The sequence below is a fragment of the Salvelinus alpinus genome, chromosome 12, assembly GCF_045679555.1.
Source record: "Salvelinus alpinus chromosome 12, SLU_Salpinus.1, whole genome shotgun sequence".
Taxonomy (NCBI): domain Eukaryota; kingdom Metazoa; phylum Chordata; class Actinopteri; order Salmoniformes; family Salmonidae; genus Salvelinus; species Salvelinus alpinus.
Window position 1 is genome coordinate 31,156,658 of NC_092097.1, and position 71,034 is coordinate 31,227,691.

A 71,034-nucleotide genomic window follows, 5' to 3' on the forward strand; every position below is an offset into this window, starting at 1 on the left:
CGGAAACTATCATTTCGAAAACAAAACGTTTATTCTTTCAGTGAAATACGGAACCGTTCCGTATTTTATCTAACGGGTGGCATCCCTAAGTCTAAATATTGCTGTTACATTGTACAACCTTCAATGTTATGTCATAATTATGTACAATTCTGGCAAATTAATTACGGTCTTTGTTAGGAATAAATGGTCTTCACACAGTTTGCAACGAGCCTGGCAGCCCAAACTGCTGCATATACCCTGACTGCTTGCACGGAACGCAAGAGAAGTGACACAATTTCCCTCGTTAAAAGAAAGTAATGTTAGCTGGCAATATTAACTAAATATGCAGGTTTAAAAATATATACTTGTGTATTGATTTTAAAGATCGGCATTGATTTTTAGGGATTAGGTACACATTGGTGTAACGACAGTTTTCTTTTTGGCGAATGTGCTTGTTAAATCATCACCCGTTTGGAGAAGTAGGCTGTGATTCGATGAGAAATTAACAGGCACCGCATCGATTATATGCAACGCAGGACACGCTAGATAAACTAGTAATATCATCAACCATGTGTAGTTAACTAGTGATTATGTTAAGGTTGATTGTTTTTTACAAGATAAGTTTAATGCTAGCTAGCAACTTACCTTGGCTTCTTGCTGCACTCGCGTAACAGGTAGTCAGCCTGCCATGCAGGCTCCTCGTGGAGTGCAATGTAAGGCAGGTGGTTAGAGCGTTGGACTAGTAACCAGAAGGTTGCAAGATCAAATCCCCAAGCCGACAAGGTAAAAATCTGTCGTTCTGCCCCTGAACAAGGTAGTTAACCCACCGTTCCTAGGCCGTCATTGAAAATAAGAATGTGTTCTTAACTTCTCTAGGATAGGGGGCAGCATTTTCACGTTTGGATGAAAAGCATACCCAAATTCAACTGCCAGCTACTCATCCCCAGAAGATAAGATATGCATATTGTTAGTATATTTGGATAGAAAACACTCTGAAGTTTCTAAAACGGTTTGAATCATGTCTGTGAGTATAACAGAACTTATTTAGCAGGCAAAACCGAGGACAAACCATTCAGATTTTCTTTCTTTGAGGTCACTCTTTTCAATGAGTTTTCATTGGGAAACCAGATTTCTAAGGGACCTGCTTGCAGTTCCTACCGCTTCCACTGGATGTCAACAGTCTTGAGAAATTGGTTGAGGTTATTCCTTTGTGTAATGAAGTACAGCCATCTTGAACGAGAGTCACATGAAGTGTCCTGTTAGATAGAAGCGCGTGACCAGAAAGCTAGCTATAGTTGGTTTTAATTCTGTATTGAACACAGATCATCCCGTCTTCAATTTTATCGATTATTAACATAAAAAAATACCTAAAGTTGTATTACAAAAGTAGTTTGAAATGTTTTGCCAAAGTTTACAGGTAACTTTTGAGATATTTTGTAGTCACGTTTGAGCAAGTTGGAACCGGTGTTCTTCTGGATCAAACGCGCCCCAAAAAATTGACATTTTGGATATATATCAACGGAATTAATCGAACAAAAGGACCATTTGTGATGTTTATGGGACATATTGGAGTGCCAACAACAGAAGCTCGTCAAAGGTAAGGCATGAATTATATTTTTATTTCTGCGTTTTGTGTCGCGCCTGCAGGGTTGAAATATGCTTCTCTGTCTTTGTTTACTATTGTGCTATCCTCAGATAATAGCATCGTTTGCTTTGGCCGAAAAGCCTATTTGAATTCTGACATGTTGGCTGGATTCACAACCAGTGTAGCTTTAATTTGGTATCTTTCATGTGTGATTTAATGAAAGTTAGATTTTTATAGTAATTTGTTTGAATTTGGCGCTCTGAATTTTCTCTGGCTTTTGACCAAGTGAGACAGTAGCGTCCCGCCTAAACTCAGATTTCTGGATATAAATATGAACTTAACCGAACAAAACATACATGTATTGTGTAACATGACGTCCAATGCGTGTCATCTGATGAAGATCATCAAAGGTTAGTGATACATTTGATCTCTATTTCTGCTTTTTGTTACTCCTCTCTTTGGCTGGAAAAATGGCTGTGTTTTTCTGTGACTTGGCTCTGACCTAACATAATCGTTTGGTGTGCTTTTGCCGTAAATCCTAATTGAAATCAGACATGTTGGCTGGATTCACAACAAGTGTAGCTTTAATTTGGTGTCTTTCATGTGTGATTTCATGAAAGTTAGATTTTTATAGTAATTTATTTGAATTTGGCGCTCTGCATCTTTACTGGCTTTTGGCCAAGTGGGACGTTAACTTCTCTGGGATATGTGGGACGCTAAGGGCCAGCCGTGCTGCCCTGTTCTGATCCAGTTATAATTTTTGAAGTCCCTCTTTGTGGCACCTGACCACACGACTGAACAGTAGTCCAGGTGCGACAAAACTAGAGCCTGTAGGACCTGCCTTGTTGATAGTGTTAAGAAGGCACAGCAGCACTTTATTTTTTTAATTTCACCTTTATTTAACCAGGTAGGCTAGTTGAGAACAAGTTCTCATTTGCAACTGTGACCTGGCCAAGATAAAGCATAGCAGTTCGACATGTACAACACAGAGTTACACATGGAATAAACAAAACAGTCAATAATACAGTAGAAAAAAAGAAAACAAAAAGTAAATATACAGTGAGTGCAAATGAGGTAAGATAAGGGAGTTAAGGCAATAAATAGGCCATGGTGGCGAAGTAATTACAATATAGCAATTAAACACTGGAATGGTAGATGTGCAGAAGATGAATGTGGAAGTAGAGATACTGGAGTACAAAGGAGCAAGATAAATAAATACAGTATGGGGATGAGGTAGTTGGATGGGCTGTTTACAGATTGGCTATGTACAGGTGCAGTGTGAGCTGCTCTTGATTGTGATTTTTGCAGTTCGTTCCCGTCATCGGCAGCAGAGAGCTGGAAGGAAAGGCAGCCAAAGGATGAATTGGCTTTGGGGGTGACCAGTGAGATATACCTGCTGGAGCGCGTGCTACGAGTGGGTGATGCTATGGTGACCAGTGAGCTGAGATAAGGCGGGGCTTTACCTAGCGAAGACTTATAGATGACCTGGAGCCAGTTGGTTTGGCGACGAATATGAAGCGAAGGCCAGCCTTCGAGAGCATACAGGTCGCAGTGGTGGGTAGTATATGGGGATTTGGTGACAAAACGGATGGCACTGTGATAGACTGCATCCAATTTGTTGAGTAGAGTGTTGGAGGCTATTTTGTAAATGACATCGCCAAAGTCGAGGATCGGTAGGATGGTCAGTTTTACGAGGGTATGTTTGGCAGCATGAATGAAGGATGCTTTGTTGCGAAATAGGAAGCCGATTCTAGATTTAATTTTGAATTGGAGATACTTAATGTGAGTCTGGAAGGAGAGTTTACAGTCTATCCAGACACCTAGGTATTTGTAGTTATCCACATATTCTAAGTCAGAGCCATCCAGAGTAGTGAAGTCTGTTGTTTACAGTAAAATAGCATTGTATCTGGTTAATCACTATTTTTTCCAAAAGTTTACGAAGGGTTGGTAACAGGCTGGTTGGTCAGCATTTTGAGCCAGTAAAGTGGGCTTTACTATTCTTGGGTAGCGGAAGGACTTTAGCTTCCCTCCAGGCCTGAGGGCACACACTTTCTAGTAGGCTTAGATTGCAGATATGGCGAATAGGAGTGGCAATATCATCGGCTATTATCCTCTGTAATTTTCCATCCAAGTTGTCAGACACCGGTGGCTTGTCATTGTTGATAGACAATTTTTTCACTTCTTCCACACTCACTTTACGGAATGAAAAATTACAATTCTTATCATTCATTATTTGATCAGTTATACTTGAAAGTGTAGCGTCAGCATTTGTTGCTGGCATGTCATGCCTAAGTTTGCTCATCTTGCCAATGAAATAAATCATTAAATATCATGGCAATATCAGTGGGGTTTGTGGTGAATGAGCCATCTGATTCTATGAATGATGGAGCTGAGTTTGCCTTTTTGCTCACAATTTCATTGAAGGTGCTCCAAAGCTTTTTACTGTCATTCTTTGTCATTGTTTCATAATATTCTTTTTATTCAGTTTAGTCACATTATTTCTCAATTTACAGTACATTTGCCAATCAGTTGTGCAGCCAGACTTCTTTGCCATTCGTTTTGCCTCATCCCTCTCAACCATACAATTTTTTAATTCCTCATCATTCCACGGGGATTTAAACGTTTTCACAGCCATTTTCATAATGGGTGCATGCTTATTAGTAACTTGTATAAGCAATTTCATAAATGTGTCAAGTGCAGCTTCTGGCTGCTCCTCATTATACACCACATACCAACAAACAATTATTTACATCAACAACATAGGAATCACTACGAAACTTATTGTATGACCTCTTATATACTATGTTAGGCCTAGCCTTTGGAATTTTGTTTTTCCTAGATATGGCTAATATATTGTGATCACTACATCTGATGAATTTGGATACTACTTTAAAAGCATATTTCTGCCGCATTAGTAAAGATGTGAACAATAAAAATATTGATGATTTCATTCCTGTGCTGTTAACTACCTGGTAGGTTGACTGATACCAGGTTATCAGAATGTTTGCACTTGGTCTATAGCAGCTTCCCACCAGAATGGGCTTTAGGTGAGGTAAATTAACTTGTAGGCATATTACTTCAACACTATTTAACATGAGATCCTCTCTAAGCTTTACATTAATGTGGTTCAGAATATAAACAGCCACACCTCCACCTTTGGCATTTCTGTCTTTTCTGTAAAGTTATAACCATGTATTGCTACCACTATCATCAAAAGGTATTATCTAAGTGAGTTTCAGAAACTGTCAATATGAATGTCATCTGTTACTAGCAAATGATTGATTTTATGAACCTTGTTTTTTAAGCTACATATGTTAACGTGGGCTATTTTTTAGCACTTTTCTGGGATGCTTGATTGTTTTCATTGCTTTACTGGGAAGCTTAGCAGAAGTAGACATTCTCATGTTATTTATGTTAGTGCAGGGTGAGCTGCACAGCGGACTTCCTACTAGGGCACACCGCCTCAGTGCTAACAGTATAACTCTGGTTTCTGTATGCAGTAATTATGTGCATAAATAGCTGTAGGATGAGCAGAGGCATTCAGGGCAGTTAGAGGGACATAAATTAAGTTACATTATGTCTTCCAACACCCCTGGGATAATGTATATTTGCTGAAGCATTATGACAACTCAGCGACACATTAGTACGGATTAACTGAGCTGGACTTGGGTAATTAATAATACAATCAAACTAGCAAAGGAAATGATCACAAGTCAGTCATAACATGGCTAATATACTAGTGTACCTATTTATGTAACAAGCTAAAAACACAGAGCATAACGTTAGCTAGATGGCTTGCTGCTAGGAGGACGTCATGTCATTGGAGGAGTGGGTGAGTGACTGACTTTTCCAGCTCGTATCGTTTTTCAGTGGCTACACAGTTAGATGCACGTGCCGTTTGGTTAGCTAGCAAGAAATGTGAATCGCTTTGCTAGATAGCTATGCTGAACGACTGTTATCCAGTTAGCATCTCTTGCGTTTGCAAACTCACTCTGGCTAGCTATTTACTCTGATTTCAGAGCACTCGTCTTGTGTGCCAGAGCTCAGAATAACTGATTAAATTACAAACGCGCAAGACCCGCTGAATACGGTGTCAGAAAACATACTCAAAAAAAGTAGTACTTAGTCATGAACGCTCTATATAAAAGATGTAAACGGTCTAACCAGCTCTGCCAGGGTGTGTAATGTACTCTCATTTGTGTCTGGAAGTAGCTAGCTAGCAAGTAGGCCAACTTTAGCCAGTTTGCTTGTTTGGGACAACGCATGCATTGGCAAGCTGCAGAAGGATGAGCAGGCTATTCCCCATCGTTTATCAGTGCAATTTTGACAGCCAACTAGCTTAAAAATGTTTGAGAAGGTTTATCTAATGTTCCTTTGTTAGATTTTAGCTCATCTTGCTCTGGCTAGCCTTAGTTGTTGATGTGCATATAGGGAAAGATAGCCTACCTTTTTATGGCTGTTTGATCAATAGGACTGTAAAGTTCCCAAATTTAAGAGGACACCTATGGTATTTAGTTACATATTTGCAGAAATCCAATTAAGTGTATTTTGTGGCTTTTGACTAATGTGTTCTAATGATTTAAAGTAACGCTGTTGCAACTACCTGTAAATACAGTCCAGTTCAAATTGAATGATGGCAGGCCCTTGTGGCAAATGGCTTGTTTCCATACAGGACTAATGTACCTCTGATTGGCTATGGCGCACCGACCTGCGTAGATTCAGGTCCTGGACGAGACAGATGTTTTTAATTAGGTTTTATTTACTGCAGTGTCTATTAATTGTCCAAAGCATGGCCGCTTTCCAACTTTATATTTCTATAGAATTTTTACAAATGCCTCAGTATATGCAATTCCCAAACACTAAGAATTTATGAAATCGTGAAAATTACCATATCTAAGGGCACGCTTCTAATATATATATATTTTTTAATAAAGTGTTCTTCCATTCTTCCTGGGGGTGTATTTGAACAGATTTCAATAGCCTTTTTAGCAACATGAAGTGTTGTCAGTTCCACTTTAATGGACACATTTTGGGGATGACCAAATGCAATAGTTTTGTATAAACAACTCATTTTCATGTATTTGTAAGATTACAAAACTAACTTTTTCCATAGCCGGTTTGTCATGTTGGTCTTTACATTTCTACTAACTTCTGTGATAAGTTAAGTGTATTTGTCTTGACGTTTAAGTTATGATTCAAAAGATAAAAAATTTAAAAACGTTTCAAAGTGAATACATGTTTAGTAATATTTCAGGCACATCATACAGGTGTCAACTACAATATATATCCCAGAAATGGTTAAAGAATGGGACAAATTGAATAAGTCAGTGCTTGTGTCCATAGAAGTTTGTATGAATGAGTGGTTACATACAATACATGTTGACAGAATGGCTGCGAGAGACAGTGAGATTGTTGTGGTTCTCCCAGGTAACGCCCTTGCTTCCGGAACCACTGAAGGACCCAGTATTGTCAGGAAACTTGAAGATGTGCGTCACCATCCAGGCCCATGACACAGCATGCAGTGCCCTGATAGGGAGAGGACAATGCAATATGTACCTTTCGTGACACAAGCCATGTTAGCATTCACGTCACATGTTGCTGAACAATTTAACCCCTCTTGTTAGTGTCTTTAGCTAGGTTTCTATCCAATTTGACAGATTTTCATGTGAATATTCAAAAAATCTGCATAAAAAAAACTTGTTTATTAAATTGGCTTGTTGCAGATAAAAGGCTGTAGTAACGTAGAGCACAAAAAAATACATTTAGCTTTTAAATTCCCATGAACCGAATAAAAAAATACAAGTAAAATGGGTTTCCATCGCATTTAACTATACTACTGGTTGCGTAATATAGCGCGTGTGCCCACTCTGGTATTGGCATGTGCTCTCTAGCCAACAGCACTATCTGCTGTTGGCTAAAGCGCTGTTGGCTAAAGCGCATGTATAGTCTACATGATGAGATTATGGACAATAGAGCTAGATTTTGCAAATAGCATTGATTATCATGTCACCAGAATAAAACCCTCAATAGTTATTGGAAAGGACCCTCAAGTTCATCACCTTGCACTTTCACCACCCTGTGAAGTTCATAATTTATTTAATCTGTAACCTAATAAACTCCATGCTCTTCCGATGAGTCGTAGTGGGAGGACCACAAATCGCTTGACTCCAAGTTTACTTTGATATGATGGTTATTATATCAATAGGTTTCCACCAACATTTCTCGCATAATTAATTTTACTGACACAAAAAGATCCCACCTTGTCTAGCTTATTTTGTTTTGCCGACATTTGGAAAGTTAACCATCAGGCCTGTCATGAGATTATTTTTCATCCGACCTGTACTTTACTCACATAAAAAGGTTGGATGGAAACCTGGTTACAGATATACAGTGCCTTTAGAAAGTATTTACACCACTCGACTCTTCCCACATTTTGTTGTGTTACAGACTGAAATTAAAATAGTTTAAATGTTTTTGTCACTGGCCTACACACAATACCCTATAATGTCAAAGTGGAATTGTTTTTCAAAATGTTTACCAATTGATAAAAATGAAAAGCTGAAATGTCTTCAGTAAACAAGTATTCAACCCCTTTGTTATGGTAAGCTAAAATATGTTCAGGAGTAAAAATGTGCTTAACAAGTCACAAAAGTTGCATGGACTCACTGTTTGAAACAATTGAATATCCCTTTGAGCATGGTGAAGTTATTACACTTTGGATGGTGTATCAATACACCCAGTCACTAAACATACAGGCGTCCTTCCTAACTCAGTTGCCCAAGAGGAAGGAAACCTTTTAGGGATTTAACAGTTACAGAGTTTATTGGCTGTGATAGAACAATGTTGTTGATCCATCCTCAGTTTTGTTACTCCACAATACTAACCTAATTGACAGAATGAAAAGGAAGCCTGTACAGAATAAAAAATATTCCAAAACATGCATCCTGTGTGCAACAAGGCAGTAAATTAATACTGCAAAAAATGTGGCAAAGCAATTCACTTTTTGTCCTGAATACAAAGTGCTATGTTTGGGGCAAATCCAATACATTCGGAGTACCACACTCCATATATTCAAGCATAGTGGTGGCTGCATCATGTTATGGGTATTCTAATCGTTAACGACTGGGAAGTTTTTCCAGGTTAAAAAAAATTAAAGGAATGGAACTATGCACAGGCAAAATTGTAGAGGAAAACCTGATTCAGTCTGCTTTCCACCAGACACTGGGAGATTAATTCACCTTTCAGCAGGACAATAACCTAAAACAAGGCCAAATCAACACTGGGGTTGCTTACTAAAAAGACAGTGAATTTTCCTGAGTGGCCGAGTTACAGTTTTAACTTAAATCTATGGCAAGAACTGAAAGTGGTTGTTTAGCAATGATCAACAACCAATTTGAGCTTTAACAATTTTTATTATAATAAAATGGGCAAATTTGCACAATCCAGGTGTGGAAAGCTCTTAGACTTACCCAGAAAGACTCAGCTGTAATCTCTACCAAAGGTACTTCTACAAAGTATTGACTCAAGGGTAATTATGTAAATGAGATATTTCTGTATTTCATTTTCAAAATATTAGCAAGCAATTCTAAAAACATGTTTTCACTTGGTCATTATGAGGTACTGGGTGAGAAATAAAAAATATATTTAATACATTTTGAATTCCTTAACAACAAAATGTGTAATATGTCAAGGGGTATTAATACTTTTTGAAGGCACTGTATGGAAATTCACATACAATATTCAGTTCATAAGCATCGACTCTAGGGTCCTTTGGTGAAAGACTGCTGTGTAAGGTATTGGGCAAAAAGTTTCTTCCCGGGCACTTATTCAAAGCGTCTTCAGAGTAGGAATTGTGATCTATGACCTGCACATTCATTGTGAAAGGCAAAAACTTATCCTAAATCAGTACTCCTATTCTGAGATGCTTTGTGAACACCGGCCCCGGTCTGTCTGCATGCTGCTTTCTAGTGGTCTAACTCCCTCTCCTCTCCATCTGAAATGCAACACCAAAAACATGAATTAGCTAAGTTACTGACTGACTAGGCTAACTAATGAAACTAATATAAATATGCACAAGACTATTCTGCCAAATAATAACAAAACAACAGCCCTATTGCAGTGTAATCAAGAGGGGCATTTTTCTTGCTGTCACTAGTGTATCAATAAACAGCAAGGGAATGAAGTAGTTTGACAAGAAGTATTCCCAATAGTCATATAGCTAGCAAATGAATAGTTATTTTCTAGAAACGTACTGTTGCTAGCTACAGTCCACTTAGCTAGCTAATGCGGTGAACTCAGACTGATTGTGGGAGTTATGTAATGTTAGCTAACTTTCCCCCAGCAGTTTCAATCTAGCTAACAGCATTTTCATCAACTTTGGATAGCTTAAAGTACTACTTAAGTCATCTTTGGGGGTCTGTCCTTTACTATTTATATTTTGGACAACTTTTACTTCACTACATTCCTAAAGAAAATATTGTCGTTTTTACTCCATACATTTTCTCCTGACACCCAAAAGTACTCATTACATTTTGAATGCTTAGCAGGACAGGAAAATGGTCCAATTCACACACTTATCAAGAGAACATCCCTGGTCTTCTCTACTGCCTCTGATCTGGCGGACTCACTAAATGATGTCTGAGTGTTGGACTGTGTCCCTGGCTATCCGTAAATAAATTGTGCCGTCTGGTTTTGATACTTAAGTATATTTTAGAAATTACATTAAAAAAAAGCTTATTTACCCTTTTTCTCCCTAATTTTGTGGTATCCAAATTGGTAGTTACAGTCTTGTCCCATCGCTGCAACTCCCATACGGACTCGGGAGGCGTGAAGGTCGAGAGCCGTGCGTCCCCAGCTGCACCTATGTGTCGGCGGTAACACCGTACACCTGGCGACCGTGTCAGTGTGCATGTTTTTAGCAGCATTTATCCACATGCAATCACCTCATTGGTTTTTAGGAGCATATACCCACGTGTGTGATTGAAAGATGAACTGAGGTCTATGCTCCAGTCAGTAGTGGTAATGCACCTTATATTGGTTGCCAACCACCAAATAAAGTCCAAAGAAGAAGAAGCCTGAAGGAGGAGAGATTACTAGAAAACAAACTTTTACAGGTTGATTAATTGTCGGAGTAAAGGACCTTGTGCATTTCAGGTAAAATAACAATCCAATGTTTATATCCAAGGCCAAAATTGCTAGCATTAACTAGCAACAGCAAGCTAGCTATTTAAAATTGCCATAAAAGTTTAATGCTTTTCGACCTGTCCCCAAATGAATATAGTTGGTTCAGAGTTTGTTTTGATATTTCAACCTGTGTGTCCTGATCGTGTCTGAGGTGGAACGACAAAAATCAACATGCACGCGATGATGTGCGTGCGGTCAGGTAACGTTAAGCATGTTAAACCGCTGCGCCACTCCGGAGGTCACATTTACTTTTGATACTTAAGTATATTTAAAACCAAAAACTTTTACTCAAGTAGAATTTTACTGGGTGACTTTTACTTCAGTAATTTTCTATTAAGGTGCCTTTACTTTTTCTCAAGTATGACAATGGGATACTTTTTCCACCACTGCAAATATAGCTATTATTTTTCCCCATGCATCTGCCTGATACAACTTGTCAGTTGTTAGCTAGTAAAGTAGGATGGATAAGTCAGAAGCCAGCTAGCAATGCCAAGTTCATACCTTTTACCAACAAAAATCATGTATGCATATAAAAGAGACAATTACCTTGAAGCAGATCATTTTTGGTTTTATTCCAGTACTTCAGGCCATGGAGTAATAACTAGCTACTTGTTTGTAGAACCGGCGTCTTCACCAGATGTCCCAAGTCAGCCCGTCTTCACCTGAACGAACTTCACAGGAAAGGTGTTGGCAAAATCACAGGCTGCGTCATGCGCTTGAGGGGGCGTTTACTTACTAGAACATGTCCTTCACTTTTATTTAAATCTAGCAGCAATTTGCAAGGGGTGTATGTTCTATTTATATTATTGGCTAATGTATTTATTTGCAACATGGCCTTTAAGTTGTTCTCACCCTAATCAACCGCTAGTAGCTAGATAGACTGCGTTTAAACAACGTTTGGCGCAGCAGATGCAGGAACTAGCTAGCTAACAAGTTAGCAAGCTAACTGGCTAATATCGTCCCTACAAAGAATGGTTACCAGCCGTCCTGCGCGCAGGTTGTTCGCTTTAGGACTAGCCCGAGTATATCTTATTTAGTTAGCTATGGACTCAATGTCTTTAATACGAGGTGTTTTATTGCGAAATGACGACTCGCCTTATCAAAACCTCAACCGAGAATTCGCAACGAGAATTTCTTATCCTAGCCCTGAGTCACCGACTCCTCAAGTACCCGACATCACAGAGACCAGCGCTGGTCTGGAGTGGTTTGAGATGGGCCTAGCGACCTCATCTGGTAAGTGATGAGATAGCAAGACAGGTTAATGTTGTATGTTCTCCTGTAAGTGAGTAGCTTAAGCAAAGATGTCTTATTTTTATTTATTTTTATTTTTTTAATCTGTGGCTATAGTAAGAAACGTTACATATACACAGTGCTGCCTGCTATGTTTAACTAGAGATAATATTTTAACCACACTGCAGGTCCCGCGAGGAGCACAACAGACCAGGGAGTACCGCGGTCTCCTTATGTCACTGGATCAGTCAGCACCCAAAGCTCTCCAATCAGCAGTAAGTGATGGAATTACTGATGCACACTGTAATGTCATCAGCTCAACTGGCCTGATTTATTTCACATTACAATGTCTAAAGCAGGGGTGTCAAACTAGGACCGGAGCAGTGGTGTAGCACAGTTTCGCGTGACCCCCACAAGGTTCGAGCAAGGACCTTTATTTTTCTTCCATGGGCAGAGAGAAAAATGCTAATCTATAGCTATAGCTAATCTCATGCAATTTTTCAAATGTTGCCGTGAGGCTGATGGAAAATGTTGCTGTTTTAGAGCTCAGGGATTCTTGAACGATTGGACAATCTAAACTTTTTCCCACAAATATTTGTAATAATATTAACAAATAATTGTATATATTTTGATGAACCAAATGATAAGATATCACACCATGTAAAGGAACAATCTCCTAATAAAAAATATATAATATAATCTAACTAGATTTGTCAACTCTGTCAGACACCATAAAAGCATTTCATTTTTACAATTATTGTACAACACGTGTTTAATGACATTGAAAGTTTAATTCTAGCATTTAGATTATTCAAATATGTAATACAAATCTCCAAACGTCTTTTTGTTTTGTTTTATAGCACTATTAAATGCTCCAGGGCTATTTTCGTAAGCATTTTGACGTTCTTTTTCTAGATTTAGAACAACATTTATTTAAAAAACAGCATTTATAAAGCAAACATCCCTTAGGTCAAGCACACTAAATACTTTGACTCCATCACATCTGACAACAGATACTAAAAATAAAAGTTAAGTACAAACATTTTTTTAAATATGAAAAATAATTCATTTGAAAATCCCCAATAAAATAATGGTTGTTATCAGATCTTTCAACACCATGAAGGAGTTGACGTTAGACAAAAATCTTAGTTTGTTTTACGGTGTTGACAAATTGCTTTTTGTTCTTCATTCAAGTGGTTTATACAGTAGCAATTTTGTTTTTCGTTAGTTGCATATTTGAAAAAAGTATAATTCTATCTTAAACTATTAGGCTGATGGGGTTGACAGTTTATGGTTGTTACCATGGGGATTCCGATATATTGTTTGTTTTAAATCTATCAAAAGTAGAGAACTTTACAGACCATGAGTGGTCTTGTTTCACTACATGTAATGAGGATGTTGGGGTCTTTGTCACGGATCCTCCCGGTACTGCTGCTCATTCTGTTCACCAGTTCCAAAGGTCTACGTCACCGGCTTTCTAGGCTTCACTGAACGGATTCATTGTCATCAATCCCGGACTGTCTTGTCTGATTACACACACCTGATTCCTATTTCCCCTGATTAGTATGTTATATATGCACCCTCTGTCTTTGTCGGTTATTGTTCCCATGTCTGTTGGGTGTGTGAGTACCTATGCGTTGGTGCAGCTTTATATATTGTGTATTACGGGTATCGTCATTCAACGAGGTTTACCCTCGCTCTTTTGTTTGGGTACGGCCCAGTGTTTTGTATACATGTTTGTTTTGGGTGTATTAAAAAACCCTATTGTGTATTCATGTGCCTGTCTCCAAATCGTTTATACCAGCGTGACAGTCCTTATGGTATAGCTGACACAGCTCATTCCTGGTTAATTTAGAATTTTAGGCAAATCTGATGGAGTTGACCAAATCTCCAGACACTTCTTTTAGGGATCAGTCTTAAGAAATATTCTTTAAAGTCACAGAGAGCTATTGCAAGAAACTACATAATGTTATTTTTTTGTTAATATCCCTTCATTGGCAGTTTTTATAATTTAAAACACTTTTTTGGAGAGTTTGAAATTGGGATCCTTTGCTCCGGACAAGGGCATTTACAGGCATAGAGCAGACATGAAAATGAATCATATTGAGAAAATTCCAAAAAGAAATATTTTCCCTTATAACATTCCCCTAAATGCACATTTTATGTTTTTATATCTCTATATCAAGTTTCCCTGCCGGACAAGGATTGTCCCGACTTTCAAGAATCTCTGAGCTAATTTCCTGCTGTTCTGCACATTTTGCCATGAGGCTGAGAGAACATTTAGCAGTTTAAAGCTAATTTCCTGTCATTCTAAAATGTTTGTGTTCATATGCTATCTGGGGGGCCTGTCCTTTTAAGGGTTGGGGGCCCCCAAAGTGCGTGGACCCCCCTGCCTTGCGTGGGCTGTGGGAGTGTGTGCTACACCAGTGGTCCAGAGGGCCACACTATATATTAGTTATTATATTTGCACCCTGACTGTCTAGCTTTCATTTCTGTGATTTATTAGCGAGCTAGACAGAAGTCTTGAAATTGTATGAATGTAGGTCCATTATCATTTCTACACAGTTTTGATTTGGTTTTAGTCATTTTAAAGTATATTGAGTTCGATTCCCCTTCGGATTGGACCCTCGCACAGAGTTATTTTGACACCACACTGGTCTAAAGGCTTGCATTTTGAGACTTGTTGCCCATCTCCTAGACAGGATTTCAATGAAGCTTCATTAGTATGGTGAAAACACCCTGAAATAAAGTACACTTCCACTATGAGCCCACATCTTAGTCTATTTAATACTGTGCAAAAGTAGGCCTACACAGCCCTCTGCCTTATTGTAAGCACATAAGCTGTAGGCTACTGAAGTTCCATTTGCTAGGGTAGGCTAAAGGGTGTGGCAACAGTGAGTTGTGAGGTCCTTGGTGACTTTGTGGACACACTTAAAATTACAGACTTTGCAGTTCCATCCACCCCAGTGCAGAGCTGGGGGATCCCCCATAATCCAGAGGAGGATCCATGGACGGCTAGTCCTACACAGCACAGAACACAACCATCCCCCCTGGGTAACGAACCCTCAGAACCCCTGGGTACATTCCTCTCGATGAGTAGACACCTCCTAATGCACTGTTAGAGAAGTGGTCCCTCTTACCATACACAGAAGTGTGGTTATGTGTGGCTATGCATGTTTTTTAAGTTCTTACTTTATCATCTTGGTCATGTGATCAGCAAGGACAGCTCAATTCACAGAAGCTAATGGTATTTTTCCCTCCTCTGAAACAGCTCAAACTGTCCCTGTTATCAGAAAGAGGAGGGTTTATGCACTAGCCCAGCCAGTGAGAAGCATATCTGAAGAGGACCTATCTAGTAAAGAAGGGATATTGGAGAGGGGGAGCAGAAAAGGGAAAGACAGCAGACCTATCCTGGGAGATCTGTTTGATTAACACACTGACTGATTTGTAACTGCCGCTGACTTTTTAATGTTTGATTATTTCCAATGTAATGCTGGTGAACTCTGATTTGAGATTCTCAATTCTCCATTGTGGATGGTCTTTTAAAGTAACGTACAATTCCTTACAGATTACCTAGTTTGATCCCCTCCTGTTTGTAATATGTTTCATCAGTTTTGCAGTATGTCATTGTTCTAATAAAATATAATCAAAAAGGTTGAAATAGTAGAACATTTAAAATTTACAGAGTGAAATAGTAGTATAGTGACAACCACTAAATGTCACTGTTGTGTTATTTCCTGTCTACCACTTTCCTCTCTCATACTGCTGGGTGTGTGAGTGAGAGGTTATCCTGTGATCTTGTACTTCACTGAGAAAAATGAAACATGCACTAGTAGATCATCTTTAACGGGTGTGATCGTGTCTAAGAGGGCATCGGGTCACCCCCTACTTCTTCTGACCCTTCATCCTTCCATGACATAGAAAGATGTGAATAGACAAACACTGAAGTTTTTGTCTGAAGTGGATGTGAATTTAACAGGATTGGGAATGTCTAGGACAGAGAAGGGTAATGACATTGTCAGACTAGCCATCCCCAAATGAGTGCCCAAATGGGGCAATCGTTTTTCCACAGACTGGCAGATGGGCCAGGTACTCTAGGAACTCATGTTTGCTAAACAACAGCCTTATGTAGAACTTTGATTTGTATATTCAGTCTGCTTTGAAACGTAATGAATATGTCTCTACGTACAGTGGAAAAATACCCGATATATAAACAAATATATATTAAGAAGAAGAATTAGGGAACCCTTTCAAGAGTATACAGGCCTTAAGCCTTTGTGTTGGGAAAGAGAAATTGTTGGATTATTGAATTCAATGAGACTCCTCTACCCTTGAGTGGGTGACCTACTCATCCTCAGGGCCTATGCATGAAGGGTCCACTATCCCACACATATGGTGGAGAATTGCCACACTCACCTACAAAATGGATTAGGGAGCATATTAACATAATCTGGAGTCTTATCAGGGGTTAAATTTGGATAGTCTGTCTCCCTGATTTTTGTTTTTTCTAAAATTGCCACTATATATTCTGTTTTGCTACACCCCCTCTCATCCCCACCACCACACACATTAGACATGGGCTTGGTGTTGGAGGGTGGGAGGGAGGGTGGGTCACCTAATCCCTGTTAGGGTGGAGGCACAAAGCGCATGTCGGTGCAGGAGGGGCCAAATGCTTACATCACATCTGTCTCACTCTAATGACACATTTGATCGTCCTTTATAGATCATCCCTGCCCTTTTACTTCTACATGACTTGGCTTGCTGACAGCACATTGTGGTTCACACCAATCAATACCTGAATCGTAAAATGGTGAGAGTGGTTGGGGCTGGGACGAGGGTTAGGGTGAGAGTATGGTTGGGGTTGGTGCTGGGACCAGGGTTAGGGTGATAGGGTGGCTGGGGCTGGAACCGGGGTGGGTGAGAGGATGGTTGGTGCTGGGACCAGGGTTAGGGTGATAGGATGGTTGAGGTTGGTGCTGGGACCAGGGTTAGGGTGATAGGGTGGCTGGGACCAGGGTTAGGGTGAGAGTATGGTTGGGGTTGGTGCTGGGACCAGGGTTAGGGTGATAGGGTGGCTGGGACCAGGGTTAGGGTGAGAGTATGGTTGGGGTTGGTGCTGGGACCAGGGTTAGGGTGATAGGGTGGCTGGGGCTGGAACCGGGGTGGGTGAGAGGATGGTTGGTGCTGGGACCAGGGTTAGGGTGATAGGGTGGCTGGGACCAGGGTTAGGGTGAGAGTATGGTTGGGGTTGGTGCTGGGACCAGGGTTAGGGTGAGAGTATGGTTGGGGTTGGGGCTGGGACCAGGGTTAGGGTGAGAGTATGGTTGGGGTTGGGGCTGGGACCAGGGTTAGGGTGGCTGGGGCTGGAACCGGGGTGGGTGAGAGTATGGTTGGGGTTGGTGCTGGGACCAGGGTTAGGGTGATAGGGTGGCTGGAACCGGGGTGGGTGAGAGGATGGTTTGGGGGCTCTGCTGTGGAATGCATGGAGATTGACAGGAGGGACAGCAGAGTTTGATGGAGGGATACAAATAGTTAGACATGTCACAAGCCACCGCACACCCCTCGACACAATAGAACCAGGGACATGGGGGGGTGAGTTGTCACTTTGACTCCACTTTCTTTCAGCTTCCCTCCTCACACCCTCTTGAGCCTTTTGGGGGGTTTTTGACATGACACATTTGGCCCTTTGTTTCCCTTACCAACATTTACCCCTCCACCCCTTTCACTCCTTTCACTCTCTGAAAAACATTTCTATCTTCCTTTTTGAGAAATAAAAGTTGTAGATGTACCCTATCCTGTGTGTCCTCTTGTGTGGATGAGCTACATTGACTTTTTTCCCCCATATTTTCTTACGTTACAGCCTTATTTTAAAATTGATTAAATTCTTTTTTCCCCTTATCAATCCACACACAATACCCCATAATGACAAAGCGAAAACATGTTTTTTGACATTTTTGCAAGATGTATTAAAAATAAAAGACAGAAATACCTTATTTACATAATTATTCAGACCCTTTGCTATGAGACTCGAAATTGAGCTCATCCTGTTGCCATTGATAATCCTTGATGTTTCTACAACTTGATTGGAGTCCACCTGTGATAATGCAATTGATTGAACATGATTTGGAAAGGCACACACATGTCTATATTAGGTTCCACAGTTGACAGTGCATGTCTGAGCAAAAACCAAACCATGAGGTCAAAGGAATTGTCCGTAGAGCTCCGAGACAGGATTTTGTCGAGGCACAGATCTGGAGAAAGGTAGCAAAAAATGTCTGCAGCATTGAAGGTCCCCAAGAACACAGTGGCCTCCTTCATTCTTAAATGGAACCACCAAGACTCTTCCTAGAGCTAGCTGCCAGGCCAAACTGAGCAATCAGGGGAGAAGGGCCTTGGTTAAGGAAGTGACCAAGAACCTGATGGTCACTCTGACAGAGCTCTAGAGTTCCTCTGTGGAGATGGGAGAACCTTCCAGAAAGACAACCATATCTGCAGCACTCCACCAGTCAGGCCTTTATGGTAGTGGTAAAAGGCACAAGACAGCCTGCTCAGACCATGATAAACAATATTCTCTAGTCTGTTGAAACCAATAACTTTTTGGCTTGAATACCAAGCGCCATGTCTGGAAGAAACCTGGCACCATCCCTACGGTGAAGCATGGTGATGGCAAAAGCATGCTGTGGGGATGTTTTTCAGCAGCAGGGACTGGGAGACTAGTCAGGATTGAGGCAAAGATGAATGGAGCAAAGTACAGAGAGATCCTTGATGATAACCTGCTCCAGAGTGCTCAGGACCTCAGACTGTGGTGAAGGTTCACCTTCCAACAGGACAACGACCCTAAGCACACAGCCAAGACAACACAGGAGTGGCTTCGGGACAAGTCTGAATGTTCCGATCGAACATCTGAAAATAGCTGTGCAGCCACGCTCCCCATCCAACCTGACAGAGCTTGAGAGGATCTGCAGAGAGGAATGGGAGAAACTCCCCAAATACAGATGTGCCAAGCTTGTAGTGTCATACCCAAGAAGAATCGAGTCTGTAATCGCTGCCAAAGGTGCTTCAACAAAGTACTTAGTAAAGGGTCTGAAAACTTATGTAAATGTAATATTTCTGTTTTTGTTAATGCTTTTGCAAAAAATTATATAAAGCTGTTTCTGCTTTGTCATTATGGGGTATTGTGTTTTTAATAAATTTTTGAATAAGGCTATAATGTAACAAAATGTGGAAAAAGTCAAAGGGTCTTAATACTTTCCGAATGCACTGTATGGTAGAGAAATGAACATTCAATGCTCTGGCAACAGCTCTGGTGGACATTCCTGCAGTCAGATTGCCAATTGCACGCTCCCTGGAAACTTAAAACATCTGTGGCATTGTGTTGTGTGACAACTGCACATTTTAGAGTGGCCTTTTATTGTCCCCAGCACAAGGTGCACCTGTGTAATGATCACGCTGTTTAATCAGCTTCTTGATATGCCACACCTGTCAGGTGGATGGATAATCTTTGTAAAGGGGAAATGCTCACTAACAGGGATGTAAATACATTACTGCACCAAATTTGAGAGAAATAAGCATTTTGTACATTTGGAACATTTCTGGAATCTTTTATTTCGGCTCATGAATCATGGGACCAACACTTTACATGTTGCGTTTATATTTTTGTTAAGTGTATCTTTGACATATAAGTGGGTCTTTCTCCTTGAGGAAACTGGATAATTATTAAATAGCACATTTTGCATAACCTGTAGGTAGGACAGATTGTTCAGAGTTTCTGCTCTTTTCTATAACCTGTAATAAGTAAGTAAATATTCTTGGTGCTTGTAGGGATAGATCAGGGTGAACACAATAAGTGTAGGGAGAACAATAAATGGAATATACTTGGCATATAGGTTTCACCCTCATGGGTGGCATAAATTGGGATAAGGGGAATGGGTGGGGTATATGCAAATGTAATACTATATTATTACTAGCTAAAAAAATGTATTGCGGACCCTAGTGTTTTTGCAGATATTACTGTAGTATTTACTATAGTATACTACAAAGTTCTATAGTAAGTACTACACATGAACGAGGGATACTACAGTGTGTAGTGTGTTCTCTTTTTGACAGCAGTTTAATGATATCCAGAAGTAACACCCAACTGCCAAGGGTAATGTGAGGAAGGCAAGCACTGCAATTTGGGAGTATGGAATATGTCTGCTGGACTCTTGTCCTGTCCTGAGCGTTGTAACTGATAAAACAACAATTCAATTATCTGTATGCATTTATGCAAATCATTTTTTCAACATTATTTTTTAGTATCTTTACTGTCATGGGGTGCTTAGCCTTGAAAAGCCATCAGTGACGAAATGACTAAATGTCTACTTACCAGTGAGAAAGATGAGTCTATGCGCTGTGGTATTATGGCTTGTCATTTTGCATGTGTATAGTCCTTCATTCCTGTGAGTGGAGGAGGAGAGAGCCTCCAGGAGAACTGTTAGAAGACAGCTGCACGCTGTGTCTGTAGACATGACTCCAGTTAGAGGAGAGAGAGGACCAGATGTCACTGGTGGCTAGCCGACTGCCCACGGACCATGTGAAGCTGTGAGGTTTGGCCTGAGGGTCAGTACAGGAGCAGGGCAGGAGAACGGACTGGCCTGGGAAGGCAGTGATCTCTGTCTGTTCAGGGCCTGATAGAGTACAGCCTGTAGAATACAAACAGTGACATGTCTGATTGTTGACACATCGGAGTAGGAATGTAGGAGATGACCCTAACGCCTAACCGATGATGCAGGATCTAGATACCATTTCAAGAAAAACATATACATTCCCTGGTTCATTTTGTAGGTGAGTATGTATTGTGTGTGTGGCCATTCTCCACTATATGTTCTTCCCTGAGAAGGCTACTAGTAATAGGTTTTGTCATTATGATGTTAGTGAGCAAGTTTTGCCACTATTATATTACTCACAAAAATGCACAGTTGTATACAGTATATCATCTTGCAAGTTGTAGATTGTGCTAAGGAAGTTGATGAAAATAAACATTTTGTCTAACCTTCCACATGGAGTCTGATGTCTCTGAACATGCTCCATGTTGATTTTACACCTGTACAGAGCGTCATCCTTCTCAGTGATGGTTGTGAGCTAGAGAGAGAGGTTCCCTGTATGCTTCTTGTTGTTATACGCCTCTGTACTCATCACTTACACTAGACTTCCTGATCCCTAGGATCTCTCTGATTGGCTCAGCTTCAACGGTCCATCGGACATACTCAGGCTTGGCGTCGGGTTCAGAACAGGAGCAGGACAGGCTGACCAGGATAGGCAGTCATCTGTGTCACTTCAGGGCCCCAGAGTACAGCCTATAGAAACAGACAGCACAGAGACAGACCAGTGTGAGGGGGAGGTGTCACCTATAGACCAAGTACCTTTGACAGCCTGTCAGGATGTGCTGTAGCAGGCCACAACCACACGGATAATGCAAAAAACAGAAATGGTTGTTGATATGGTAGGAAAAAAAGTGCATCAAATGCCCCATTTTTACCATTATGTTGAAATATATGACACTTTGGACTGTATTGAAATGCAGTAAACATAATACACAAAAAGTGGTCATTTCAAATAACACTTGGAGTACAGTTTTTTCATATTGAAAATATATTAAAATATGTTGAATCAGTAGTTCTGTAGTTCAGTTGTATTTGGTTATCTACCTAGCAACTCATCTGTATTCTGATTAGTCAGATGTTAATTGTTTGACTTAGAACAGGAACTACTTGAGTTGATGCATGGCTGTAACTGTGGTCATTTCATAATGGGCGCGTTCTTCTGCTCAGAAGTTGCTGACACCTGCCAGGTCCTAAAACGCCTGGATAGATATTTTACATATCAGCTAACCACATCATATGTTTAAAAAATCTGTCGGTCGATGACAGAGTCGATGACGTGGCCACACAACCATTGGGGGAACGCGACCCAAGTAAATCTGCAATAGAGTAATCAGTCTCCATCCAGTGTTGTCTACATAAAGAGTCATCCGTCCACCATCTAAAGAACCCACAAATGATCCAGGTGTTTTCTTCCCATGGACAGGTCAGTAAAACAGCTATCCAGGTACCCATCATGTTGTAGGCACACTCATCATGACCTGCAAATTACACGATTTTGGTGATAAGAAAACAAACTGGAGACAGAGTTGGGCATTATCTCTTCATTTCCATTAAACATTTTTATTTTAAAATAGCCTTTTGTGAGGTAGACTAAAACAGTTCAAGAATCATCATCATTATTCCATAACAGACGTGAAACAACAGGAAATAAATATTTCCATGACCGTCTTCAAAATGAGGTAGAAATGGTTAGAGAATGTACAAGATATAATAATACTACTGTATTAAAAAGATAGTGTTGAAATCCCACTTTTGTTGGACAAACTTATCTCCACATACACCTTCATATTGGTGACGCTGAAGAACATCATCAACTTGGGACAACAACAAAGAAAGGAGGCCAGGCTAACCTCATTATTAGTAATTGTGACTTAAAGCTTAATGCACATTGCATTATGTGTGTTAATTTACTTGTTGCTAAGCGCTTTTCCAATTCATAAATTATCTGGATTGTGAAACTATTTTCTCAGCCCTTCACAGTCAGCACTCAGAACTGATACAATTCTATAATGCTAACAAAAAGGTAAATGTTTAATGCTAACAAAAAGTGTATATTAAATTATTATTTGGCACTGATGCAATCCACTGTGTACATATTTTGTTATTGGGAATGTTTTGCTGGTGCAGATGATTCAAGAGCTGCTGAAACAACTGAAATATGTATGAAGGTCTGAAACCTAGGACACTTACTAGCACAACCTCTGCAAAATACTGTTCATGTTCTCTGGATCTGGAAGGATTTTTTAAATTATATTGAACTGAATGTTAAAAATAAAGATTCTGAGCCCCAACAGTTTGCAAATGTATAAGAAGGATATCATATATGTCACACTTTATACCCAGGATGATGTGGTAGCCTTGGACATGTACAGTATGTCTGTCTGCTTGGAACAAAGCAGCTACAGTAATAGCCCTTAGCTACAGAATAAACATATTTTGCAAATATATTCAATAATTATGTTGCTTATCCAATGCCCTGGTTAACCTATAGCTATAACATTTTTTTGTTCTATTATGAAAACTTGGCATATTTAGAATAAAGGGGGTTTAGGAAGAATGTATTATTTCTACAGCTGTGATATTTTTGGTGGTTCTTGAGGCTCTGATGTTGTTTTCACCACTGTCCTGAGGTAATAGATCAGTATTATAATAGGCACAGTGAGGTCTATAGAGGCCCAGCAGCTGTACACGGCTACTATAGAAAACACAAAGTAGAGGGGGGACTGGAGAAAGGAACTGTTACTGAGGTGTATAGTCACATAGAGTTAAGACATTTCAGAAACATACCTAATGTAATTTCTAGGGTACGTTGATAGGAAGGTATTTGATGGATGTAGACATTCACTTCTGACGTCAAGCAAAGCTTTTATGTTTGAGCACTACAGGCTGAAAGTTGTCATTTGCATTTTGTCACAGGTTGTCAACGTTTGTCCAGAAAAAGTGTTTCTTCCACTTTGCTAACTACATAACACTTAATGAAGATCATCACTCCACCAAAATCTAGATGGGAAATAAATCGACACATGAAGAAAATATGTTTTATATATCTAAAAAAAATTATTGATGTACATTATGGTATCTATTATCCTTTGAATAAAATATATTGAATTACATTCTACGTTTCAGGCATTGGTAGGAATCTCAAGTTTCAATTCACAAGTTGGGTGTGGGTGTTCAAATATTTGAATCTACGTGGCCGTGCCTGTGTGTGCATGCTTATGTATAAGTGTGTGTGGGGACGTGTGAGTGTTTGTGCATGTGTGTGTGTGTGTGTGCGCACAAACGCTAATATTGGTGGCCCTAAAAGCTCTTTGTTCCCTGAAGTGTACAGTATGTCTGTATTACACCAGCCATGACTCCATTATATTCTCCATAAAGTTCCCTACAAACACCAGAAGGTAATACATACATACATACATACATTCTTTTACAATACAACAATCTTCCTGAGTATTCAATAACAAGACTACATATATTTCTTTAAAAAGGCAAAAATAAAAAAGAATGTATACATCAAAAACACAAGCAGACTCCGATTTTAGGATTCTAAGAGTATCTCTATGAAAACGGCACATTTGCATTGGTTTGACAGTGTACTCTTTAGTAAACTCTGGAAAAAAAAGAAACGCCCCTTTTTCAGGACCCTGTCTTTCAAAGATCATTTGTAAAAATCCAAATAACTTCACAGATCTTCATTGTAAAGGGTTTAAACACTGGTTCCCATGCTTGTTCAATGAACCATAAACATTTAATGAACATGCACCTGTGGAACGGTCGTAAAGACACTAACAGCTTACAGATAGTAGGCAATTAAGGTCACAGTTATCAAAACTTAGGACACTAAAGAGGCCTTTCTACTGACTCTGAAAAACACCAAAATAAATATTCCCAGGGTCCCTGCTCATCTGCGTGAATGTGACTTAGGCATGCTGCAAGGAGGTATGAGGACTGCAGATGTGGCCAGAGCAATAAATTGCAATGTCCGTACTGTGAGACGCCTAAGACAGCTGATCGTCCTCGCAGTGGCAGACCACATGTAACAACACCTGCACACGATCGGTACGAACATAACACCTGCGGGACAGGTACAGGATGGCAACAACAACTGCCAGAGTTACACCAGGAATGCACAATCCCTCCATCAGTGCTCAGGCTGTCCCCAATAGGCTGAGAGAGGCAGGACTGAGGGCTTGTAGGCCTGTTGTAAGGCAGGTCCTCACCAGACTTCATTGACAACAACGTCGGCTATGGGCACAAACCAAACCCACTGTCGCTGGACCAGACAGGACTGGGAAAAAGTGCTCTTCACTGACGAGTCGCGGTTTTGTCTCACCAGGGGTGATGGTCGGATTCGCGTTTATCGTCGAAGGAATGAGCGTTACACCGAGGCCTGTACTCTGGAGCGGGATCGATTTGGAGGTGGAGGGTCCGTCATGGTCTGGGGCGGTGTGTCAAGCATCATCGGACTGAGCTTGTTGTCATTGCAGGCAATCTCAACACTGTGCGTTACAGAGAAGACATCCTCCTCCCTCATGTGGTACCCTTCCTGCAGGCTCATCTTGACATGACCCTCCAGCATGACAATGCCACCAGCCATACTGCTCGTTCTGTGCGTGATTTCCTGCAAGACAGTAATGTCAGTGTTCTGCCATGGCCAGCGAAGAGCCTGGATCTGGCAAATCTGGTGCAGTCCATGAGGAGGAGATGCACTGCAGTATTTAATGCAGCTGGTGGCCACACCAGATACTGACTGTTACTTTTGATTTTGACCCCCCCCCCCCCCCTTTGCTCAGGGACACATTATTCAATTTCTGTTAGTCACATGTCTGTGGAACTGGTTCAGTGTATGTCTCAGTTGTTGAATGTTATGTTCATACAAATATTTACACATGTTAAGTTTGCTGAAAATTAACGCAGTTGATAGTGAGAGGACTTTTTTTGCTGAGTTTATATGCTGTAGTTAAAATTCTCTCTCTCTCGAGTCTGTTTCTACAAGTATCTCTTTCTGCAGGTTTAAGTATTTGAATGTATTGATAGAGCTGCATGTAACACTGCATAATGAACAATAGTTAACCTAATTTCAGTTTTTGACAAAATAAGCAATGCATAGTATAGAGAATCATTGTACCATCTAAACTGTTGTGAAATATATTTTCAATAACCAAAAATATTGTATTTTCAGCTGTTTAAAGCTGTTGTACAAAACCGAAAGTAAAAGAAGCAAAAACTAAAGAACGGGAAGTATAGAAATAGCACACATAGAATAGATCTACTGCTTCTTAGGCTTGCTTTCGATGAGAATAACATATCTATAACTCACATTTCTATGTGAATTTGGTCAGGTTGCCCAAAAAGTTACATATTGCAGCTTTAACAGAAAAAGAAAAAGAGTGAGTGAGTGAAACAAACTGAGAAAAAGCAGGGACGGGAAAACATGGTGAAAATGGAGAGAAAGATGGAGAAATAACATAGAAACACTGTCAAAAGAAAACAGGGAAAAGGGAAGGGGGGAGAGGGGGACATTCGTTTCAAAGCGAGTTGTATAGAGGCACCAAGCCTCAGAAGAGCTGTCATTGTGCTCGTGGTGTCATGTTATTAAAGTACATCACATCAATTATGTTCTTCTCTACTTTTTGGTCTGAAAGGTTATGATTCTTATGGTGCTGTAGGAGGTAATAGAGTCAAACGTCCTTTCCATATCAAGTGGCCACTCCAATTAAGAGAGCAACGCTTCAAAACAACAACATTGCAATGTCACTGTCGTAGCAGATTGGGAAATAAATAGGATCCTGAGAGAAGCGGTCGGTAATCCATTGACTGCCTGATTTAGCCCTATCCATCTAGATCCCTCCCTCTGTCCTCACACCACCCCACCATACCCATACAGGACAAAGTGCCCCTTGACTCTGGAGAAAATCTAAGAATGAAAATGATATAAGATAGGAGGCGGATTCAAGTCATTTGCCATTTTCTCTCCTTTCTGGTTAGATCACATGACCTCTCATTGCAAAATCCAATTATTATTGCCCCCAGTTTTTGTCAGAGTAAGTACTCTACTTGGTTTTCAAATAACAATAAAACCGAGGGACCCCCAGAGAGTTTTCCTTTCAAGTGCCTGAACTAGCGTCCTCCAGTTGGGTCCTCAGATCGTGCATGTGACACAGGCATCTTCATGGCCAGCCTCTGATGTGGGAAGCCATGTTCCCCTCCTCCCCCACTCTCCCCCCCTAGGCCTGAGGAGGGGCTGTACTCCCCCTGCCCACCATAAGGAGGCGACACCAGAGGCTTGCCGGGCTTGTAGGCCTGGACTTCTGAGCCCGCTATGTCGTAGTCGTTGCCGTGACCATTGCCGTGGCTCTTGCTGTGGCCGTTGCCGTACTTCCTGTACCGCGAGCCATCTCCTCCTCCCTCCTCTCCCTCTTCCGCCATCTCAAAGGCCTTGCGTTTCAGCGGCCCTCCTGTCTCAGAGCCGGCCCCTAGGCTGTGACTGGGGTAGCCATAGCTGCTCCCCTCCATGGTGGACCGGGGGGTCAGGGGGGTAGGGGTGCTCAGTCCAGAGGGGAGGTAGGAGGCACTGGGGTGGCTGTGGCTGTAGCTGGCTGCCAGGCTGGTCTGGAGGTGGGGGTAGCAGCCTGGCGGGTAGTTGTATACAGGGTTGGTAGGGTTGTAGCTGGACACCAGGATGGGGGTGGTTTGCAGAGAGGCTGGGGGAAGTGCTGAGCCGGGCTGGAGGCAGTATCCTGAGGAGAGGTAGGTGCTGTTGTAGGAGAGGGGGTAGTCCTGAGAGGGGGGGCCATTACAGGAGCCACCACCACTATACCCAGGGTCAGAGGTCAAGTTACTGTTCACCACCGTCACACTGCCCGTGCCAGGGAGGCCCACTGATGCTGATCCCACTTTGGCCCCCGCTGCCAGGGCCTCCAGCGCAGGGTAACACTCCATGCCCTGCCCCAGGGCCCAGGGCTCAGTCTCACTCTTCAGGAAGGTCCCAAGCTCTGAGTAAGCCCCTGGGGCAGGCCTTTCGTAGGGCAGCTCCAGGCCTGAGTACTTTTCGGCATAGCGTTTTAACAAGGAAGAGGCGGTGAGGGCAGAGATGTCGTCGCTGGCCCAGGGGTATCCGGCTGCAGTGGTGTAACCACGTGAGTCGTGTTTGTGGGCAGAGGGAGGGGAGGTGGTGGAAGACACATCCAGGTGCTGCTCAGGCCACTGGGACAGGGGGGCCGCGTGCTCCGGAGACCAGTGCATCTTCAACAGACCTACAGACCCACAGAGAGAGGACAGGGAGAGCATGGTTATTCACCACGTATTACATTTTGTCAGGTGCCACAAAGAGAGACCTCGGAAAATTACAATTGGCTCAGAACAGGGCATCACGGCTGACCTTTAAATGTACATGGAGATTTAACATTAATAATATGCATGTAAATCTCTCATGGCTCAAAGTGGAGAGATTGACTTCATCACTACTTGTTTTTGTATGAAGTGTTTACATGCTGAATGCACCAACATGTCTGTTTAAACTACTAGAACACAACGTGGACACCCATGCATACCCCACAAGACATGCCACCAGAGGTCTCTTCACAATCCCCAAGTCAACAACAGACTATGGGAGGCGCACAGTACTACATAGAGCCATGAGTACATGGAACTCTATTCCACATCATGTAACTGATGCAAGCAGTAGAATCAGATAAAAAATACACCTTATGGAACAGCGGGGACCGTGAAGAGACACACACACAGGTACAGACACATGATAAGACACACACTCTACACACGTACACATGGATTTTGTATTGTAGATATGTGGTAGTAGAGTAGTGGCCTGAGGGAACACACTTAATGTGTTGGGAAAGTGTTATGAAATGTAATGTCATATAATTTTTTTAATTGTATATAACTGCCTTAATGTTGCTGGACCCCAGGAAGAGTAGCTGCTGCCTTGGCAGGAACTAATGGGGATCCATAATAAATACAAAATCCATCAGTCCAGTTTTAGAGCAGAGATAACTGCAAATTATTCAGGTTCAGATAACCATACCACACTGGTAATACACTAACTAAATGCAAATAGATTGAGTTTATACAAGATAAAATACAACAAAGTTCCACTTTACTCAAGGTTTCATGGAGATTGACTTCTTTCTCACTTGAAAACCCAAGGAAATAAGATTTTCTAAAAAACATTACAGTCCCGCTGACCAGCAGAGCCCATTATCATGTCTTTGCTTAGCAATCCCTCTTCTCCCCAGTGCCCCACACTGCTCCTACAGTTCTACCCGCGGAGGGTACCTTGTGTTCTGAGCTCCTCCATGCCTAATCGTCATGAACAACACAGCCCCTGGCCTGGTCTCCAGGGCGATAAGCCCCTATCAGCCGCCCCGCTCCCCTCTGTCCTGCTCTCTCACTGGGATCATTGTTGTCCCTCTGTACGGGGCTCTGTGTGTGAGACCCCCACTCTACTCATTCTAACACGAACACACACACACATACAAACAACCGCATACACACTCACACACGCACATTAGTGCAGTGGTTTCCGTTGGTGCAGTGATCAACCATTTTGATTGGCTTTGCAGGCTGCGTGTCTTTGAGCAGGCATTAGGCTGACATTCCAGGCATTGCAGAGTATTATTAAACTGTCCTGACCCTTTGAGCCTGGGCCAGAGGGACTACAACAGAACTGAGAGGGGGAGGGAGGGAGGGAAAGAGGGAAAGAGGGGAAAGAGAGAGAGAAAGGTGGAGACAGAGAGGGGGGGAGAGAGGGAGCAAAGAGAAACCTATGGTTGTTCACATGCTTTACCAGTCTCCCCTATACTAGTTAGTTGCGTGGAGGTGAGCGTTTATGAGCTCAGTGTTGAGTTTGTTTACACTACAACTCTGTAGCGTCTGGTGCCTACATCTGACTGTCTGCTCTCTCCATACACTTAACAGTGTTTTTGTGTGCCCACACAAATACACGCACACAAATACACACTCTTTAGCGACGGAGCTTTGTTCAGTCTTGAAGCTCCCGACCAGCTGACCTGGTTTTGAGAGTCTGTGTTGGATCAGGGTTAAATCGAGGTAAAGAATAAACACAATCCACACGGACACATCTACAGTATACTAGAGTGTACATACAAAGGCTTACACAAAGTGACTTCAAGGGAAACACACCTATACACATACACACTCTCCGAGACACAGACTAACCCACACATGCACATACACTGTACATGGGGATATACACAAACACACACAGTCTGAGTAATTCTCACTGAGATGGGAGCCCTCTCTAATCAAGATGAGACATTTTCTACTGTACCAGGCTTAATCTATGTTCTGTAAACCTAATCTACACTCAAACTGTCTGAAGACTGAATGAAGTCGGGAATCAGGATCAGACTGGTCCCGACTGGACTGGAGACAATCACAACAACACAATTATGGATTAGGAGATGCAAAGCTAGTGTGTGTGTGTGTGTGTGTGTGATTTTTTTTGCGCATGCATACAGTACTTGTGTGTTTGTGTGCACAAACATGTCTATGCTTACAGTAGTAGTGATTCATAAAGGAGGGTGAGGAGATTGCAGGAAGGATTAGGGAAAACAGTGAGTATATAACACAGCTATCTGTAGCAGAGGATGTATGGGGAGTAGGGTATGGAGGAGGGCCCACTTTCTAATGGCTTTTTAATCATTAGGTATGTGTGGTTTTTGTTTCTCATCTATTGCTGTCCTGTTGTTGGAAGCATATTCTTGTTGTTTATGATTTTGAACGGCGTTGAAACTTCACTCTGGGTGATCATACAAAACATGGCAGAGACAAAATGTGTTCTCAAATTGTTCGAACTCAATTGTTCGCACAAACCTCCTATTGATATTTAAATGTGCGTAAATAGGATGCTTTACGCATGTTTGAAATGTCAATGGGAGGTTTGTTCGAAAGTTTGAAATTATGCACGCATATCTGAAATTAGGATTTGCGCTATAGTATCTCATGATGGATTGAATGATGTCAGAAGTGTGAAACAGTGACTTATACTGTAGCGCAAGACACTGGTTCCAAATAGTGCTACTTGTGTGCATTGCATGATTCTAACCGTTTACTAAACTCTGGTTCTATAATCAAATCAAACATTATTTGTCACATGTGCCGAATACAACAAGTGTAGACTTTACTGTGCTTACTTGCAAGCCCTTAATTCTTGCAACTATAGGGGGTGCTGTTCCGCATTAGCATTTTTTGGTCTCCAAATTAAACTGCCTCGTGCTCAATTCTTGATCGTACAATATGCATATTATTGTTATTATTGGATAGAAAACACTTTCTAATTTCTATAGCCGTTGGAATTTTGTCTCTGAGTGGTACAGAACTACTTCTACAGCACTTTTCCTGACAGGGAGTCAGATTTCAGAAATTTTTACCCCTGATCTGGGGTCGGTTTTAAGGTGCCTGAACATGATATGGAGAAACCGACACTGCCTACGTCTTCCTCTGGGTGTCAGTACGTCATCACGCTTTGAATGGAGTCGATTGCACAATCAGAGCCACTATAAAACAAGAAGACGTGGAAGTACCGTCCTTTCCCTTCGCGCGTTTTACGCAAGATGAACATCGGACTTGCCTCTTTCCAAATGGTTGTTTAGCCAGTGATATTTCTCCGGTCATGTTTTTAGTCGTTATAGTTGTTAAAAACATCATAATGTAGTTAATTTGAACCGTTTTATAGCAATTCATATCCGTTTAGTGCGATTTTGAGGAATTTCTTTGTCGTGCACTTTGAAGCTTTGGTCACGTTTCGGGGTCTCGGTTGATGTTAGTGGACATTTCGAAGGACAGAGGACATCTATCGATCAAAAGAAGATTAGACCCAAGAAAGGATACATTGCCCAAGAATCTGATGGAAAATCACCTCATAGTAAGAAATATTTAATATGATAAATCGTTGTTCTGTCGAAATATTTTAAACGCATAATCCGCCATTTTGTTTGTTATCGCTTCACTTGGCGAACCCTGTATTGCACAGTAAGGATAATTTTAGAAATGTAAATCAGCGGTTGCATTAAGAACTAATTTGTCTTTCGATTCCTGTCAACCCTGTATTTTTTAGTCAAGTATATGATTAGCTTTCGATTAAACTAGATCACTCTGAAAGATGACGTCCGACATTTTGAGGCTTGATTTGCCAGTATTGTCATTGTATAACCACGGTTTTGTATGGCTAAATATGCACATTTTCGAACAAACTCTATATGTATGTTGTAAAATGATGTTACAGGAGTGTCATCGGAAGAATTCTGAGAAGGTTAGTGAAAAAATTAATATATTTTGGCGATGATTACGTTATAGCTCTCTTTGGCTTGAATCGATGCTCTGGTAACGTTTGCACATGTGGTATGCTAACTTATCGATTTATTGTGTTTTCGCTGTAAAACGCTTAGAAAATCTGAAATATTGTCTGGAATCACAAGATCTGGGTCTTTCCATTGCTATGCTTTGTCTATTCTTATGAAATGTTTTATGATGAGTAAATTGGTCATACACGTTGCTCTCTATAGTAATTCTAGTCGAGTTGTGATGGTCGGTGCAATTGTAAACTGTGATTTCTACCTGAAATATGCACTTTTTTCTAACAAAACCTATCCTATACCATAAATATGTTATCAGACTGTCATCTGATGAGGTTTTTTATTGGTTATTGGCTATCAATATCTTAGTTTAGCCGAATTGGTGATAGCTACTGGTGGAGAGAAAAAATGGTGGACAAAGAAATTGTGTATTTTGCTAACGTGTTTAGCTAATAGATTTACATATTGTGTCTTCCCTGTAAAACATTTTAAAAATCTGAAATGGTGGCTTTATTCACAAGATCTGTATCTTTCATCTGGTGTCTTGGACTTGTGATTTAATGATATTTAGATGCTACTATCTACTTGTGAAGCTATGCTAGCTATGCTAATCAGTGTGTGGGGGGGGTGGGGGGTGATCCCGGACCCGGGGTAGAGGCTCGTGAAAGGTTAACCAACAATGCAGTTCTGACGTTTAGACCTAACCCAGACCCTAACCCAATGTTTTGAGTGTGTGTATGGATCTAACATGTTGTGCAAATGAGAGTTGACTGAGTGTGTTTGTGTGTATGTATCCGTGTGGCGTACGTGCGGACACTGTCGTGGGGACCCCAAACAGAAACAGCTGTTTTGAGCAGAGGAACCTTCTCTCTCTGTGTCCAGCCTGTCCCTCAGCTCCTATTGTCTCCCCACGTCCCCTAACAAAGCCACAGGGACCCTATTGTCTGACAGCAGATCCTATAAGAACTCAAACATCTCACTAACTCAGACCACCAGCTCCATATATCCACCAGCAGACTGACAGTTTACAAGATGTGTGTGTGTGTGTGTGTGTGTGTGTGTGTGTGTGTGTGTGTGTGTGTGTGTGTGTGTGTGTGTGTGTGTGTGTGTGTGTGTGTGTGTGTGTGTGTGTGTGTGTGTGTGTGTGTGTGTGTGTGTGTGTGTGTGTGTGTGTGTGTGTGTGTGTGTGTGTGTGTGTGTGTGTGTGTGTGTGTGTGTGTGTGTGTGTGTGTGTGTGTGTGTGTGTGTGTGTGTGTGTGTGTGTGTGTGTGTGTGTGTGTGTGTGTGTGTGTGTAATGAGTAGTCCCAAAAGGATAGTGGCTCCTGAAATCTGAGACCTGGAGGAAGTGAGATAGAGTTACAGCCCCCCTGTTCATCCACCACACACGCACACACTCTCCCTGTCACTCACTCACACACACACACCAGCCTCCTCCTGCTCCCCGGGGGTCAAGGCTAACTCTACACCCCAGCTTTTGTTTTCCTGCCTCAAGGACTAAGGCCCTCACATGGATCCAACACACCTCATGGGACCAGGGGGCCAGTAAAACAGGCATATTGTGCATGTGTGTGTGCCTGAGCAACGAACAGGGAACAGAGGGCTTGTAAACAAGAGCTTGATCAATCCAATCAGAGGATGGTTAGTATGTGCCCCCCCCCCCCCCTAGTCCAGCTTTCAACACCATCCACTCTGTCTGAAGATCTGACCCCCCCTCCCCCCTCCACTCCACTCCACTGCAGCCAGCCTGTGAGAGAGCAGCTTAGTCTCGCTGGACTGGTCCTAATTACATAGCCGGGTAGAGCGATGATATAGCTTCTGCTCTCTCTCTCTCTTTCTCGGTCTCTCTCTCTCCCTATACCTACCGTCAATCACCAACGATGACCAGTGTGCAAATTACCATTCCACAGCCAGCAGAGACATAATATGTGCTGTTCAGGTTTGTGTTCTCTAGAACTCACAACACCACAAATCACTAAGACTGGAGAGACCAAACCCACTGATGATGTTCCTCATTTTCAGATGTTCAACCTTTTCAACAATCAACACACACTCTTATTCAGAATAAGATAATGCTTCTAATCTAAATGAAAGAATCTGATCATTCAACCTATGGGCCAGAGTTATGTACATGCACATGATTGATGCGAGCAGAAGAGCTGCTGGTGTGAATTCTTTCCCCCTCTTGGTAGCGGTCCACTCCATGGTCAGTATTAGCAATTAAGGGTTAATCAGACGAATAGTGGAGAGAGAAAGGCAGGGATGCAGGGAGGCGGGGGGAGGGGCACATGAACAGCTCAAATAAGCGAAGAGAAATGACAGTCCATCATTACTTTAAGACATGAAGGTCAGTCAATGTGGAAAATGCCAAGAACTTTGAAAGTTTCTTCAAGTGCAGTTGCAAAAACCATCAAGCGCTATGATGAAACTGGCTCTCATGAGGATCGCCACAGGAAAGGAAGATCCAGAGTTACCTCTAATGCAGAGGATAAGTTCATTAGAGTTACCAGCCTCAGAAATGGCAGCCCAAATAAATGCTTCAGAGTTCAAGTAACAGACACATCTCAACATCAACTGTTCAGAGTTGACTGCGTGAATCAGGACTTTATTATTATTATTTGAACCTTTATTTAACTAGGCAAGTCAGTTAAGAACAAATTCTTATTTACAATGACGGCCTACCCCTGCCAAACCCGCTGGGCCAATTGTGCGCCGCCCTATGGGACTCCCAATCATGGCCGGATGTGATACAGCCTGGATTCAAACCAGAGAATGTAGTGACGCCTCTTGCACTGAAATGCAGTGCCTTAGACTGCTGTGCCACTCGGGAGCCCTAGTGGTCAAGTTCATGGTTGAATTGCTGCAAAGAAACCACTACTAAAGGACACCAATAACAAAAAGAGACTTGCTTGGGCCAAGAAACACGAGCAATGGACATTAGACCAGTAGAAATCTGTCCTTTGTTATGATGAGTCCAAATTTGAGATTTTTGGTTCCAACCGCCGTGTCTTTGTGAGATGGAGAGTAGGTGAACGGATGATCTCCGCATGTGTGGTTCCCACAAATAGAGCAGGAGGTGTGATGGTGTGGGGGTGCTTTGCTGGTGACACTGTCTGTGGTTTATTTAGAATGCAAGGCACACTTTACCAGCATGGCTACCACAGCATTCTGCAGGGATACGCCATCCCATCTGGTTTGCGCTTAGTGGGACTATAATTTGTTTTTCAACAGGACAATGACCCAAAACACACCTCCAGGCTGTGTAAGGGCTATTTGACCAAGAAGGAGAGTGATGGAGTGTTGCATCAGATGACCTGGCCTACACAATCACCCAACCTTAACCCAATTGAGATGGTTTGGGATGAGTTTAACCGCAGAGTGAAGGAACTGCAGACAACAAGTGCTCAGCATATTGGGGAACTCCTTCAAGGCTGTGGGAAAATCATTCCTCACGAAGCTGGTTGAGAGGATGGCAAGAGTGTGCAAAGCTGTCATCAAGGCCAAGGGTGACTACTTTGAAGAATCTAAAATCTAAAATATATTTTGATTTGTTTAACACTTTTTTTTGGTTACTACATGATTCCATAGGTGTTATTTCATTTTGATGTCTTCACTATTATTCTACAATGTAGAAAATAATTTAAAGAAAGAAAAACCCTTGAATGAATAGGTGTGTCCAAACATTTTACTGGTACTGTACACTGTAGCTGAGATAGTTGACCTGTGTTAATGTGTTGTGTTTGACTGAGATACACAGATAGGTCTGTGCCAGTCGTAAAGATCAGGATGTAAAGTTTGAGTGGTCCGTGCAGGCCGGCCGAGCGGCCAGAGTGAGAGAGAATCCCGGTCATGCTGCAGATAACTCGGGTTGTTGGAATGTCTGGAATTCAACCTGAGATATATTTACACAGCACATATCCTCACCATATGCAAGAGAGAGACCGAGAGAGATGAGAGGACAGCAAAAAAAATAAAGTGTTTGTTTAGGGCCCTGATTAATCACGCTCTATCAGCTGGTCACTCATTATTGGGTGATTTGTATTCGTTAGTACTAATTCAAGCCATTGGTTGGATCAATACGGAACGCATCAGAGGACCAATGGGACATTAATATACAGGGACGCCCGTAAGGACTCTGTGGACCGCCCACCCTCCAACAACCACTCCCCACTGGGCACAGATGTCAATTGAATGTCTATTCCAGATTGGTTCGACGTCATTTCAGTGAAATGACGTAGAAACAACATTGATTTAACCAGTGGACCATTATGGCCACAAAGATCCATACAATACACACGAACTACCTTAGATTCATACTAAAAACACCACAGACACTGAAACTATATGCTATGTACTGTATAAGCATTGGATGCATGGCCCACAAGCACTAGATACTTTACTGGCCAATCAAGCCTGTCAGAGAAGAAGCTACTGTTGTGTCACTTATTTTCTTCCCCTCTCCCATTTCCCCCTCTATCCTGGGTTTTTTAGCAGGGCATGTCCTCCATAGGGCCACAGTGATGTCAATCTACATACCATCAGGTCCTCTTAAAATAAAACATGCATGCAATAGATCATTTGAAGGCTCGCACAGCTACTGCCTGAAAAGCTAAAAGTTACCCTGTCATACTGGAGCAGCAAACTTTTTAGTGTGAAAGCTGTTTTACTTTGAACATTGGTTTTGGTTAAACAGGGCTCTTGTTCTATCTTCCATTCTATCTTTCTACCTCTTTCCCGCTACACCTCTTCTGTGCCCCCCTCTCCCTCAGTGTGTCCATCCATGCCTGTGTAGTTTAGGCCACCCCTCCCCCACACTCAGTCTCTTTCAGCTCACCCACACATGTGGCCGGAGTTGCCTGGCCTCTGCTCATTGTGTCCACTCATATATCAGCCTGCAGCTGACCAGTCCCTCCTCCTGACCATCTGCCTCTCTCTCTCTCGCTCTCTCTCTCTCTGCAATATAAGCCTTTACCACCTAATGAGGACCTTAAATGAGCTGGACTCAAATTTGCTTAACGAGCTGTCATGAACACTATGTTGGCCTGATGTGCACGTTTGTGTGTGTCTGACAGAGAGCGAGAAAGTGTGTGTGCGAGCATGCGTTCCTGTGTGTGAATCCCTACACACCAGTTTAATTAACGCTCATTGACACCCCGTCACTAATGACCTGATTCTCATTCACAGAACCACTTCACCCTGGGCTGTTTACCTACGGGCCACACAAGCTATTCACTATCACATTTATATCACACACTCCTAATTATGACAACTGTGTGAGTCTTTAAAAAACAGGAATGTTACAGATGTACGCTAGGCAAACTCATTTCATACACAAGTCATGTGTGTTCACATAACTCACTCTTTCTTTTCAAAGAACCACAAAATACAATTTGGGAAAATATGCCTATAGTATCTTTCTCTTAGCTTAGCAGGAGTCCTGATAGCACACAGAGGTAGGAAATGTGCGTCCCTAATGCATTATTTCAATCATGTTAGCGTGGTAATCCTGTTAAACCTTCTTCTAATCAATAACCTCAGTCAATATGAGCATATTCATTAGCTTGGCTTAGAGACCCCTCATGCAAAGCACACACGCATATTGAAGCGTAACAATCTACACAGCTTTCACCAACAATACACACCCATTTATGGGAATGCATCACACACAAAAATACCAGACTTTTTGTGTCCTATTAAGTATGTAAAATGAATAACATCCAAAACATACAACATAATAATGTCCACAGAGGCAATCCATGAATTGGTCTAGTTTTACACCAGGAGATAGGAAAGAGTACGGTGGCAAAGTCCAGGGGGGCAGGGCTAATTTGACCATCTGTGAATGGACACAGGGCATAAAATACATAACGAGGTGGGACTGCTCACTGTGACATTGTCAGTCCCAGCCTGACTGTACCAGCACACCTCACTCACATGGAGGAGACGATAAATAGGATATTCTCTACCCCAATACATTGGACAGGAAGATCATTGTTGTTTTAATAGTGGCCTTTCATTGAGAGAACAGAGAGGGAAGGAGAGCAACCAAGCTCTTTCTGTAGGGCGTGACAGGACTGAGCATCTTGCAGCCCTGCTCCCTGGTAAAGAGGAGAGTACTGAGTCCACTCAGAGTTGGTGGGAAGGGGACACACGTTACACATTCTGCTGCTGGCTGGTCCTGCGCTGCTGCTGGCTCTCTGAGTGGGTCTGTCAGTGTTTGTTATGATACACCACTCCATGGCTAGCCTCAGTAACCTCCACTACTCCTACACACTGATGACTGCCAAGGAGAGAGAGCAGGGAGTTAGACAGCGCTGGAAAAATACAACACACACCTATGTATGTAATCACATCAAAAAGCTGTATTCACTCAGTGGTTGTATATTCACATTGAAGTGACCCAAATGCAAACACTTATTCTCATCTTTGAGCACATTAATGCTCCCTCACTCACTAACTCACTAGCTCACTTGCATGTCAAATTCATTAAAAAAATTGTCAGTAATACTACTTACTACTAATACATAATTACTATGACGGAAAGGATTAATGTAATTGAGAGAAATCTAAAACAAAAACACTGGAAAAACATGAGTATTTTTGTACACATTAGGTATATTATTGGAGCTAACAGGAATGGACGTACTCTTCATGAAAGACACGTGCACAATTTAAACCAAACAAAATATAGTGCTGTGTGTGTGTGTGTGTGTGTGTGTGTGTGTGTGTGTGTGTGTGTGTGTGTGTGTGTGTGTGTGTGTGTGTGTGTGTGTGTGTGTGTGTGTGTGTGTTACCGCAGTGCCAAATGCTCGGAAAGGAAGGGAAAAGCTTCTGCCCTCTGATTGCAAAACAGCAACACCACCATCAGAAGAAAAAAGACTAAAGAGTTTCCAATTCTCTGCACCCACCAACGCCTCCTCACACATTAGCACAGTTACACACACGCACCAAAAACAGCAATCAGAACTTTGTACTTTGTCAAGTGTTGAAGAATACAGATGTGTTATTCCCATACAAAGCAAAAATACAGGAAGCAGGATAAAAATATAAAGATAACTGAGGAATCTGGGAATATATGAGATGATCAAAATTTACATAATAGACACATCCCACTGGGCACTGACATCAATTCAACGTTTATTCCATGTTGGTTGGAAACAACGTTGATTCAACCAGTATGTACACAGTGAGATGGTAGAGAGAAAAAAAACATGTTAATAAAGATTGAGAATCATTTTGAATATTTGTATGAGAGGAGAAAGCTATCTTGAATCAACAGCAGGTTTAGAGGGGAAGAAATATAGTGACAACACAAAACCGGTTACGGGAGTGAGAGAAGAGAAAATCAGAGAAAAGCAGAAAAGAGGAGGAATGTGGAGAGCACAGCGTGATAAGACAAACAAGAGGGATAAAGAATCATTTGGTATGGGAGAGAAATAAAGCAGGAAGAAGAAAGAAATAGAAGGAAAGGAGGAAATGCTCTAAAACAAAATCCAAGCCTACCTGCTCATGCTTGTATTTCCTTGATATGATGGGTTCTATCTGGAAGCCAATAGAATGACCCACACAGTAAGGCAGTGTTTTTCCACTTCTGGGACTCTATCCTTCTCTGCTCTCCCACTCTACCCCTCCTTCTCGCTCCCCTAGTGACAACAGAGCAGCACATACATCCCCTCCCCCATCCACTCCTCCCCTCCCCCTCTCCATCCCTCTCTTTTGTTAAAAACTATTTAAGCAGGAGGGAGAGAGGCAAAAAGTGACCAATCATGACGTGTCAGAGAGGAGCCTGTATTCCCCTGCGGATTGTGCGTGTGCGTGTGTGTGTGCGTGTGTGTGTGTGTGTGTGTGTGAGAGAGAGAGACCCCAATTAGACCCAACCAAATCATGAGAAAACAAATATATAATTACTTGACACATTGGAAATAATTAACAAAAAATGCTATTTGGCCCTAAACAGAGAGTACACAGTAGTAGAATACCTGACCACTGTGACCGACCCAAACTTAAGGAAAGCATGTACAGACTCAGTGAGCATAGCCTTGCTATTGAGAAAGGCCACCGTAGGCAGACCTGGCTCTCAAGAGAAGACAGGCTATGTGCACATTGCCCACAAAATGAAGTGGAAACTGAGCTGCACTTCCTAAACTCCTGCCAAATGTATGACCATATTAGAGACACATATTTCCCTCAGATTACACAGATCCACAAAGAATTTGAAAACAAACCCAATTTTGATAAACTCCCATATCTACTGGGTGAAATACCACAGTGTGCCATCACAGCAGCAAGATTTGTGACCTGTTGCCACAAGAAAAAGGGCAACCAGTGAAGAACAAACACCATTGTAAATACAACCCATATTTATGTTTATTTATTTTCCCTTTTGTACTTTAACAATTTGCACATCGTTACAACACTGTATATAGACATAATATTGCATTTGAAATGTCTTTATTCTTTTGGAACTTCTGTGAGAGTAATGTTTACTGTAAATTTGTATTGCTTATTTCACTTTTGTTAATTATCTACTTCACTTGCTTTGGCAATGTTAACTTATCTTTCCCATGCCAATAAAGCCCTTGAATTGTAATTGAATTACATTGAGAGATAGAGAGAGGATTGGTGTTTTTCTGATTGTGTGACTGGTACACTGAGTATTAAACACACATTCATCATACATAGATACAGTGGGGAGAACAAGTATTTGATACACTGCCGATTTTGCAGGTTTTCCTACTTACAAAGCATGTAGAGGTCTGTAATTTTTATCATAGGTACACTTCAACTGTGAGAGACGGAATCTAAAACAAAAATCCAGAAAATCACATTGTATGATTTTTAAGTAAATAATTTGCATTTTATTGCATGACATAAGTATTTGATACATCAGAAAAGCAGAACTTAATATTTGGTACAGAAACCTTTGTGTGCAATTACAGAGATCATACGTTTCCTGTAGTTCTTGACCAGGTTTGCACACACTGCAGCAGGGATTTTGGCCCACTCCTCCATACAGACCTTCTCCAGATCCTTCAGGTTTCGGGGCTGTCGCTGGGCAATACGGACTTTCAGCTCCCTCCAAAGATTTTCTATTGGGTTCAGGTCTGGAGACTGGCTAGGCCACTCCAGGACCTTGAGATGCTTCTTACGGAGCCACTCCTTAGTTGCCCTGGCTATGTGTTTCGGGTCGTTGTCATGCTGGAAGAACCAGCCACGACCCATCTTCAATGCTCTTACTGAGGGAAGGAGGTTGTTGGCCAAGATCTCGCGATACATGGCCCCATCCATCCTCCCCTCAATACGGTGCAGTCGTCCTGTCCCCTTTGCAGAAAAGCATCCCCAAAGAATGATGTTTCCACCTCCATGCTTCACGGTTGGGATGGTGTTCTTGGGGTTGTACTCATCCTTCTTCTTCCTCCAAACACGGCGAGTGGAGTTTAGACCAAAAAGCTCTATTTTTGTCTCATCAGACCACATGACCTTCTCCCATTCCTCCTCTGGATCATCCAGATGGTCATTGGCAAACTTCAGACGGGCCTGGACATGCGCTGGCTTGAGCAGGGGGATCTTGCGTGCGCTGCAGGATTTTAATCCATGACGGCATGGTGTGTTACTAATGGTTTTCTTTGAGACTGTGGTCCCAGCTCTCTTCAGGTCATTGACCAGGTCCTGCCGTGTAGTTCTGGGCTGATCCCTCACCTTCCTCATGATCATTGATGCCCCACGAGGTGAGATCTTGCATGGAGCCCCAGACCGAGGGTGATTGACCGTCATCTTGAACTTCTTCCATTTTCTAATAATTGCGCCAACAGTTGTTGCCTTCTCACCAAGCTGCTTGCCTATTGTCCTGTAGCCCATCCCAGCCTTGTGCAGGTCTACAATTGTATCCCTGATGTCCTTACACAGCTCTCTGGTCTTGGTCATTGTGGAGAGGTTGGAGTCTGTTTGATTGAGTGTGTGGACAGGTGTCTTTTATACAGGTAACGAGTTCAAACAGGTGCAGTTAATACAGCTAATGAGTGAAGAACAGGAGGGCTTCTTAAAGAAAAACTAACAGGTCTGTGAGAGCCGGAATTCTTACTGGTTGGTAGGTGATCAAATACTTATGTCATGCAATAAAATGCAAATTAATTACTTAAAAATCATACAATGTGATTTTCTGGATTTTTGTTTTAGATTCCGTCTCTCACAGTTGAAGTGTACCTATGATAAAAATTACAGACCTCTACATGCTTTGTAAGTAGGAAAACTTGCAAAATCGGCAGTGTATCAAATACTTGTTCTCCCCACTGTACATTCATTCACACACGCACACAGACATCTGAAAGATGCTGAATTCTCTCCTTCCGTGCTCACATAGGGAGTTGAGTTATTGTTAATGATTCTCATTGATTAGAACATTGAAATAAGTCACCATGTCAATAATACCTAATACCTGACACTCCATCCCCCAGCACATATGCACACACACGTGCAAGCATGCACACACGCAATAAAACACAGCTGTAGGTCTGTATTTAAAGTTGTGGCGTAGGCCGGACACACTCATGCACTCCTCAAATCAAATTGTATTTTTCACATGTGCTGAATACAACAGGTGTAGAACTTACCGTGAAATGCTTACTTACGAGCCCTTTCCCAACAATGCGGGGTTAAAAAGTAAGAAAGTTAGCGAACATAAATAGAAAATAGTAACAGAATAGGTAACAATAACGTTACTATGTACAAGGAGTACCAGTACCGCGTCAATGTGCAGGGGTACGAGGTAATATGTACAATACCTTCGGAAAGTATTCAGACCCCTTGACTTTTTCTACATTTTGTTATGTTACCACCTTATTCTAAAATGGATTAAATTTTAAAAATCCTCAGCAATCTACACACATAACCCATAATGACAAAAAAAATGCAAATGTTTTAAAAATAATAAACAGAAACACCTTATCTTATCAGTAAGATGGCGCCGACAGATAAGGCAGCTCTGCTTCTAGCTCCTAAGCCACTTTGCAGTATTTTGTTATTTCTTACTGTAGCGATCCGTACAGACAGCTGTGTGTTATTTACATTTACATTTACATTTAAGTCATTTAGCAGACGTTATGTGTTAGGCTATTAGTTGGTTGTGTTGTACTTACCAGTACCCAGTGTTCACGGGGTCCGCCATGCCAATCAACCTGCTATCTGCCAATCACGGGAATGCCTGGAATGTTCTGATGCAGGGCATCCTGGTGGTTGGTGAAGTGGCGTGGAGGGGGGTTGGGCAGGGGGATGGAGCATTAGAAGTTAAGACCAGGTTTAGCCATTGTTCTCTCTCTTACGTCTGGCCTTCACAAGAGAAGGTTATAGTTGGTTTAAAGGGTATCTTTCATTTATTTGGCGTGGGCTACGGCCAAACAGTAGCCTGTGTAAAGTTGGGTTAATAAACCGTAAATTTGTAAAGTCAATTCTCTGTCTGGACAATTGTTCCTTTATGATCTAGTCAGGTTATTACATTACATTATTAAGCCAGACATTTTTTTGTGTTATTACGTATAGCCGGAAATAACTTTTGGATATCAGAGCGGCGCTAACACACCAGCATTACGACCAGCAATACGACTTTCCGGAATTTGATCCTTTGTTCGTACCCCCTAGGGCAATTGAACTTATTCCAGAGGCTGCTCCAAAACACCGCCGGCGGAGAAGAGGTATTCGGAGTACAGAGACAAAGTGGAGTCGCCATTCAACGGCTCAGACACGAGACATATGTGGCAGGGTCTACAGACAATCATGGATTACAAAGGGAAAACCAGCCACGTCACGGACACCAACGTCTTGCTTCCGGACAAGCTAAACACCTTCTTCGCCCGCTTTGAGGATAACACAGTGCCACCGACTCGGCCCGCTACCAAGGACTGTGGGCTCTCTTTCTCCGTGGCTGACGTGAGTAAGACATTTAAGTGTGTTAACCCTTGCACGGCTGCCGGCCAAGACGGCATCCCTAGCCGCGTCCTCAGAGCATGTGCAGACCAGCTGGCTGGAGTATTTACGGACATATTCAATCTCTCCCTATCCCAGTCTGCTGTCCCCACTTGCTTCAAGATGTCCACCATTGTTCCTGTACCCAAGAAAGCAAAGGTAACTGAACTAAATGACTCACTTCTGTCATCATGAGTGCTTTGAGAGGCTAGTTAAGAATCATATCACCTCTACCTTACCTGACACCCTAGACCCACTTCAATTTGCTTACCGCCCCCAACAGATCCACAGACGATGCCATCACAATCGCACTGCACACTGCCCTATCCCATCGGGACAAGATACCTATGTAAGAATACTGTTCATTGACTATAGCGCATCCTGCAACACCATAGTACCCTCCAAGCTCATCACTAAGCTTGGGGCCATGGGTCTGAACCTCGCCCTGTGCAACTGGGTCCTAGACTTCCTGACGGGCCGCCACCAGGTGGTAAAGGTAGGAAACAACACCTCCACTTTGCAGATCCTCAACACAGGGGCCCCACAAGGGTGCGTGCTCAGCCCCCTCCTGTACTCCCTGTTCACCCATGACTGAGTGGCCACGCACGCCTCCAACTCAATCATCAAGTTTGCAGACAACACAACAGTAGTAGGCCTGATTACCAACAATGACGAGACAGCCAACAGGGAGGTGGTGAAGGCCCTGGGAGAGTGGTGCCTCTCACTCAACGGCAACAAAACAAAGGAGCTGATTGTTGACTTCAGGAAACAGCAGAGGGACGACGCCCCTATCCACATTGAAGGGACCGCAGTGGAGAAGGTAGAAAGCTTCAAGTTCCTCAGCGTACACATCACTGACGATCTGAAATGGTCCACCCACACAGACAGTGTGGTCACAGGAGGCTGAACAAATTTGGCTTGGCCCCTAAAACCCTCACAAACTTTTATAGGATGCACTGTCAACTGTGGAACCTTATATAGACAGGTGTGTGCCTTTCCAAATCATGTCCAATCAAGTTGTAGAAACATCTCAAGGATGATCAATGGAAACAGAATGCACTTGAGCTCAATTTTGAGTCATAGCAAAGGGTCTGAATACTTATGTAAATAAGGTAAATCAACTTGATTGGAGTCCACCTGTGGTAAATTCAATTGATTGGACATGATTTGGAAAGGCACACACCTGTCTATATAAGGTTCAACAGTTGACAGTGCATGTCAGAGAAAAAAACTAACCATGAGGTCGAAGGAATTGTCCGTAGAGCTCCGAGACAAGATTGTATCGAGGCACAGATCTGGGGAAAGGTACCAAAAAATGTCTGCAGCATTGAAGGTCCCCAAGAACACAGTGGCTTCCATCATTCTTAAATGGAAGAAGTTTCAAACCAACAAGACTCTCCCTAGAGCTGGCCGGCTCGGCCTAACTGAGCAATCAGGGAGAAGGGCCTTGGTCAGGGAGGTGACCAAGAAGCCGATAGGGACTCTGACAGAGCTCTAGAGTTTCTCTGTGGAGATAGGAGAAACTTCCAGAAGGACAACCATCTCTGCAGCACTCCACCAATCAGGCCGTTATGGTAGAGTAGAACATCTCAAGGAAGATCAATGGAAACAGGATGCACCTGAGCTCAATTTCGAGTCTCATAGCAAAGGGTCTGAATACGTATGTAAATAAGGTATCTCTGTTTTTTAAAACCTGTTTTCCCTTTGTCATTGTAGGGTATTGTGTGTAGATTGATGAGGCAAAAAAAAGATTTAATCAATTTCAGAATAAGGCTGTAACATAACAAAATGTGGAAAAAGGGAAGGGGTCTTAATACTTGCCGAATGCACTGTAGGTAGGGGTAAAACCTACTAGGCAATCAGCATAGATAATATACAGAGTAGCAGCAGCATATGTGAATTGTATAAAAGTGTGTGTGTGTGGCCTCAACATGCGTGTGTGTGTGTGTTGGAGAGTCAGTGTAAGTATGTGTGAGTGTGTGGGTAGAGTCCGGTGAGTGTGCATAGAGTCAGTGCAAATTGTCCAGGTAGCCATTTGATTAACTGTTCAGCAGTTGTAGATAGAAGCTGTTCAAGAGCATTTTGGACCCAGACTTGGTGCTCCGGTACCACTTGCCGTGCGGTAGCAGAGTGAACAGTCTGTGGCTGGGGTCTTTGACAATTTTCCGGTCCTTCCTCTGACACCGCCTGATAGAGGTCCTGGATGGCAGGGAGATCTTTCACAGTGATATACTGGGCCGTCCGCATCATCATCTGTAGCATTTTGCGGTCGGATGCCAAGCAGTTGCCATACCATGCGGTGATGCAGCCAGTCAAGATGCTCTCAATGGTGCAGCTTAGAACTTGTTGTGAATCTGAGGGCCCATGCCAAATCTTTTCAGGCTCCTGAGGGGCAAGAGGCGTTGTCGTGCCTTCTTCACAACCATGTTACTCTGACCGTAGACACTCCAGTACACAGTCCTTCTGCTTACACAATTATCCACACACACATGTCTTTTTCCTGCCTGCATGCATTTAGAAGTGCTCTCTCTACATCTTCACACGCAAGCAGATGCACACACACACACCCCTCTCCCCATTCCACACACACACACGCACGCACGCACGCACGCACGTTGACGTTTATTGTCATTAGTCTTGTCCTTATGTAAATATTTATGGTCTTAATGGTTAGCAGTGTGGTTAAGCATAGGTTTAAAACAGATTTTATTACTTTGTGGCTGTGCTAGTGACCACTGCCTCCAGAACAAGATTAATGACGGAAAACGCTAACCTGCCACACACACTGTTTTGAGGTCAAAATGTGAATAGTAGTGGTGGTAGTAGTAGTAGTGGTGGTAGTGGTAGTAGTGGTAGTGGTAGTGGTAGTAGTGGTGGTAGTAGTGGTAGTATTAGTAGTAGTGGTAGTAGTAGTGATAGTAGTGGTAGTAGTAGTGGTAGTAGTGGTAGTAGTAGTTGTTGTGTTAGTAGTAGTAATGGTGGTAGTGGTAGTGTTAGTAGTAGTGGTAGTGTTAGTAGTAGTAATGGTGGTAGTAGTAGTGGTAGTGTTAGTAGTAGTAATGGTGGTAGTAGTAGTGGTGGTAGTGGTAGTAGTGGTAGTGGTGGTATTAGTAGTAGTGGTAGTGATGGTAGTGGTGGTATTGGTGGTAGTAGTGGCAGTGGTAGTGGTGGTATTGGTAGTAGTGGTGGTAGTAGTGGTAGTAGTGGCAGTGGTAGTGGTGGTACTAGTAGTAGTGGTAGTGATGGTAGTGGTATTGGTAGTAGTAGTAGTAGTGATAGTAGTGGTAGTAGTAGTAGTAATGGTAGTGGTAGTAGTAGTAATGGTGGTAGTAGTAGTAGTAGTAGTAGTAGTAGTGGTAGTAGTGGTAGTTGTGTTAGTAGTAGTAATGGTGGTAGTAGTAGTGGTGGTAGTGATAGTGGTAGTAGTGGTAGTAGTAGTGGTAGTAATAGTAGTAGTATTATTAGTGGTAGTAGTAGTAGTAGTAGTAGTAGTAATGGTAGTAGTGGTAGTAGTAGTAGTAATGGTAGTAGTGGTAGTAGTAATAGTAATGGTAGTAGTGGTAGTAGTAGTAGTGGTAGTGGTAGTAGTAGTAGTAGTAGTGGTGGTAATAGTAGTAGTAGTAGTAGTAGTAGTAGTGGTACTGGTAGTAGTGGTAGTAGCAGTGGTAGGTGTAGTAGTGGTGGTAGTAGTAGTAATAGTGGTAGTAGCAGTAGTAATGGTAGTAGTGGCAGTAGTAATGGTAGTAGTGGTAGTAGTAGTAGTAATGGTAGTGGTAGTAGTGGTAATAGTAGTAGTAGTAGTGGTAGTTGTGGTAGTGGTAGTAGTAGTGGTAGTAGTGTAAGTAGTAGTGGTAGTAGTAGTAGTGATAGTAGTGTTAGTGGTAGTAGTAGTGGTAGTAGTAGTAGTAATGGTAGTAATGGTGGTCTTGGTAGTAGTAGTAGTGGTAGTAGTAGTAGTAGTGGTGGTGGTTGTAGTAGTAGTAGTACTGGTAGTGGTAGTAGTAGTAATGGTAGTAGTGGTAGTAGTGGTAGTAGTAGTAATGGTAGTAGTAGTAGTAGTAGTAGTAGTAGTAGTAGTAGTAGTAGTAGTAGTAGTAGTGATAGTTGTAGTAGTGGTAGTAGCAGTAGTAATGGTAGTAGTGGTAGCTGTAGTGGTAGTAGTGGTAGTAGGAGTAGTAGTAGTAATGGTAGTGGTAGTAGTGGTAGTAGTAGTGGTAGTAGTAGTAGTATTAGTAGTAGTGGTAGTAGCAGTGGTAGGTGTACTAGTGGTAGTAGTGGTAGTGGTAGTGGTAGTCATAATGGTGGTAGTAGTAGTGGAAGTAATGGTGATAGTAGTGGTAGTGGTAGTAGTAGTAGTAGTAATAGTGGTAGTAGTAGTAGTAGTAGTAATGTTGGTAGTAGTAGTGGTAGTAGTAGTAGTAATGGTAGTAATGATAGTAGTGGTAGTAATGGTAGTAGTAGTAGTGGTGGTAGTAGTGGTAGTAGTAGTGGTGGTAGTAGTAGTAGTAGTAGTAGTGGAAGTAGTGGTAGTAGTAATGGTAGTAGAAGTGGTAGTGGTAGTAGTGGTGGTAGTAGTGGTAGTAGTAGTGGTGGTAGTAGTAGTGGAAGTAGTGGTAGTAGTAGTGGTAGTAGTTGTGGTAGTAGTTGTAGTAATGGTAGTAGTGGTGGTAGTGGTAGTAGTAGTAGTGGTAGTAATAGTAGTGGTAGTAGTGGTGGTAGTAGTAGTGGTAGTAGTAGTAGTAGTAATGTTAGTAGTGGTAGTGGAAGTAGTAGTGGTAGTAGTAGTAGTAATGGTATTAGTGGTATTAGTTGTATTGGTAGTAGTAGTAGTGGTAGTAGTGGTAGTGGTAGGAGTGGTAGTAATGATAGTAGTGGTAGTAGTGGTGGTGGTAGTAGTAGTGGAAGTAGTAGTGGTAGTGATAGTAGTGGTAGTAGTAGTGGTAGTAGTCGTAATAGTAGTAGTGGTGGTAGTGGTAGTAGTAGTAGTGGTGGTACTATTAGTAGTAGTAGTAATGGTAGTAGTGGAAGTAGGAGTGGTAGTAAGAGTAGTAATAATGGTAGTGGTAGTAGTGATAGTAGTGTTAGTGGTAGTAGTAGTGGTAGTAGTAGTAGTACTGGTAGTAGTGGTAGTGGTGGTGGTTGTAGTAGTAGTAGTAGTAGTGGTAGTAGTAGTAATGGTAGTAGTGGAAGTAGTAGTAGTAATGGTAGTGGTAGTAGTAGTAGTGGTAGTATTAGTAGTAGTTGTGGTAGTAGTAGTTGTAGTAATAGTAGTAGTAGTAGTAGTAGTGATAGTTGTAGTAGTAGTGGTAGTAGCAGTAGTAATGGTAGTAGTGGTAGTAGTGGTAGCTGTAGTGGTAGGAGTAGTAGTAGTAGTAATGGTAGTAGTAGTGGTAGTAGTATTAGTAGTAGTGGTAGTAGCAGTGGTAGGTGTAGTAGTGGTAGTAGTAGTAGTAGTGGTAGTAGTAGTGGTAGTGGTAGTCGTAATGGTGGTAGTAGTAGTGGAAGTAATGGTGATAGTAGTGGTAGTGGTAGTAGTAGTAGTAGTAATAGTGGTAGTAGTAGTAGTAGTAGTAATGTTGGTAGTAGTAGTGGTCGTAGTAGTAGTAGTAGTAATGGTAGTAATGATAGTAGTGGTAGTAGTGGTAGTAGTAGTGGTGGTAGTAGTAGTAGTAGTAGTGGAAGTAGTGGTAGTAGTTGTGGTAGTAGTTGTAGTAATGGTAGTAGTGGTGGTAGTGGTAGTAGTAGTAGTGGTAGTAATAGTAGTGGTAGTAGTGGTGGTAGTAGTAGTGATAGTAGTAGTAGTAGTAATGTTAGTAGTGGTAGTGGAAGTAGTAGTGGTAGTAGTAGTAGTAATGGTATTAGTGGTATTAGTTGTATTGGTAGTAGTAGGGGTAGTAGTAGTAGTGGTAGTAGTGGTAGGGGTGGTAGTAATGATAGTAGTGGTAGTAGTGGTGGTAGTAGTAGTGGGAGTAGTGGAAGTAGTAGTTGTAGTGATAGTAGTGGTAGTAGTAGTGGTAGTAGTCGTAATAGTAGTAGTGGTAGTGGTAGTAGTAGTAGTGGTGGTACTATTAGTAGTAGTAGTAATGGTAGTAGTGGTAGTGGAAGTAGTAGTGGTAGTAAGAGTAGTAATAATGGTAGTGGTAGTAGTGGTGGTAGTAGTAGTAATAGTAGTAGTGGTAGTGGTGGTAGTAGTAGTAGTAGTAATGGTGGTAGTAGTAGTGGTAGTAGTGGTAGAGGTAGTAGTAGTAGTAGTAGTAGTAGTAATGGTAGTAGTGGTAGTCATGGTAGTAGTAGTGGTAGTAGTAGTAGTGGTAGTGGTAGTAGTAGTGGTGGTAGTGGTAGTAGTAGTAGTAGTGGTAGTATTATTAGTGGTAGTAGTGGTAATAGTAGTGGTAGTAGTAGTGGTAGTAGTAGTGGTATTAGTAGTAATGGTGGTAGTAGTAGTGGTAGTAATGGTAGTAGTATTAGTAGTTATAGTGGTAGTAGTGGTAGTGGTAGTAGTAGTGGTAGTAGTAGTTGTAGTAATGGTAGTAGTAGTGGTAGTAGTGGTGGTAATGGTAGTAGTAGTGGTGGTAATAGTAGTAGTATTATTAGTGGTAGTGGTAGTAGTAGTAGTAATGGTAGTAGAGGTAGCAGTGGTAGTAGTGGTAGTAGTAGTAATGGTGGTAGAGTAGTGGTAGTAATAGTAGTGGTAGTAGTGGTAGTAGTAGTGGTAGTAATGGTACTAGTAGTAGTGGTAGTAGTATTATTAGTGGTAGTAGTGGTAGTAGTGGTAGTAGTATTAGTAGTAGTAGTAATGGTGGTAGTAGTAGTGGTTGTAATGGTGGTGGTAGTGGTAGTAGTAGTGGTAGTAGTAGTGGTGGTGGAAGTAGTAGTGGTAGTAGTGGTAGTAGTAGTGGTATTGGTAGTAGTGGTAGTAGTAGTGGTAGTAGTAGTAATGGTGGTAGTAGTAGTAGTAGTAGTAGTAATGGTGGTAGTAGTAGTGGTAGTAATGGTAGTAGTGGTAGTAATGGTAGTAGTAGTGGTAGTGGTAGAGGTAGTAGTGGTAGTAGTAGTGGTAGTAGTAGTGGTTGTGGAAGTAGTAGTGGGTAATGGTAGTAGTAGTAGTGGTAGTGGTAGTAGTAGTAGTGGTAGTAGTAGTACTACTGGTGGTAGTAGTGGTAGTAGTAGTACTACTGGTGGTAGTAGTAGTGGTGGTAGTAGTAGTGGTAGTAGTGGTAGTAGTAGTATTATTAGTGGTAGTAGTAGTGGAAGTAATGGTAGCAGTAGTGGTGGTAATAGTAGTAGTAGTGGTGGTAATAGTAGTAATATTATTAGTGGTAGTAGTAGTGGTAGTAGTGGTGGTAGTAGTAGTAATAGTGGTAGTAGTAATGGCAGTAGTGGTAGTAGTGGTGGTAGTAGTAGTGGTGGTAGTAGTAGTGGTGGTAGTAGTAGTAATGGTAGTAGTGGTAGTAGTAGTGGTAGTAGTAGTAGTAGTAGTAGTGGTAGTAATAGTAGTTGTGGTAGTAGTAGTGGTAGTAGTAGTAGTGGTAGTAGTGGTGGTAGTAGTAGTAGTGGTAGTAGTGGTGGTAGTAGTAGTAGTGGTAGTAGTAGTAGTAATGGTAGTGGTAGTAGTGGTGGTAGTAGTAGTGGTGGTAGTAGTAGTAGTGGTGGTAGTAGTAGTGGTGGTAGTAGTAGTGGTAGTAGTAGTAGTAGTAGTAGTGGTAGTAATAGTAGTTGTGGTAGTAGTAGTGGTAGTAGTAGTAGTGGTAGTAGTGGTGGTAGTAGTAGTAGTGGTAGTAGTGGTGGTAGTAGTAGTAGTGGTAGTAGTAGTAGTAATGGTAGTGGAAGTAGTAGTGGTGGTAGTAGTGGTAGTATTAGTAGGTGTAGTATTAGTAGTAGTAGTAGTAGTAGTGGTGGTTGTAGTAGTAGTAGTGGTAGTAGTAGTGGTAGTGGAAGTAGTAGTTGTAGTAGTAGTGGTAGTGGTGGTAGTAGTAGTAGTGGTAGTATTAGTAGTAGTTGTGGTAGTATTTGTAGTAGTGGTAGTAGTAGTGGTAGTTGTAGTTGTAGTAGTGGTGGTAGTAGTAGTAGTAGTAGTGGTAGTAGTAGTAGCAGTAGTGGTAGTAGCAGTAGTAATGGTAGTAGTGGTAGTAGTGGTAGCTGTATTACTATTAGTGGTAGTAGTGGTAGTAGTATTACCACTACTACTATAGTAGTATTTCTACTACCACTACTACTATAGTAGTAGTGGTAGTAGAAAGTGGTAGTAGTAGTAGTAGTAGTGGTAGTAGTAGTAGTGGTAGTAATGGTGGTAGTAGTGGTAGTGGTAGTAGTAGTGGTAGTAGTAGTAGTAGTAATGGTAGTAGTGGTAGTAGTGGTTTTAGTAGTGGTATTGGTAGTAGTAGTAGTGGTAGTAGTAGTGGTAGTAGTAATGGTAGTGGTAGTAGTAGTAGTGGTGGTGGTAGTAGTGGTGGTAGTAGTAGTAGTAGTAGTAATGGTAGTGGTGGTAGTAGTAGTAGTAGTAGTAATGGTGTTAGTGGTAGTAATGGTAGTAGTGGTAGTAAAGGTAGTAGTAGTGGTAGTGGTAGTAGTAATGGTAGTAGTGGTAATAGTACTAATAGTGGTAGTAGTAGTGGCAGTAATGGTAGTAGTATTAATAGTTGTAGTAGTAGTATTATTAGTGGGAGTAGTAGTGGTAGTAGTAGTGGAAGTAATGGTAGCAGTAGTGGTGGTAATGGTAGTAGTAGTGGTGGTAGTAGTAATGGTAGTAGTGGTGGTAGTAGTAGTGGTAGTGGTAGTAGTAGTAGTAATGGCAGTAGTGGTAGTAGTAGTGGTAGTAGTAGTAGTAATGGTAGTAGTGGTACTAGTTTTGGCAGTAGTAGTAGTGGTAGTAGGAGTAGTGGTAGTAGTAGTTGTGGTTGTAGTAGTGGTATTAGTAGTAGTAGTAGTGGTAGTAGTAGTAGTAATGGTAGTAGTGGAAGTAGTAGTGGTAGTAGTAGTAGTTGTAGTGGTAGTAGTGGTAGTAGTGGTGGTAGTAGTGGTAGTAGTAGTAGGTGTAGTATTAGTAGTAGTAGTAGTTGTAGTAGTAGTAGTAGTAGTGGTAGTAGTCGTAGTAGTAGTTGTAGTAGTAGTGGTTGTGGAATGTGATAGTAGTAGTGGTAGTAGTAGTAATAGTAGTGGTAGTAGTAGTGGTAGTAGTAGTGGAAGTTGTAGTAGTAATGTAGCAGTGGTGTAGTGGTAATGGTATTAGTGGTAGTAGCAGTAGTAATGGTAGTAGTGGTAGCTGTAGTGGTAGTAGTGGTAGTAGTAGTAGTAGTAGTAGTAGTAGTAATGGTAGTAGTGGTAGTAGTGGTAGCTGTAGTGGTAGTAGTAGTAGTAATGTAACAGTGGCGTAGTGGTAATGGTAGTAATGGTAGTAGTGGTAGTAGTGGTTTGGTTTGTGCTGTGGTGGAGATCTTTGTGGGCTATACTCGGCCTTGTCTCAGGATTGTAAGTTGGTGGTTGAAGATATCCCTCTAGTGGTGTGGGGGCTGTGCTTTGGCAGAGTGGGTGGGGTTATATCCTTCCTGTTTGGCCCTGTCCGGGGGTATCATCGGATGGGGCCACAGTGTCTCCTGACCCCTCCTGTCTCAGCCTCCAGTATTTATGCTGCAGTAGTTTATGTGTCGGGGGGCTAGTGTCAGTTGGTTATACCTGGAGTACTTCTCCTATCTTATCCAGTGTCCTGTGTGAATTTAGGTATGCTCTCTCTAATTCTCTCGTTCTCTCTTTCTTTCTCTCTCTCGGAGAACCTGAGCCCTAGGACCATACGTCACGGCAAACCGGGCATGATGACTCCTTGCTGTCCCCAGTCCACCTGGCCTTGCTGCTGTTCCAGTTTCAACTGTTCTGCCTGCTGTTATGGAACCCCTACCTGTTCAACTCTTAATGATCGGCTATGAAAAGCCAACTGACTTTTATTCCTGATTATTATTTGACCATGCTTGTCATTTATGAACATTTTGAAAATCTTGGCTCTCTCTAATTCTCTCCTTCTCTCTTTCTTTCTCTCTCTCGGAGGACCGGAGCCCTAGGACCATACGTCAGGACTACCGGGCATGATGACTCCTTGCTGTCCCCAGTCCGCCTGGCCCTGCTGCTATTCCAGTTTCAACTGTTCTGCCTGCGGTTATGGAACCCCTACCTGTCCCAGACCTGCTGTTTTCAATTCTTAATGATCGGCTATGAAAAGCCAACTGACATTTATTCCTGATTATTATTTGACCATGCTTGTCATTTATGAACATTTTGAAAATCTTGGCTCTCTCTAATTCTCTCCTTCTCTCTCTCTTTCTCTCTCTCGGAGGACCTGAGCCCTGGGACCGTGCGTCGGGGCTGCCGGGCGTGATGGCTCCTTGCTGTCCCCAGTCCACCTGGCCTTGCTGCTATTCCAGTTTCAGCTGTTCTGCCTGCGGTTATGGAACCGCCACCTGTCCCGGACCTGCTATTTTCAACTCTTGATGATCGGCTATGAAAAGCCAACTGAAAATTATTCATGATCATTATTTGACCATGCTTGTCACTTATGAACATTTTGAACATCTTGGCATAGTTCTGTTATAATCTCCACCCAGCACAGCCAGAAGAGGACTGGCCACCCCTCATAGCCTGGTTCCTCTCTAGGTTTCTTCCTAGGTTTTGGCCTTTCTAGGGAGTTTTTCCTAGCCACCGTGCTTCTACACCTGCATTGCTTGCTGTTTGGGGTTTTAGGCTGGGTGTCTGTACAGCACTTCGAGATATTAGCTGATGTACGAAGGGCTATATAAAATAAACTTGATTTGATTTAGTAGTGGTAGTGGTAGTAGTAGTAATGGTAGTAATGGTAGTGGTAGTAGTGGTAGTAGTGGTAGTAGCAGTGGTAGGTGTAGTAGTGGCGGTAGTAGTAGTGGTAGTAGCAGTAGGAATGGTAGTAGTGGTAGTAGTGGTGGGTAGTGGTAGCTGTAGTGGTTGTAGTAGTAGTAGTGGTAGTAGTAGTAGTAATGGTAGTGGTAGTAGTGGTAGTAGTAGTAGTGGTGGTAGTGGTAGTAGTGGTAGTACTAGTGGTAGTAGTAGTAGTAGTAGTAGTAGTAATGGTGGTGGTGGTGGTAGTAGTAGTAGTAGTAGTAGTAGTAGTAATGGTAGTAGTGGTGGTAGTAGTATTAATAGTGGTATTAGTAGTAGTAGTAGTAGTAGTTGTATTAGTAGTAGTAGTAGTAGTAGTCGTAGTAGTAGTGGTAGTAGTGGTGGTGGTAGTAGTGGTAGTAATGGTAGTAGTGGTGGTGGTAGTAGTAGTAGTAGTGGACGTAGTAGTAGTGGTAGTAGTAGTGGTAGTAGTTGTAGTACTAATGGTAGTGGTAGTAGTAGTGGTGGTAGTAGCAGTAGTAGTGGTAGTAGTAGTAGTAATGGTAGTCGTGGTAGTGATAGTAGTAGGGGTGGTAGTAGTAGTAATGGTAGTGGTAGTAGTGGTAGTATTAGTAGTGATAGTAGTAGTGGTAGTGGTAGTGGTAGTAGTGGTAGTGGTAGGAGTGGTAGTAATGATAGTAGTGGTGTTAGTAGTGGGAGTAGTGGAAGTAGTAGTGGTAGTGATAGTAGTGGTAGTAGTAGTGGTAGTAGTTGTGGTAGTAGTGGTAGTATTAGTAGTGGTAGTAGTAGTAGTGGTAGTAGTAGTAGTAATGGTAGTAGAAGTAGTAGTGGTAGTAAAAGTAGTAATAATGGTAGGAGTGGTAGTAGTAGTAGTGGTAGGAGTGGTAGTATTATTAGTAGTAGTAGTAGTAGAAGTAGTAGTAGTGGTAGCTGTAGTGGTAGTAGTTGTAGTAGTGATGGTAGTAGTGGTGGTAGTGGTAGTAGCAGTAGTAAAGGTATTGGTGGTAGTAGCAGTAGTAATGGTAGTAGTGGTAGCTGTAGTGGTAGTAGTAGTAGTAGTAGTAGTAGTGGTAGTAGTGGTAATAGTAGTAGTAGTAGGGGTAGTAGTCGTAGTAGTAGTAGTAGTAGTAGTAGTAGTAGTAGTAGTAATAGTGGTAGTGGTAGTAGTAGTGGTAGTAGTAGTGATAGTAGTAGTGATAGTAGTAGTGGTAGTAGTAGTGGTAGTACAAGTAATGGTGGTGGTGGTAGTAGTAGTAGTAGTGGTAGTAGTAGTAGTGGTAGTGGTAGCAGTGGTTGTAGTAGTGGTAGTAGTAATAATGGTGGTGGTGACGACCCAGAGGAGAAATGGCTAGTGCTCAGCTCTTTCTTCTTTACCTGCTCTGCTGACTGACACTGAAAAACAGACTCACTGTTGTTGTTCTGCAGACCAGGAACAATGGCTTGAAACAATCACAAATGTGTTGGGGAAGCTGTTTTTCCTTTCAGCAAAGGATAAACACGTAACGGACACGGTTTGCTAATAAGATACAATGTAAACTTCTCACCAATAATGCTTTTCATAACATAAAAGCCCTCCAGATATTGTCTCTCATGGCATGACATTCAGCGAGATATCCCAACACAACTGTGTGTATCATAAATCAGGTCAGTAGGACAAAGGCCACTACGAGGTACTGATAGATGAAGAAAAGGCTTCCGTCAGCAGGTTTTCAAACCAGGTCCACGAGATAGAGAACATTCTCCTTACACCTCAATATGGTGCCTGTGGCTGTCTCTCATGCTCACAAACACACTCAAATAGCACAAAAGGACACAAACACACATGACATGGACACACGTGTGCTGCTTGTGATTCAGGGCAGTAACCCCATCCTGGTTCCTGTCACCCTGTGGGTGGGATATGTCACATTACCATACCTCCGAGAGGCTCAGCTGTTTGTCACTCTAATTCTGGCCGTGGCAGCTGAGCACTGGCGGGGAGACTATCCCAGTCCCAATAAACTCAGCCCCCATCACGGAGAGGGGGGTATTTGCGGTAATCTGAAGCAGTGAGTCAAGGATATGTCCCACTATGGCTTGAGCCACAGGCTCTCTACACGAGGTGATTGGAGTCAGCAAGATTTTGTGCACACACATACACACAAACACACTTGTGTCCTTTCTCTCCTCAACTACAGATCATCAATTAGCTGGCCATAGTGTATGGTGGTAACCCAAGGTTAAACGGCAGAGCTGTCTGGGTGATTGTCAATAACACAACCCTCCAGTAGAGAACATGACAGTCCAGCAGCCTGCCTCTCCACTGGGCACACCATGTAATTTAAACGTGGAAATCTGGGTAATATTTGGTTGAAACGTTGATAAATGATATTTCAAACTTTATTCACCCACTCAAAAAGCCAGACAGAATTTTGTTGCATTTCCAATGTGTTATAATGTGTTATAGTGGTCCCGTGTGGCTCAGTTGGTAGAGCATGGCGCTTGCAACGCCAGGGTTGTGGGTTCATTCCCACGGGGGGACCAGGATGAATATGTATGAACTTTCCAATTTGTAAGTCGCTCTGGATAAGAGCGTCTGCTAAATGACTTAAATGTAAATGTAAATGTTATAATTTTGCTATCAACCGTGATAAGCATTACCAAATTCCAGTGGAAAAATAATGTCCAATTTTTTATTTAGTTGTCATCTAAATGTGTGCACGTGTGCATCTGTGTGTGTCAAAATAAGGGAAAGAAATATAAAGAGCCAGAGTGAAGTGTGTTTGTGTGCTAACCACATGAAAGACGTCAATCCTTTCCACTAACTTGGATGCTGAATTTCACTGACAGAGAAAGAGAGCAACCAAAACAGAGACAGGAAAGCTTTGGACACAGAACAGGAAAAGTGTTTGCTGAGCTGGGCATTGTCTCTCAGAAACGCTGTCAGCGCTCTTATACTTTCTGTCAAACACAAACACACACTCACCAGGGCACATGAGCACACACATGCACGCACACACACAATCGCACGCACGCACGCACACACACACACACACACACACACATACACACACACACACACACACACACACACACACACACACACACACACACACACACACACACACACACACAACACACAAACATATATACACACATATACACACAAACACACTTGTGTCCTTTCTCTCCTCAATTACAGATCATCAATTAGCTGGCCATAGTGTATGGTGGTAACCCAAGGTTAAACGGTAGAGCTGTCTGGGTGATTGTCAATAACACAACCCTCCAGTAGAGAACATGACAGTCCAGCAGCCTGCCTCTCCACTGCTAATACAGTATATTCATGGATCAATACAGAATAGTCACGGCTCCATTCACCTCCCCGTTTGTCGTGCAAATTCTGTTTCAATTCACAAGATGAATTCACATTCCAATGCAATTTTGATTAGTGCCATCTATTAGCATTAAGGGATATAGGAATTGGCTGAATCAAAATGGAACTGAGACAAATCCTGCTTCTTCTTCCTGTTGATCCTTTGAGGTTCTAAGAGAAAGACCAGTGTTGATGGGGTTTCCTGAGAGAGCCAGATAGATGACAGACCAGATCATCAAAACAAGGTTTGGAGAATGAACAAGAGAAGAATGGAGGTATGTGTCAGATCAGGATAGGATGTTGTTTCCAAATGTATTTTGCACACGCACACACAAACACACCCTGGGGCTGGGTGTTTGAGTGGCTCGTTGTTCCCTGGTTAGGTGAACACAATATTCAGAGCCTGGTAATGGAGGTTAGATTAATTGCTGACAAAGCTGTATTCAGCAGTTCCCTATCTCTGCCTCTGATGGATTTATGACAGAGATTGATGGAGGGGAGGGCCTGAGAGCTGCCTCTGTTAGAGTGGAGGGGGTGGGGTGGGGGGATAGATAATTTGTTTTGGTTTTGCCCCTGCAACAATGGCAGCAATTTCTGAAGGAAAATGAAGAGAATAGTCCGAGGGGTATCCTACGAAGCAGGTTTGAGAAGATAGCGAGGTAACTCTAAATTCAACTCGGGATAACCGGTCATACGAAAGTGGCTCACCTTTTACCCAGGTAAATGTCTATGGCAACAAACAAATTATTCAGAACTAACTGGCTCCAGAGCAGGCTAACTCACAGCTAACTCCACTAACCCTGAATGAAATGACTGAGCAGCGAGTTGAAGACCAATGAAATCAGATTCCCTCCCTCTTGCAAAGATTGTCATCATCCCCTTCATTTTCACTGATTACATTTTTTACTTACCCCACGATGAAATCGGTGATGGCACCTGTCTCGTATGTTAGTCACACGTGATATCTCAGACAGCACTGGCTACATTTTTACAAAACTTGGGTGAATGATGCGTCTTGCCATAGAGATCTGGCATTTACAAAATTACACTGATTGACTCAAGGCAGGAGCTTGTGCATTGATACCCACACGGAAGAAGGCATTAACGATAAGTAATACAATAAAGACCGCACTTCTAAAAGCATATTTCACACCATAGCCTGCTGAATTTGAAATAACTTTTATTTCATTTTGATTTCGGTGTTTGGCCAGCCATGTGCGCAGTCTCCCAGTAAAATACTACTTGAGTAAAAGTCTAAAAGTATTTGGTTTTAAATATACTTAAGTATCAAAATTAAAGGTAATTGCTAAAATATACTTAAGTATAAAAAGTAAAAGTATGAATCATTTCAAATTCCTTATAGTAGGCAAACAGACGGCACATTTTCTCTTTTTTTTAAACGGAAAGTCAGGGGCACAGGGACATAATTGACAAATTAAATATTTGTGTTTAGTGAGTCCGCCAGATTAGAGGCAGTAGGGATGACCAGGGATGTTCTCTTGATAAGTATGTAAATTGGACCATTTTCCTGTCCTGCTAAGCATTCAAATAGTAACGAGTTCTTTTGGGTGTCAGGGAAAATGTATGGAGTAAAATGTAGTGAAGTAAAAGTAGTTCAAAATATAAATAGTAAAGTACAGATACCCCAAAAAATAACTTAAGTAACACTTTAATGTATTTTTACTTAAGTACTTTAGACCACTGCATGTGCGATATGCACACGTAGTTAAGCCTGCTAGAGTTAGCGGCAGGCGGATGAGCGATATCCACAGTCAAAGTACGGATGAAGCCTGAGCTGGAATGTGAAGCTAACTGAAGCTGGTTAGTTTTAGAAAATCCTAGTAGATCTAGCTTGCTTCGTAGGATACCCCTCTGGTCACTTCATGGTGTTTTTCCTCTAACAAACCTTGTACTGTAGAGTCAATCTTGCCACATTGACACAGAAAATGCATGGTGCCTTTATTATTAAAGTTAAACAACACGAAAAAGATCAAGAGACAAGGCCATATCATACGCATACAGGTATATTACTAACATTATTATATTATTAATATTACACTTTCTATGTAATAATCAGTATGCTCCAAGAGGTGGGGGAACTAGTACGATTCTTGCCATTCATTCTCATTTTGACCTCTCTCATCAACGAGTTTACCCACTGCCACTCTTGGTAAACCCTAGACACTGTTGAACTGGCCTTCCTGGCACAGACAATCATACCACGCTCAAAGTCACTTAGGTCACTCGTTTTGCCCATTCTAACGTTCAATCGAACAGTAACTGAATGCTTCAGTGCCAGTCTGCCACGGCCTCGTGACTCACTGTCTGTAGGAGCTAACCATTTTTGTGAACTGGCCGCTGAGTGTTCGTACGGCTTCATCATTGATCCCCTCCTCTCTGTTCTAGTGTCCATAGCCACACCCTGCCCTGACGCTGACATCACAGGAGAGGGGCTTTGTGATTGGGTAGGACTTAGCACCACCAGCTGTTTGTAATCAGGACCTACTCTTCTTCTCTGACAGATGGATTACCTCCAGATGTCTAAACTCCACACTCAGGGACCTCACCTCAGGAGAGAGAGATAGAGATTCCCTCAGTCAATGCAGGACTTATGTCAGGCCTCCTAAACATATTTGGCCCAGTTAAATACTTACAAAATGCATTCTTCCTGCTTATGAAACTCACTGATCATGTATTGTATTTGATTGGGTAGAAATTCCATCTTTTGGCTTTCACCAATGAAACCATGTCAAAAAGTATTCATTAAAAAAAGTAATTTAATAACAGGGCCTTTGACTTTCTATGAGGCATCGCCATCTAGTGGCATAATAAGACTGCCTCTTGAGGTTGGGATTATTACTTTAGAGACAGTATTGAATTACACAATTCATAAAAAACACTTCAAACCTTACCCTCCTAAAATACAATTTAAATGCAATGACACAAACAACAAGTATACTTTTAAAGATGTATGGTTTATTTCCCATGTTTCCATAATCAAAAATGACATTACACATATAAAACATTTAGAATAATTTTGCTATGGACTAAGCTTTCAATATTTTTCAGACAAGGCATCTTTCTCCCTGAAAATCTCTCTCTCTAAGCCCTCTGTATCTCTCACCCTCTCTTTAATTTCTCTCTCTCACCCCGCCCCCTCCTCTCATCCCTCTCTTTCTCTTTGACCTTGTCTATTAAATTAATTGTGGACACAAGGCCAATCTTGTATTCATCAGAAAAACACTGTCTGACACTGTACACTATGACTCATCTACTCACTACATGGAGGGAAGGAGAAGAGGAGAGTAGGAAAGGATGGGAGGAAGAGAGGAGCGGACACACTCAATCACATTGGGTAAACACAGCTAATACCAGAAGTGTATGATCTCAGAGAAAAAGTCTGAGGGGGTGAGGGTGAGGACACAGTGACACTGACTGCACTGCACTGGACAAAGTCAAAGTCTCAACACACACACACACACTCGACAGAACAGCTGGGGCAGCACGTACTGACATACAGTACCTTCAGAAAGTATTCACACAGCCTGAATTTAAAATGTATTACATTGAGATTTTGTGTAACTGGCCTACACACAATACCCCTTAATATCAAACTGTAATTACATTTTTACAAAATTGTACAAATTAATGGAAAATGAAAAACGGAAATGCCTTGAGTCATTAAGTAGTCAACCCCTTTGTTATAGCAAGCCTAAATAAGTTTAGGAGTAAAAATGTGCTTAACAAGTCACATAATAAGTTTCATGGACTCACTCAATGTGCAATAATAGTGTTTAACATGATTTTTTAATGACTACCTCATCTCTGTACTCAACACAAACAATTATCTGAAAGGTCCCTCAGTCAAGCAGTGAATTTCAAACACAAATTCAACCACAAAAAACAGGGAAGTTTTCCAATGCCTTGCAAAGAAGGGCACCTATTGGTAGATGGGTAAAAAAAATCAATAAAAACAGACATTGAATATCCCTTTGAGCATGGCGAAGTTATTAATTACCCTATGGATGGTGTATCAATACATGCAGTCACTACAAAGATACAACACATCAGAGTACCACTCTTCATATTTTCAAGCATGGTGGTGGTGGCATCACGTTATGGGCATAGTTGTCTTCGACAAGGACTATGGAGTTTTTAAGGATAAAAATAAACGGAATAGAACTAAGCACAGACAAAATCCTAGAGGGTCAGTCTGCTTTCCGAGACACTGGGAGACAAACTCACCTTTCAGCAGGACAGTAACCTAAAACACAAGGCCAAATATACACTGGAGTTGCTTACCAAGATGACATTGATTGTTCCTGAGTGGCCTAGTTACAGTTTTGACTGAAATTGTCTTAAAAATCTATGGCAAGATTTGAAAATGGCTGTCTAGCATTGATCAACAACCAACTTGACAGAGCTTACATTATTCAAAAAATATTAATGTGCAAATATTGTACAATCCAGGTGTGCAAAACTTATCCAAAAAGACTTAAAGCTGTAATCGCTGCCAAAGTTGATTCTAACATGTATTGACTCAGGGTTGTGAATACTTATGTAAATTAGATAGTTCTGTACTTTATTTTCAATACATTTGCTAAATTTCTAAAAATATATCTTCACTTTGTCATTATGGGCTATTGTGTGTAGATGGGTGAGAAGAAAATGTTTTAATCCATTTTGAACTCAGGCTGTAACAGCAAAATGTGTAATAAGTCAAGGTGTATGAATACTTTCTGAAGGCACTGTATACATAGAAGAACACATTGTTTGAATAGATGTTTTTATTTCTCAATCACATAAAACTAATCATGTCATTTTTAAGATTGCTTTGCTGAATTATTCAAGTCTTTTCTGAGAGCACATCCACTAACAGTGTGTGAATGTACAGTAGCTCTGCTTGCTTACAGGTCCAATGTAGCTGTTTTTTTCTCAATATCAAATCATTTCTAGGTAACAATTGACCCTTTGCTAAGCCCTGCCCCCCTTGGTTACTGTTGCAACCTATGACAACATTTTCCCAGGAAGCTCCATTCCCCAGTCAAACTACTGGAGAAAACCACTCACAACAATCTTAAACTGTGTTTTTAATACACAATAAATTAAACACAGACTACCCTTGCTATTCAGGAGACTATTGGGTATGTTGTGGTGGACTGTCATTACAATTGCTTCACGGGAACCTGGTACAATTAAGTTTGTGGAAGATTGGATGGCTCTGAATGTACTGTCATGCAGTCAAAGCTACTACTATAACTACTTTTGGAGCTAACTAGTTATCTCAAGTCGAATCCTGATGTCAACAGCAGATTATAGTTGTATTCATAATATAGATAACTTAGCTAGCTAACATACATTTTGAGAAAACAAGTTATAATAAGTGGCTAGCTAGTGTTAGCAATGTTTGGTGGTCAATGAGACAGAGCTAGCTAACCAGCTGAGCTAGCAAACAATGTAACAAAAGTATAATTAGGATTTAAAAAATACTCCAACAGGCTCTGCATTGCAGGAATCACAGTAGCAAGTAACCCTGGTGCATTGTTATTTAGCCATTGAAACAATTTAGCTACATTTTGATGAAACTCAGTTTTGCCATAGCTCTCATTGGCTTTCATGCGTTTGAAACGTGAGCAACTACAGTTGCTATCCATTGGAGCACTGAGATTGATTCCCCAAAATTCTGGGGTGGGGCTTAGTTAAGGGTCAATTAAGAAACTTGCTGTGATTGTTTTCAATTAAATTGTGAAAAAGAAACAAAAATAGCTACTTAGCAAAGAGCAATTTCTCAAGCAAAAATTTTGCTAGGACTGTTTGGGAGTGGTCTGAGTGGGGAAGGGAAAAGTGAAATCCAACTGTTATTGTCAGAGGTTTAAAACTATCTTTGTTATTGGTCTATTAATGTCACCTGGGGCCTGTCGCACAAAAGTAGAATTAAGACATCCGGGATAAATGACTCAGCTGAGCTCAATGAAGCCAAAACATGTGCGTCCAGGCTTAATTGGTTGCACAAAGACCAAGCCAGGATGAGCAGACACGGATTCATTAAGCCAGGTGAAACCAATCCTGGATAGGTGCGCGCTCACGGCTCACTCAAATAGACCCCGCCACAGATCACAGATTAACTGATTTACCATGGCAACTAGAGCCGCGTACTTTTCCCCGTCGGAAGCACAAATCCTCATGGAGGCATACGAGGAGGTAAAAGATATAATTAAGAAGAAAGGCAACACCGCCACAGTGATAAAGCAAAGAGAAAAAGCGTGGCAAAGTATTGCAGACCGCCTGAATGCGTAAGTAGTGCACAATTACACACTCACCGCTCCGCTGAAACATCACAATTACAATTCAAATATTTAATTCACATCTCCAAAAATGCAGTTGTACTGTAATTATGAAACGGTTAAATTTTTAATTGAAATGCACTGCAGATATGAGTGAAATTGTGTAAAGTAACTCCATCACACTGTATAAAGCTATGATAAATTTTTTGATATTTTTACTGAAAACAAGACAAAAATACCAAGTAATTTTTTGCAGTGTGACTCCATTAAATGTGTGTGTGTGTGTGTGTGTGTGTGTGTGTAGATTAAACATGAACGGGCCAAAACGGACATGGCAGCAGGTCAAAATCAAATACAAGAACATTCTGCAGAATAGTATGGTCCCTGACTAATATTTAACAAAGCACAAGCATATATTGTACCCAGAAGGTGCCTGCTCACACATTGTCTGTACTGTTTTAGCAGTGAAAAAGAATACCCACAGACAAGGCACGGGTGGTGGGTCACCAAAGGCTGACCTTACCCCAGCAGAGGACATGGCCTTGGAGCTAAATAAAGGCAGGCCCGTCTTAGAGGGGATCCCTGGGGGGAAAGTGACGAGCATAGGTTCCTCCCAAGATGCCACCCGCTTCATTCAAGGTATGTCCTTCCATCTCTACATGGGATACAACCACATTCATATTGAATCAATTTGGACTGTCTGACTTTGGTTTACCTATTGCCTTGCAGTGTCTGGCAGCACTGTGTTCCTGTTAGAGCCACCAGCACAAGCACCAGACGATGCTGATCCAGTGAGTACCTGGCATGTCTTGTCTACTAGCTTCAATATGAATCCGATTAAATGTGATAGGGTGAAGGCCCCAGTGCAGCAGCAACAGCACATGATGGAGACGATGATGAGGAGGAGACCATCTCTCTGGATTCCAGAAGGCATGAGGTATCATGTTAAGACTGTGAAAGTACTATTTACTCTACAATGGTGAGGAGTCCTCATCAAAATCAAAAAATCTAATTTCTTTTACAGGACCCAGATGCTATACAGTGGGAAAACCAGCCTGGCAACATAGTGCGTATTAATAAAAGGACACCACATCCTGCCAAATTCCAGCTGCGCTAATTGTATTGTGTTCACAGAGCTCACAAGCTATCAGAAAGTTGTATGGCAACCACCTCCGGCGCCAAATAGAACTGGCAGACATAGACATTCAGTACAAGAAGAAAAAGATGGAAAATCTTGCACTGGAGTCCGAAATAAAAAAGAGGACAATTAGGAAACTGGACCTTGAAATAAAAAAACTTGAGAGGGAGGTGAGATATGCCTTCAATGTACACTGTATGCTAACTGTAACACAAATGTATTAATCATTATTTTTCTTTCCTCCCCCAGCTCCAAGAAGATGACACAGCTCAAAATAAAAATTAGGTATATTCTCGTAAAGTCAAGTGAGCCATGACATATGAGCTCTTATTGTGAGCACACAGGACGGTGGCATCTTTCTAAGGTTTTTTTTATTTTCCCAGCAATCAGTACAACCAAGTCATCGTTATAAGGCATCGCCCTCTTTTGCCCACCCCCCCAGCACCAGGTGTGGCCACTAGCCTATATGAAGGGCCAAAATTGTGTGTTCCTTTCTGCTCTGACAATGGCATGCCCATTCGTGCGAGATGTGGTGGATGAAGAAGCACTTGTGCTGAGGAGAGCCTTCAGGCGAGAAAGGGTCTTCAGGGACCGGTTGGACCCACTGGCCTTCCCTGATGACCATCTATATGAAAGATACAGGTTTTCTGCAGATGGCATCAGGTATCTATGCAGACTACTGGGTCCCAGGATTAAGCACCGCACTGCACGGAGCCATGCACTGAGTGTGGAGCAAATGGTTTGTGTGGCCTTGCGCTTTTTTGCTAGTGGAGCCTTCCTGTACTCAGTGGGGGATGCAGAACAGCTGAACAAGGCCACAATTTGCCGCACAATAAGGAGTGTGTGTCTGGCTATCAAAGCATTAGCAGATGTCTTCATCTCCTTCCCTGGCCACAGAAGACTCTGTGACATCAAAGAGGAGTTCTATAGGATTGCAGGTAAGAGGATCTACAAATTACAGGACAACTGTTAACACATAGTAGGATACTCATTACTTTGTGTGACAGGTTTCCCCAATGTCATTGGTGCAGTGGACTGCACACACATAAGGATAAAAGCCCCCTCAGGTGCCCATGAGGCCGATTTTGTGAATAGGAAATCCTTTCACAGCATTAATGTTCAGGTGAACATAACTTTTTGATATTGTCCATTGACGAACACTCTGCATTGCCAGTGATGTGCATTGATTGGTGTAATATTCCTCATCTTATGATTTCAGATGGTCTGCAATGCTGACTGTGTGATCAGCAATGTTGTGGCAAAATGGCCTGGCTCAGTCCATGACTCCAGAATCTTTCGGGCCTCTGAAATCTATCAGTGCCTATCACAAGGTAAGCCACACAACCCCTATTTATAACCATCATGGCTGTGTCAAGAATATCACTGTGTTTATGAGGTAGTAATGATGAGATTTTGTGTTGACAGGTGAATTCTCTGGTGTGTTGCTGGGAGACAGGGGGTATGGCTGCCAGCCTTTTCTCCTGACACCTTTCACAGACCCCCAGGAAGCACAGCAGGCCTACAACCATGCCCATGCCAGGACCAGGGCCAGAGTTGAAATGACCTTTGGCCTCCTGAAGGCACGCTTTCACTGCCTTCACAAATTAAGGGTCAGCCCTGTTAGGGCATGTGATATTACTGTGGCTTGTGCTGTCCTCCACAATGTGGCCTGCCTGAGGAAGGAGAGGGCCCCCAGAGTGCCACCAGCCATGGACTGGGACAATCCGGCAATCTTCCCTGATGACGACAGTGGTCGGCTGCTGAGGGACCAATATGTGTTGAATTATTTTAGTTAGTATGTGTGCTTTCAATTTTGGTTAAATATGTCCTGCGGTGGCAGAGGAATTTGGGTTTTTTTGGGTTCGTTTTTTGACAAATTTGGCCTCTTATGATGTTTGTGCGGTATACTGTGTGTAATACAAGGCTGCAGGGAGGCTACTGCATCCATTCATTTGTCTGTTCAGTTGATGTGTATGGATTTGTCCTGCATTTATTTTAGTGTGCAGACATGCAGGGTGTGTTATATACAGACCTTTGAATGTGTATGTATCATTTTGTATAATATGCTTGGATTCTGTGCTTTCCATCTTGTAGAGTCACTGTGACTTCAGTTTCGAAAGGAGCTGATGGTTTACCTGCTTTGTTTTGTCCTTATTCAATAAAGGAACATAATGTTACACATTGTGTTTTTATATTCATATGGAATGTGTATTTGTTTATATGACAGAGTACTAGGGCCACACTGAAGAAAAAGGATAAAGTCATAAATTTATGAGGCTGGTTCTTTCTGCAGAAAAGCTACATATTGTTTTTACAGTTTTGATACTTATGACAATGTGATACTTAATATTCTGGCACATCAGCATGTCTTTGTTTATGAAACCATACTGAAGTACAATTTCACGAAATGCCCCACATCTGTCATTTTAACAACTGTCCTCCTTTAAAACAACTGGTTACAATATTATGACTTGTGTTTTTTTCCCCTCTGTGGCCCTAATATTCTATCATTTTATATATAGCCTTATAGTCTATGGGAAACTGTAAATTATCTAATGATAGCAACATCATCTAAAAATCATTTTTTATCCAAAATCATTGAAATTAATGATCACAAACGTTTAAATAATAACAGTGGGTCTAGTTATATGTGATAACAATGTATAGTGAGCAGTGAAATAACTATTGGTTTCCATTTGTGGTGACTGCTGACTGACATTAGGGATGAGATTAAATAGATCCTGGAATTTAGCCTGGTCTGGAGCAGGCTAGCTCCACAGAATAAATCTCCATGGTAATTTATACCATAACATATCCTCCTGCCCCCTATCCATCTTTAGTGCAACCGGATTACGGATCAATTGAGCCAGGATCACCAAGATATCCTGGCTTAATCCCTTATCCTAGTTTTGTGCAACAGGCCCCAGGCAGGCTAAAACTCCATCCCACCAAAACAGGCTGGAATTTCTGGCGGTCTTTTCAAACAGCTCTTACACTAAAAGTTTTATTATCATAATTTTCACAATTTCATAATATTATTCAAACCTAGTAATGTGTAAATATATATAAACACAGGGAAATCAATGTTTTAACTGCCCCGGGCCTTTTAAATCACATTTTCAGTTTTGTTTCTTTCTCTAAATGTATGTTCTGCTTTCACTGTATGTTTTGTGGTTTGTGTATTTCAAGTTTGGCTATTTTAAGTGTTTAACTGTTGCTGTCTTATATTGTTTGAATTCTCATATTTTATTGTGTTTTTGTCACACTGTACTTTTACTTATTCTCAAAGTAATTTCATACTGTTGTCTGGGACAAAGAAACAAAATGATTGGATGATTTAAAAGGAAGTTGAGAGGTATAACACACAGAGGCAAAACATCACCACATTGTATCAAAAACAATACAATGTTTTCTAGTTACTCCTCAGTACAATGAGTACAATTCTCAGTACAATTCTTACATTCCATACATTAGTATTTCCATCAGGTTTGGAAAAAAGAGGAATGTAATCTATTGGACCCATTGGGTGATCCATGTCAAGATGACTATTGACAAACAATGATGGCTTTATCTGAAACAAGATGCTGTATCTCTCATGATCTTTGTACGGGTATTATTACTGCATGTAGACTGTACTTAAAGCCACTTTGGCACTAGTCATGGGGATGTATAGAAATGATAACGATCATGACAATCATCATCAAAATTACAATTATCATCATTTTGGACACATTCCTGAAGTTTCTCAGTAGTAGGCAGTTGGATTTAGTGGTGGGAAACATATTGTAAACATGGGAGGATATATTCTAGTGGAGTCATTCCTATTACATTAGTATTTAGATGCTTTTTGTGCTGCATTCATTAGGCTTCCTGTTAACACATTGTCCCATTTATTACACTATATACAGAAAGTGACCGCTTTTAACATTCATATTCTAAAATAAATGATTGTAATAAATTATTGTCATACATAATCTCTTACTCAGTTTCTTGAAAATAAAACATATATATTATATATACTATATCTATACAATGTGCAACTACAAATGAATTGTATGTTATTGAGGAATACTGTGCCAGTATGTTTTCTGGCCTCCCAACTGGCCCTAGGAGCAAAGAGCACACATCACAGTAAGGGATGTGGTCCCAATTTACTGGATTAGGGTGCTGTTCAAATACATCCTTCCTTCATTCCTTAATATAATTACAGATCTGAGATCAGTAATCAACAGAAGAGAGTAGAAGAAGGAGGAATGATGCACCTTTGAGAAGAAATGGACAGGTTTATCAATGAAATTAAATGTCCTCAAAACGTGGAGGTCATTGAAACATTACAATCAGGTCCAGTAAGTGTGTTTAGTGTAGGTAGATTCAGTGGTAGGTAGATCTTCTGCACAGGGCCATTCATTTGGGCTAATTTATTGCTCATATTCAGCATGTTTGGTTTTGCCGATGAATTATGGATGCACACATATTAAACTATCTCAGAATTGCACACACAGTCAAAAGGTGTGTATTCTGGCCATTTCTGTGAGTAATTTCTAGGGGTGGTCCTGTACTGCTCTAGGCTCCACTGCTACTCCCCTCTGGCTTCTAACATTTTACAGTGTTACCCATACTTAGGCGCTGTGTGTTGTTCCCGACCATGTGACCTGATCAGGAACAACCCAGATCACGTGATCTGGAAAAACTTAAGGTCCTACCCATACTGCCTGACAAGAGTTCCCAATTCCAAAGAGGTCAACTGAGGTAAAACACATGGACAGAAACAGAAGATCACATACATTCTGTACAGGAGCTTCCAATCTGAACAGTTATATTTAACAGATATATCCACAAAGGTAACAGATTATTATAGCGCATAATCAAATTATTGATTTCACTGGTTGAACTGAAGTACGGTCTCTTCTAGCAATATTATCATATCGTACGTTGCACAAAAACAGACACAGATTTTATGTCCAAAGTTAAATATCTCTACATTATTGATCCAATAATATACTAATTTGACAAGACCACCACGTTATAAAAAACACACTTATGGTACAGTAAAGAAAATGAGCAACTCTTTAAAGTAAAGATAACATACTAGTAGAGCCACTGTGATTTAGAAAAGAACCTGGTTTGGGTTTGGAGGAGCATTCTCATAGACACAGCAAGGCTGTTCTGAAGGTTTGTTGTGGTTGTTAGAGGGAATGTGTGTGTGTTGGGGTGTATGAGAGCAGCCGTTAGGTGTCGGGGGGGGGGGGGGGAGCTGGTGAGAATCTTGGGGTCCCGGTATTGTAGAGGAGGTGTTTGGGTTAAAGATGTGTGTGAGCCAAAACACAAGGGGGCATTAGAAATGCTCTATGACCCATGTGTCTGGCTTATTGAAGTGTAGCTCACAGCCTCTGTAGTCATCTGGTTCCACTCTCTCACTGATCTATAAATTCCAGACCTTCAATTTCAATCCTTTAGAGAGAAGTACACACACACACACACACACA

At 41.7% G+C, this 71,034-nt stretch overlaps 3 protein-coding genes and 2 long non-coding RNA genes across 13 annotated transcripts in view; 2 read left to right on the plus strand and 3 right to left on the minus strand.

Moving 5' to 3' along the window:
* Positions 1-6,784: 6,784 nt before the first annotated feature.
* LOC139535864 (uncharacterized) lies at positions 6,785-11,884 on the minus strand. Its single transcript, XR_011667213.1, has 2 exons — positions 11,294-11,884; positions 6,785-7,090 (listed from the first exon to the last, which is right to left on the minus strand). It is a non-coding gene; the product is annotated as an uncharacterized lncRNA (long non-coding RNA).
* LOC139535863 (uncharacterized) lies at positions 11,437-15,634 on the plus strand. 2 transcript variants are annotated; one of them, XR_011667212.1, is made up of 4 exons: positions 11,437-11,980; positions 12,166-12,252; positions 14,921-15,031; positions 15,249-15,634. It is a non-coding gene; the product is annotated as an uncharacterized lncRNA (long non-coding RNA). The 2 variants fall into 2 exon arrangements; XR_011667211.1 differs by having other exon boundaries at positions 11,842-11,980; positions 14,921-15,055.
* Positions 15,635-22,145: 6,511 nt separating this feature from the next.
* On the minus strand, positions 22,146-39,620 carry LOC139535862 (fidgetin-like protein 2). Of its 4 annotated transcripts, XR_011667209.1 has the most exons (3): positions 39,457-39,620; positions 38,748-38,791; positions 37,577-38,233 (listed from the first exon to the last, which is right to left on the minus strand). XR_011667209.1 is itself a non-coding variant. In XM_071335725.1 (2 exons), exon 2 carries the CDS (start codon positions 27,862-27,864, stop codon positions 26,740-26,742), a length of 1,125 nt encoding a protein of 374 aa, XP_071191826.1. In that variant the 5' UTR covers positions 27,865-27,875; positions 39,457-39,606; the 3' UTR covers positions 22,146-26,739. The 4 variants fall into 4 exon arrangements, 2 of the variants coding, with proteins under 2 accessions (XP_071191826.1, XP_071191825.1); XM_071335725.1 differs by lacking the exons at positions 37,577-38,233; positions 38,748-38,791 and adding an exon at positions 22,146-27,875 and having other exon boundaries at positions 39,457-39,606; XM_071335724.1 differs by lacking the exons at positions 37,577-38,233; positions 38,748-38,791; positions 39,457-39,620 and adding exons at positions 22,146-27,875; positions 28,915-29,237.
* Positions 39,621-64,791: 25,171 nt separating this feature from the next.
* Positions 64,792-67,746, plus strand: LOC139535866 (putative nuclease HARBI1). Of its 4 annotated transcripts, none has more exons than XR_011667214.1 (9): positions 64,792-65,049; positions 65,140-65,201; positions 65,261-65,347; positions 65,435-65,476; positions 65,545-65,718; positions 65,798-65,833; positions 65,932-66,486; positions 66,768-66,879; positions 66,974-67,746. XR_011667214.1 is itself a non-coding variant. In XM_071335729.1 (9 exons), exons 6-9 carry the CDS (start codon positions 66,015-66,017, stop codon positions 67,342-67,344), a joined length of 1,071 nt encoding a protein of 356 aa, XP_071191830.1. In that variant the 5' UTR covers positions 64,792-65,049; positions 65,140-65,201; positions 65,261-65,347; positions 65,435-65,718; positions 65,798-65,833; positions 65,932-66,014; the 3' UTR covers positions 67,345-67,746. The 4 variants fall into 4 exon arrangements, 3 of the variants coding, with proteins under 3 accessions (XP_071191830.1, XP_071191831.1, XP_071191832.1); XM_071335729.1 differs by adding an exon at positions 66,556-66,671 and having other exon boundaries at positions 65,435-65,718; XM_071335730.1 differs by adding an exon at positions 66,556-66,671 and having other exon boundaries at positions 65,435-65,833.
* Positions 67,747-68,538: 792 nt separating this feature from the next.
* Positions 68,539-71,034, minus strand: part of slc4a8 (solute carrier family 4 member 8) — a 47,980-nt gene continuing 45,484 nt past the window's right edge. For both annotated transcript variants that reach the window (XM_071335728.1, XM_071335727.1), the window contains exon 24: positions 68,539-70,999. In XM_071335728.1, the coding sequence (XP_071191829.1) occupies positions 70,994-70,999 (6 nt within the window). In that variant the 3' untranslated portion in view covers positions 68,539-70,993. The remainder of the gene's footprint in view (positions 71,000-71,034) is intronic.

Bases quoted from the DNA above. Each gene is read 5' to 3' on its own strand.
- LOC139535862 (XM_071335724.1), bottom strand. From the start codon at position 28,936: ATGGAGGAGCTCAGAACACAAG. The intron at 27,876-28,914 runs GTACCCTCCGCG...GTGGGTCTGTAG, and splicing joins GGAGGAGCTCAGAACACAAG to GTCTGTTGAAGATGCACTGG.
- LOC139535866 (XM_071335730.1), top strand. From the start codon at position 66,015: ATGAAGGGCCAAAATTGTGTGTTCCTTTCTGCTCTGACAATGGCATGC. The intron at 66,672-66,767 runs GTGAACATAACT...TTATGATTTCAG, and splicing joins TTCACAGCATTAATGTTCAG to ATGGTCTGCAATGCTGACTG. The intron at 66,880-66,973 runs GTAAGCCACACA...TTGTGTTGACAG, and splicing joins CTATCAGTGCCTATCACAAG to GTGAATTCTCTGGTGTGTTG.